The 72089-nt window shown below is 29.3% G+C and overlaps 3 protein-coding genes across 3 annotated transcripts; 2 read left to right on the top strand and 1 right to left on the bottom strand.

The window, feature by feature from the left end:
* Positions 1-12095: 12095 nt before the first annotated feature.
* Positions 12096-19852, bottom strand: LOC111279556 (UPF0481 protein At3g47200-like). Its single transcript, XM_089756393.1, has 5 exons — positions 19808-19852; positions 18026-18206; positions 17744-17832; positions 15047-15757; positions 12096-15007 (listed from the first exon to the last, which is right to left on the bottom strand). The coding sequence occupies exons 1-5, from the start codon at positions 19850-19852 to the stop codon at positions 14390-14392; spliced, it is 1644 nt and encodes a 547-aa protein (XP_089612519.1). The 3' UTR covers positions 12096-14389.
* Positions 19853-24076: 4224 nt separating this feature from the next.
* LOC149511079 (UPF0481 protein At3g47200-like) lies at positions 24077-25324 on the top strand. The gene is made up of 2 exons (XM_089756392.1): positions 24077-24385; positions 24689-25324. Exons 1-2 carry the CDS (start codon positions 24077-24079, stop codon positions 25322-25324), a joined length of 945 nt encoding a protein of 314 aa, XP_089612518.1.
* A 15747-nt stretch (positions 25325-41071) lies between these two features.
* Positions 41072-48971, top strand: LOC111279555 (UPF0481 protein At3g47200-like). Its single transcript, XM_089756391.1, has 3 exons — positions 41072-41172; positions 47860-48166; positions 48267-48971. Exons 1-3 carry the CDS (start codon positions 41072-41074, stop codon positions 48819-48821), a joined length of 963 nt encoding a protein of 320 aa, XP_089612517.1. The 3' UTR covers positions 48822-48971.
* Positions 48972-72089: the final 23118 nt, after the last annotated feature.

Raw genomic sequence — 72089 nt, 5'->3', positions numbered from 1 at the left:
ATGAAACATTTATTCTTAGAGGATATATATACCCAGGAGCTGAGGAGAACACCAGAGAAGAACCAAGTTAGGAAGAATCTTTTACTGAACTATCCGTGCAGATGGTAGGTGAGGATAGCAAAAAGGAAGAAATATTGGTTTACCCATGCCCACCAAACTTTGAATTGAAGAATTGGAATGTTATGCAGGTGCCAGCTATCTTTGATATTCTTTTAATGTAATTACAACTCCTGATTGCTTATATCTAAAAGCATTTAGATGATCTTTTATGTATGGGCCTTTTGTTATTGATTATTTCAATAAGAGATAAGAGCATGCATTTTATATATTTCTTCTATTCAATCCACATTCTTATCAAAGTATTTTGCTAAGATTTCTTATTTCATTCAATTTTAGGTTTCCAAATGAATATGAGGATAATCATGATAATGATCAGGTATTTAATTTTGAAAATTTAATTAATATTGATGAACTCAACATTGAAGAAGACTTTAAAGAATACACTTTGCCTCTAGATTTAATAAGACTAATTGAGCATGGGAATAAATCTATTGAGCCTTATTAAGAAGTTACTGAGATGATTAATTTAGGTGGTGTCGAGATCAGAAAAAAAGTCAAGGTCGGTACCTCACTCCCTGTGATTGATAAACAATGATTAGAGGATTTACTTTGAGAATTTGTAAATGTATTTGCTTGGTCTTACTAATATATGCCTAGGCTTAACACTAAGATAGTGAAACATAGGTTACCATTGAAACTAGAACGTAAGCCAGTTTAACAAAGTTAAGAAGAATAAAACTTGAAATGCTGCTGAAGATTAACAAAAGTAGTTTGATGTATGCTTTTTTCAAGTGGTAAAATATCCTGAATTGGTGACTAATATAGTATCTATCCCTAAGAAAGATAGAAAGGTATGGATGTGCATGGATTATCATGATTTGAATAAGGCTAGCTTGAAAGATAATTTTTTTTACCTCATATTATACATTAGTAGACAATACAGCCTAACACGCAGTGTTCTCTTTCATGGATGAATTCTCTGGCTATAATAAAATAAAGATGGCTTAAGATGACATGGAAAAGACCACCTTCATAACTATATGGGAAACCTTTTGTTGCAAAGTTATGCCTTTTGGATTGAAAAATACTAGGGCAACCTATCAAAGTACTATAATGACATTTTTTCATGATATGATGCATAAAGAGATTGAGATGTATGTGGATGATATGATCATAAAATCTATAAAGGGAAAGAAACATGTAGTTAACCTCAAAAACCTATTTGAGAGGTTAAAAAAATTTTAGCTCAAGTTGAATCTATCCAAATGTACGTTTGAAGCCAATGTAGGGAAACTATTGGGTTTTGTAGTCAATGAAAGGGGAATAGAAGTTGACCCAGATAAAATTTGGGCCATTCAAAATTTATCCCTGCCAAATACACCAAAGAAGGTCTGAGGTTTCTTAGGCAGATTAAACTACATCTATTGATTCATTTTTTAACTTACTTTCAAATGCGATCTCATCTTTAAACTCCTCTGAAAGAATAATCCTGATGAATGGAATGAGGAATGTCAAAAGGCTTTTGATAGGGTTAAGTAATCCTTGTCAAATCTTTTAATATTATCACCACTTATTTTAGGAAGACCATTGATTCTGTACATAATGGTGCATGAGAAGTTGATGGGATGTGTGCTAGAATAGTAAGATAAATCTAGCAAAAAAGAAATAGCTATTTACTGCTTGAGTAAGAAGTTTACAGAATATGAGTCCGATATTCATTATTAGAGAAGATGTTTTATGCCTTTGCTTAGACGGTTAAAAGATTCAAATAGTATATGCTTTATTATACAACTTGGCTTATAGCTAAATTGGACTTAATTAAGTATATCTTTGAAAAGCCATCATTATTAAAAGGAATTACAAGATGGCAAGTAATGCTTTCAGAGTATGATATAGTGTATATGAGCTAAAATATGATAAAAAAAAGTGTCATCATCAAATTTCTCATAGACTGGACCATTGAAGATTATGAATCCATGAAACTTGATTTTTTGAATGAAGATTTAATGGCCATCTTAGGACTAAAAGAAGAAAGTGATGATGAAAAGTAATGGAAAATGTATTTTGATGGAGTTATTAATGCCTAGGGTATGGGATTGGAGCAATTTTAATATCTCAAAAAAAAAAACTATTACCTTATTATAGCAAGATTGAACTTTAATTACACTAATAATGTGGCTAAATATGAGGCCTGTGTTATGAGATTGCAAGCTATTTTGGATAGAAAAATTGAAATATTAACGGTGTTCGACAATTCAACCTTGGTTATTTATCAATTAAAAGGAGAATAGGAAACAAGGGATTCAAAACTCATCCCGTACCATAAATACAACTTAGAGTTATGCAAGTAATTTGAGACAATCCAATTTGAACATTTACCTCATGAAAAAAATTATGTTGCTGATGGCTAGCCTATCAAGTTAGATGTTAAGGATATGTTAGTGCATTTGCTAGCTTGAAGGAAGAAGAAGATGAAAATCCCTGATATTATGATATTTTACGATATTTAAGGGATCAACAGTACTTAGATCAAGCAACAGAGAATGATAAGAGAGTCCTGAAGAGATTAATTATGGGATTTTTCTTAGATGATAAGGTTTTGTATAAAAAAAGCAAAGATCAAGTATTATTGCACTATGTAGGTGGCTCTGAAGCTAAAGAAATCATTAGAAAAGTCTATAATAACATATGTGGAGTGCATACAAATGGACATATGATGGTAAAAAAGATTATGAGAGTCGAATATTATTGGTTGACAATAGAGAAAGATTGCATTGATTATGCTCAAAAGTATCATAAATGCCAGATTTATACCAATAAGATTCATGCTCTGCCAATTATTTTGTTATAGCATCACTATAGCCATTTTCTATGTGAGGAATGAATGTCATTGGTCTTATCACTCCAAAGGCATCAAAATGGGGATAGATTCATTTTTATGATGATTGATTACTTCACCAAATAGGTTAAAACAGCTTCTTTTTACAAATGTAACTCGATCAGTAGTCTACAAGTTCATCAAGAGAGAAATAATCTGCAAATATAAACTCTTAAAAAGAATTATCTTAGATAATGTAAAGAACTTGAATAGGAAGATGATGCAAGAAATATATGCTCAGTTTAAGATTAAGCACCATAATTCAGCTTAATATCGTCCAAAGATGAATGTGGCGGTGGAGGCTACTAATAAGAATGTCAAAAAGATTTTAGAAAAGATAACTAAAACATATAAGGATTGGCACAAGAAATTGCCTTTTGTTTTGCATGCCTATCGAATGTCAATATGTATCTTCACTAAGGAAATTCCATTTTCTTTGATTTATAGGATGAAAGTTGTATTGCTAGTAGAAGTAGAAATCTCATCTCTAAGGGTCCTAGGGAAGTGGGGTTAGAAAAAGCTAAATGGATCCAAGAGCATTATGGGTAATTAAATTCATAAAAACAAAGAGATTAGTAGTACTCTGTCATGGCCAATTGTACCAAAAAAGAATGATGAGAGCTTATGATAAAAAAGGTCCAACCTCGTTAATTTTGAAAAGAAAAGTTGGTGTTGAAAAAAATTCTATCAAGTCAACATGATGATAGGAGGAAATGGACTCCAAATTAAGAAGGACTATTTTTTGTGAAAAGAGCTTTTTTAAGAGGAGCCCTAATTATGTCAAAGATGTATGGAAATGACCTTCTTAATCCCATAAATTCTGATGTTGTGAAGAAATACTTTACTTGAAGAAAAAGAGTTCAAGTTGAAAATTTGAAAAGGTGGCTTAAGCCCAAAAAAAAAAAAAGAGGAGAGTTCAAGTTGAAATCTCGAAAGGGTGACTTGAACTAAATGGAGGTTTATCTAAGTTGAAAACTTGTAAAAGTGACTTGAATAGAGAGAATATGGCAATCTTTGAGAGGCACACCAAAATCAGTGAATTTCAAAAAGCTTTAAAATGCTGAGGGCATTATATGATTGAGTTTTTAAAGAAATCCAAGATTTGTTGTCATGATTATCTGATTGTTTGTCTTGGGCCACTACTATCCCAAATACCCATCCCTATGCACTTTTATTTTGTTCCTTTGTCGTCATTTGTAATTTACTTCTTTTCTAAATAAATGATATTTATTTCATCATATTTATGTCTCGTTTTCAATATTTAACTTTCCTTTTTTTATGCTTTGCCATGAATAGAAGAAGTACATAATTCACATATCATATTGAGTAATGTCATAAGAGATTATGTATTACTTTGAGAAAATTGAAATGGACAAGGACCAAAGATGAAATCCTTAAAATGTGATAAAGTCATTAATTTTGAAAGCTTTCATTAGAATAAAGATAAATGCTTATCCTGAGTAACGAAGAATGGTTTGTAATCTCCTTGCAAGAAATATGCAGAAATGAGAATGCGAAAGAAAGCTATCGAAACTTTAGTACCATAATTGATGTTTCATTTGCATCCTAGATAAGGCATGCATTTGCACCATTGCATCATCACTTATTTTGATCTTGACTCGATCCAAGTCATCTGTTCGACTTGTGATTTGATCCCGGTCATTTACTTTCGATCTTAACTCTGTCCAAGTCATTAGTCTAACTTGCAGTTTGATCCCGATCACACATTTTGATTTTAGCTCTGGCCAAATCATCTTTTTTACCATGGCTCGACCATGGTCACCCATCTTCGACCTCGATTCGATCTAGGTTAGTTTTTCAGACTTGTGATTCAATCCCGATCGTTCGATCTTAACTCAGTCTAAATCATTTTTTTGACTTGTGATTCAATCCTAGTCATTCAATCTCAACTCAGTTTGGATCATTTTCTTAACTTAAGGTTTAATCCCATTCATTTTATCTTGGCTTGGTCCAGATCATTTTTTTGACTCATGATTTGATTCCAGTCACTTTTTTTCTATCTCGACTCAATCTAAATCACCTTTCTAACTCACGATTTAGTCTTGATCATTTTTTGCTTATTAATTTAACTCTTGTTTTTTGGGCTAGAATAATATGGATGTCTAGGTCTTTGCATTTTCTCTGTTTAATAGGAATGTGCAAAGAGAGACAGCTGTTGATACCTATCTGTGTCTAAGTCAAGTTATGGTTATAATAATAATAATAATAATAATAATAATAATAATAATAATCAAAGGGAATCAAAGTTGCATGCAATTAACCAAACTTGCCAGACTTAAGCCTAATTTACATTTGACAAAATCCAATTTGAGGATTCAAGCCTAGCTTAGTTCTGTTTGAACCTTAAAATTTCTACTAAAGTTGGCTATAAATTGAACATAGGACTAGAGGGAATGACATAAGTTGATTTTTGGAAGAAAGACTCTGAGTTTTAAATTCTAGGTAAAAAGTTTTTGGGTTATATGTTTTTAGGATTTTAGATTTGATTTTATGGGATTCTAGGTTTGGATTTTTGGGTTTAAGGATGCAAAGTTTGAATTTTTAGGTTTAGATTCAAAGTTCTAGGATTGAAGTTTGAATTTCTGAAAAAAAATTTGAAAAGTTCTAAAAATTTTTTGAAAAATTCTGAGTTTGGGTTGAATGTTTATATTTTTTGTTGAATTTTTCAAACAAATTCCAGCCAGTTTTCTAGAAACAAGTGATCAAACCCAGCTTCCAATGGTTGTTTTTGAGATTTTCTAAAGAGAAAACAGAAGAAATTTTTTTAAAGAGAGAGGGGATTGAAGGCTTTTGAAGAAAAGCTGAGGGACTTAGCTTTTATACCTGCACCAAATGATGCCGTTTCAGTAAGCCTAGATCCTCGCGTTGATTGGTTGACTTACGTACAACCCACATGTTTGACTTAACCCGATCGCAGGTTTTTCTTTTTTATTTTTCTTTTATTTTTTTTAGCTTTTTCTTATTTTATTTCATTCTTATTTTATTTTATTAATTTTAAATTAAATAAATTATTGCTTTTAAAATATTTTTGTAAAATTCCTTTTATTATTCTATTTTTGGAAAAAAAAGAAAATAATAATAAAAAAAATATTTTTTAAATAAATTTATGAATTCTACCAAACTATTGAAAGATTTTTATGAATTTAAATTTGGTGGATTCTACCAAACTATTGGAGAATTTTATAAATCAATTTTTGCAAAAAAAAAAAATTTGTTAATGAAGTATTTTGTATTTTATCCTACCAAACTATTGGAGGATTGCATCTTAAATTAAATCTTACTAAACTATTGAAAGGTTTAATGAATTTTCTCAATAAATAAAATTTTATAAATATTTTACAATGAAATCTCACCAAATTATTGATAGATCTGTAACAAAGTAAACCCTACTAAACTATTGGAGAACTTTACTAATTATTTTTTTGGGTAAAATACATTAATAAATTTGATAACAGAGCCTCTTCAGGGTATGATACTAGGCTCCATGAATACTCTTGAGGTGAGAGAATTATCTTAAATTGTTACCAAACCATTGGAATAATTTTAGGATTAATTTTCAATATTAAATATTTTGGCAAATTATAAACATATTTAAGGCTTGGATAATTTGAAATCAAACTAGCACCATTCTTTGGATAAGCGCTATAGTGGTGCTATAACCGTCATACATCTAATTGTACTTTCAAACCTAAAATCTGATTTCGTGGATCAAAATATACTATTTAAAAATACATATGTCAATCTTAAGACTCCTATTTAAATGAGATAGATTCAATCAAGTGGCCAATCACACCTAAACAAAAAATATTAGTGGCAACTTCCTTAAATCTATGTCTAGCAGTAAGTCTATGGATCTAGACGTTATAAAATTGACATAAAGCAAGCCATAAACCATTGTTGTAACAACCTACCACATCGTACAAATTTAATGGATACTTATTTAAACACTAGCGAATTATTTGGACAGTAAAGACACCATCAAGGAGCAATACTTTAAAGAAATCATATGAGTCAAGATCACTCATAGGTTTTGCATACTATTTTCGAGCTTTATCTTTTAATTCTCTCATTTTCATCATAGATACTGAAACATCATTCTCTCTGTTTCTTTAAGAAGCTTCTGAAAAAAGTGAATCTTTTGCTTTTCCATTACTTTTAAGTGATCTTTACCCCGATGATATGGATCGATTAAAATTACCAATGGTTTGTAGGCCTTTTCATTTACTTGATGAAGATAATTAGGTACTTTAGAAATACAAGGCTTAGATTTTTTTTTTTTATAAACTTTTAAGCATTTTACCCATGTCAATGGTAATAAGGTCTTCCAGTAATTTCTCCTGTAAATTAAGTAAAATTATGTTAGAAATAATTCATAATATACTTAAATTAAAATATTAGTTATTTGTCAGTACTTTTGTATTTTTTTAAACAAAATCTTATTCTTTTTCTCCTCTTTATTCTTATACAATAAATTACTGTTAACAATCAAAATTTACATTTAATAAGCATATTGTAAATTATGATAACTATGATTTAATTAAATAATATTAAAGAAATTCATTTCTTATTTTATTTATTAAAAAAATAAAAAATCTTTATTGAAAATTGTACTAAATTCTCCAGTTTATTAGTGACATTTTAGATAAATTTTTTCATCTAGAGATTTCTAAAGAATTATTACTTGAATTTGTTTAGGATTTCATCTTCAGAAATGTTATTTACTTTTATAATAATTATAAAAAAATAATAATGCACATGGATTAATTCATGATACTATTGCATAGAAGTAAATTTTTAAAAATGAAAAATAATTGAAAATTTTTTTTTGTATCGAGAGTCATTCTAAATATTTCAATTCTTTGGCAATATTTTTAAAAAAATTCTTTCACCTAGAGAATTATCAAAATTCACTACTCCGACTTCTTGAAGTCTTTTTATAAAAAATTCGCATTTAATTTATTTTATTAATAATTTTTTTAAAAAATATATAATAATATAATTATCTATAAATTTATTTCTTTAAAAAAATGCATATTCTTATAAACATAAATTATTTTTATTTGTTAAAAAAATCAAAATTAGGGAAAAATAAAAATCTTTGTATTGAAAAGTATTTTTAAATATTTCAATACTTTGGTAATTTTTAAAATTATTTTTTTATCTAAAAAATTTTCAAAAATCACTATTCAAACTTATGGAATCCTATCATCAGAAGATTCATAATAAATTTTTTTGTTACATTTACAACTATGATTTGGCAAGGTAACATTAAAATTATGATCTTAATCATTTAATATACAATAACAATAATATTTATTAATTTATTTTATTATCAAGAATTTAAAATAATTAAATGTTTATCTATATAAAAAATGTATGTAAAAAATAACTAATAAATAAATTGAATTTATCTAAATTAAACTTAAATTTAATATGATATGCAACAAAAGAGGAATTCAACTTAATGGATATTTGATTAGGCTTGGATTAAATCAGATGGGCTAAACTAAGTGAGCGGACTTGATCTAGAGTCTGGATTGGTTTGGATCACCAGTCGGCTCATGGGTTCGGGTCGATTTGAGTGGATCACGGCCAGCAGCAGCCTCTTTTTTTCCTTCAAACGGTGCGTTTAGCACTTATAAAAACCATTTTTTTTTCGTGGTTTTTTTTTTTTTTTTTTTTATATAGCTATAAAACTTTTTTTTTTTTTTCCAATTCATTTTTGACTTTCTTCTAAAAAAAACTGAAAAAATCTTTCAAGTAAAAATCGGCGACAGGATGCCGCCCCAACTGCCACTCACTACTCCTATTGCCGTTTGCCGCTTCGGTCACTGGAGTTCCTCGTACGCTGCTGCTGCTGCTTCCCTTTTTTTTTTTTTGTTTCTTCTTCTTCTTTCCTTTTTCCATTCCTCGCCACTACAGATTCTCTTTTTTTTTTTTTTTTGTTTTGACGAATCTGACTTCTTTTTTATTTTTTATAGGGTGGCTTTGGCGAAGGTTGGGGCTGGTGAAAATGGATGCTCTTGGGGCTTGTAGGCACGAGACTTGGGTCCAAGGTGGCTTTAAGGGGGCTGTTGGGTGAAGGTCGGGACTGAGAAGGGCTTTGTGGCTGCGGACGAAGGGGTCTGGCTGGGGATTTTGGAAGAGGCTTTGTGTCGCCAATGGGGTTGTTTGGTTGGCTGGAATTTGGGTGATGGAAAACAAGGGGCTTAATGGTGTTTGTGAGGGGTTCTAAGGGGCTCGTCGGGACTGGGAGATGTGGGTATAGAGGGACTTGGGTTTTTGTGGAAATGGGTGCTTGAAGGGTTAGCTTGTTGTGGAGTTGGGAGACTGAGGGGTGCAAGGAGGTGTTACTGGAACTGGTGGGTCTGGCGAAGGCTGGTACTTGTGCTGGGGGTTTGGGTATGGAGCTGGGTTTTGTGCTGGGAATGGGTGCTGGAAGGGCTGGCTTGTTGTGGAGTTGGGAAACTGTGAGGGGTGCAAGGGTGTTCGCGAGGGTGCTGGTACTAGGTAAGGGCTGGCTGGCAGGATCAGGTCACGGGACGGGTTCTGGTATGGGTTTTGGCTCCCAGGTTGTGGGGTTAAGGCTGGGGAGAGCTGAGGAAAAGGCTGAGGTCTTGAAAGGTTTGGGAAGGGCTTGGAAAGGGGCTGTGTTGGGTCTGATGGTGCCTCCCCTCCTCTTGTTCTTGTTATCTTTCGTTTTTTATCTGTGAAATTTTTTTGTTGTCTTGCAGGAAGAAATAGCTGGAGATCTGGCCGTTTGTGGCGTGGAGTGGGCAGGGACGTGCAAGGGCCAGTCCTGGCCTAGTGCGCAGGTAGCAGAGCTGGGACTAGGGATTTGGGCGACGTAAAGATGGGTTTGTCTTTTTGTCCATTTTTTGTTTTTTGTAATTTATTTTTAATTGATAATTAAATTTTGAAATTAATTAATTTTTATTTTATATTTTTTGATTAATTGTAGTAATAATAATTTGTTTAATTAATTATATTTTTTTATAATTTTTAATTAATTAAATTAATTATAAATGACTAACTCGAAAGAAGCTTGAACAAATACAATTTTATTTAATATTTAAATGACTCAAATAATAATATGCAAATTAAGTAAAAAGAAGGAACAAATCAAAATTAAATTAGACAAAATTGAATGTCTACACTTAGGATAATCTTCCGCTATTGTTTTCTATCAATCGAGTGTAATTGAACATTCTACCAATTGAAAAATAAAAATTTTATTATACATATATTTCTATTATATAAATATATTAAAATACATAGTTTTAAAAATCAAAATGAAATAAAATAAGTTTATAACCTTGTTACTTGTCATGTTTTGTCAAGAAAATTTTAATTCTCAAAATAATAAACTTGTTATGTAGTATTTATTCAATTTATAATAATTTTATTTTCAGCATTAACAATATAAATTTTCATAACTTAGCATAAATACATTCAAAAGATGGTTCTAATGAATTTTGTCACACTTTGAACAAATTCTTCAAAAACAATTAATTTTATTTTAGTTGATAATTCTCTACTTAGAATAATTTACGTTAGGTTGTTTAACGATATAGATGACAAAAAAAGTAAGCAATTTAATATAATTGAGATAGATTAAATAATCTTAAGATAGAAATGAATTGTATATATGCACATTAAGATAAAATTTGAAAAAAAATTAAATCAATTATTGTTTCAGTCAAAGTGAACAATTTTTATGGCAATTTGATGAGGTTCAATCTTGAGTTGTTGGTAGTTTCATCACCTCTTAAATTATTGAATTCTACAAGTAGAAAGTCCTATTAAATTGTTCAATAAATCACATAGTACTACTTGTTGGTTAGGGGTGAGCAATTGATTTTCATTTGATTTGATATTAGTTTTTGTTCATAGGAATAACAATTATAAAATTTTAAAAAAATATAAAAAAATTAATTATAAAGGTTAGACTAAACTATAAAAATGATATATATTAAAGAATAATTTAAGTAGACTTAAAGAATTTAATTATGTTATTAATGATCAAATGATCAATTCAGAAAACATACAAACAATAAAATCATTAACATTCGTATATAGCTAGCAAATCAATTAAAACAAAAAATAAATGAATGGTAGAATATAGAAAACAAATATGTTTCAATAATTTAATTATGATTATTTTTAATGAATTTATTTATTAACAGAAACTACATATGCAATTATTTTTACAACAACTAAAGAAACAAACTCCATAAGATTATCTTGTTCTTATATACATTAATAAGTTTTGATTGCATTCTATTTGTATTTTTATTTGATGTGAAAGGTAATATTTTGTGTTTTAATATGAGTTTAATTATAAAATTCGTTTAAAATTTAAAATTTATAAAAAATTACTAATGGGATTTTAATAAATCAATTTGAACATTTTTAGAATTAAAATTTTATTAAAAATATTTTACTTAATCACGATTAACACTTTTTTAGTCTAATTATAAAAAAGGAATCAAATAATAAAGAAGAAAATTCATTTAAATTAAATTTTGTTAAAAAAATTTACTAACAATATTTTAATCAATCACTTTTAATACTTTTAGAATTAAAATTTTAAAATTTTAATTTCACATGGACTCTGTATTTAAATTTAGTTTATCTAAATTAAACTTAAATAAATTCATAAAAGTTATATATTTAAGTATAAATTTGTTAATTTATAAAAATAGATAGAGGTATTTATATCCATCACTTTTAACATTTTTTGAGTTCACAAATTTATATATAAATAGATAGATGATAGATAGATTAGATTATTTAAATATTTTTATGAAAAATAAGAATTAATTGTGTAAGGCACAAACAAAAAAACCTATTTGATTTTAAAATGATAATATTATTAATTTATTAATCCAATGCCTTCATCAACAAAGCTTGTTCATTTAAAGGCCCTGTGTTAATTATTGATAACATAATTAAATTTAATGTATAATTAGTCAATCTTTTATCTTTTTTTTTTGCTTAGGATAATTATTCATTGGTGCTTCCATCAATAGAATGTAATTATAAGTTTTACCAATTGAAAGTAATTTTTTTTATTTGAAAATTTTTATTATAGATAATTTTTATATAAAAATATTAAAATCCATAATTTTAAAAATTAAAATAAAATAAATAAATTCCTAACCTTGGTACTTGTCATATTTTCTTAAGAAAATTTCAATCTTAGAATAACAAGCTTCTTATGTAACACCTATACAATTTATAATGATTTCATTTTCAATAACGACATAATTTTCATGAATGAATGTCACTTTAGTATAAAAGGTAGTTCTAATAAATTGTCACATCTTGAAAAATGAGCCAATTCTCTACTAAGAATAATTCATGTTAGGTCGCTCAAATCACCTAGATGACAAAAAATGAGTAACTTAATACAATTGAGAAAAATTAATAATCTTGAAATATAAATTAATCATATATACAAATTAAGATAAAAGTTGAGAGAAAATTAAAATCAAGGTGAACAATTCTTATGACAATTTGAATGGACCCAATCTTAAATTATTGGTAGCCCCAACACCTGAATTATCTAATTCTACAAGTGAAAAATCTAATTAAAGCATTCAATGAATTACATAGTGCTAATTATTGAGGAAAGTATGCAATTGATTGTTGAGATTATCCCACGTCAATTGTGGAAGGGGATTTGTTATTGCAGATTGTATTCATGAGATTAGAGGTATGCAAGGGAAGATACTGCAATAAAGCATTAGTTGTAGGTGGAGTCGACTAGGTGAAGTTGATTAGACTGCATATGAGTATTGATCACTTACATGAATCAGGTTGAGTCAACACTAATTTAATCATGTGTAGTCGAGATTTTTTTAACGTCAATGTTGGGGTAGAATTTGTGTTAAGATAGAGATTTGTTAGATATTGACTCAAATTCTACTTGGGGATTGGTTTGAATTTCAATAAAATTCTATTAGTTAAAGAATTACTTGATAATTATGTTTATTTAAGGCTAAATATTCCTAATGGGTAAGAGTTCTTAGTAAATAGGAATTCTTGGTGATCAAATACATATAAAATAAGTATTAACTTTTAAAATTATGAAAGAGAGTTATGAGATCTCTATATGGGAGATAGGTTTATAGGGATGGTAAAAAAAAGTTTGTTTCGAAAATATTAGTTGCATAGGATAAAGGATATTTTGTAAGTTATACACTAGAAAACGTGAAAACCAAGATTGTTTTAGGGGCTTAAGATTAGTTTTTGTTTATGGTGAAAACTAGGATTGTTTTAGAGGCTTAAGATTAGTGTTTGTTTATGGTGTTTTGTACTATTTGTAATCTCTATGTTTATAGTGAATTTTCTCTCTCATCTGTAAATATAAGCAGTTGAGTTGAACTACATTAATATTGTCTCTTGCGTGTGATTTATTTCGTGTTTTGTGGAATTTGTTTTTATTTACTTGTTGGGATTTTTTAAGGAGAAACAACTTCCACAATGAGATCAATACAAAATAAATCACACGCAAATGGTAATATTTAACGTGGTTTGGCTCAATTGCCTATATTTACAGATGAGAAAGAAAATCTACTATAAACGTCAAGATTACAAAAAGTACAAAACACCATAAACAAATACTAATCTTAAGCCCCTGAAACAATTCTAGTTTTCATGCTCTCTAGTGTATAACTTACGGAATATCCTCTATCCCATGCAAGCAGTGTTTTCCTAAACAAACTCTATCCCATGCAACCAGTGCTTTCCCAAATAAACTCTTTTTCACATCCCTACAAACCTATCTCCCATATAGAGATTTCATAATGTTCTCTCATAATTCTAAAAGTTAATAGTTATTTTATATTTATAAAACTCCATTACTTGATCACTAAGAATTTCTATTTACTAATAACTCTTACCCATTAAAAATATTTATCCTTAAATAAACTTAATTATCAAATAATTCTTTAACTAATAGAATTTAATTAGAATTCAAACTGATTCCCAATTAGAATTTAAGTCAATATCTAACATTGATTTACTTTGGATTTAATATTAGTTTTTGTTCATGTGAATAACAATTATAAAATTCTAGAGAAAAAATACAAAAGAGAAATTAATTATAGAGGTCAGACTAAATTGTAAAAATAATATATTATAAGGAATTATTTTAAGGAGCTAAAAAATTTAATTATTTTATCAATAATCAAACGATCAACTCATAAAACAGATAATAAAATCATTAACATATATAGTTAATAAATTTACTAAAACAAAAAATTGAAAGGCAAAAAATAGAAGAAAAAAACATAAATATACTTCAATAACTTAATTATGATTATCTTTAATGAATTTATTTATCAAAGTAAATTACATAAACTTGGAGTAGGAACTCCATTGTTGAGATATTAATAATAAGAGAACACATTAGAGTGTGGGAATTCATTTAACATAAGGGAGAACTGAAAATACAGTTTGCAGCAGTGTAAGTAGAAGGATCAGAGCAGCCGCCAGACAGGAAATGAGTGCCCATGGACTGTTAAAGTAGTTGTGGTTCAAGTTTGCCATCCAGCGGTACCAACGTCTACTGCGATGTTCGTTTATCTCGTAGAATACTTTAGTGTAGTAGAAGCTGCAAGGGGAGTAGATGACACCGACGACTAGACCATTAATCATGGTGGCAACTGCTTTGTCATTACCTAACATGTTCTTAATAATTCTATGTTGGCAAAGTATTTCCACATCTTTTGGAGTGTGAATAAGGTAGTCCATAACAATCATAAAATCGGAGACATGCTTGGGATTTCTGTCTGCTAGGAACAGCTGCTCATAGGCAATGAGACTTCGGAGGAAAGGTTCCGTATAGTCTCCTATTTTAATTTTAGGTATATGTAAAGTCCCATTTGCAAACTTTATATCAAAATTGGACATGGTATTTCCATCGACCAATTTGAATTTGATTCCAGCCTCTTTGAGCTCTGTGGCACAACGAATGAAATCATTCTTTTTTTGTGAAGTTGAAGGAGGGCAACAACAGTGATACCCTAAGTCGAGTAAATACTTGATACATGATCTAAAGCAATTCGGATCTCCATTAACCACTTCGGAAGTTGAAGGATGAAAGCAGTAGTGATACGTAAAGTCGAGTAAATGCTTGATATCTGATAATCTCAAGGACGTCAGATCTTCTCTCTGGCGCCGCCTTTTGCCTGGTACTATTTTGTCCAGCATCTTACAGATTGCTTTATTGAAGATCATATCTTTATCATCCCTATTCTTAATCATACAAAATAACTCCCAAAGGACAAAGAAGGGAAGTTGATTTTCGATTAATAACAAGTCATGAGATAAAGCAAGATAAAAACCATTGCTGTAACCTACCACATCCAGCAAATTTTCTTGAGACTCGTTTAAATGCAAGCGAATTATCTGGACAATAAAGACACCATCAAGTAGCAACACTTTAACGAAATCATCTGAGTCAAGATCACTCACCGGTTCTGCATAGCATTTGCGAGCTTTAACTTCTAATTCTCTCATTTTCATGACATATACTGAAACATCAATCTCTCCTCTTTCTTCAAGAAGCTTTTGAAGAAAGTGAATCTTTTGCTCTTTCATTGCTACTAAGTGATTCTTATGCCGTTGATATGGACCGATTGAAATTACCTGTGGTTCGTACGCCTTCTCGTTTGCCCGACGAAGATAATTAGGTACTAAGGAAATGCAAGGCTCGGGTGATTTTTCTGATAAATTACTCTCAAGCATTTTGCCTATGTCAATGGAAACACTGTCTTCCAGTAGTTTCGCCTGTAAATTGTATAAAACTATGTTAGAAATAAAATGCAAAGTATTCATAGCATACCTAAATTAAAACATTAGTTATTTGTCACTTTCGTTTTTTTTTTTTTAAATCTTGTTCGTTTTCTCCTCTCTATTTTCATAAATTAAAATACTGTTAACGAGTAGTCATACTTAAATTAAGAGTATTCATTCAATTGGTATGGTTAATTACGAATCAAATTAATCAAAATTGAATTAATTAAATTATTTTATTTTATTTTTATTAACCAAACTAATTTATTAATTTCAAAAGTTTAATTAATCAAATTTGATTTGGTTAATTTTTGAATAATAATAAAAAAATTTAAATTAAATTAAATTTTAAATTCTTAATTTTTCATATTTAAAACAAACTAATTAAATAGAATCATCAAATAAAATATTTAAAAAAAAATATTTTATTAAAAACCTCTAACAACTTATAAATGAAATGGTCCCTTTAGCAGTGGAAGAATAATTCAATACTTTTCTCGGCTTTTTGGCTAAAAGATGAAGTGAAGATCAATTCAACCCATTTAAGAATTTTAGCTTATTTACCATCTTTGATTTTCTGAATTTTAAATTACGGTTTAACAGAAAAAAAAAAAAAAAAAAACCTATATTAATGTGACAGGCATGATCAGCTTATACGAGATACTTACTTGCAGTGCCATGCCAGCAATTGTGTTTCACTTGGTTTCTATATAGGAAGTTGCAAAGAGCTACAAAAAATTTGTATAAGAAATGGGAATTATGGACTCTATATATAGGCATTCTTCTAGCTCAAATTTCCTGTATCAAAGCAATGAATTTTCAAATACGATTGGCTGCTACCGGATAGCTAGTGGTTGAATGATAATTACAAAAGCAGCAATGATGCAATTGACCTGGTCACCCTGGACACGACTTGATTTTTTTTGGGTACAAAATATTTTAGACCACACAACGAGAGGTAATTACCTTTCATCCCATAAATTCTATTCCTTGTTTCATGATTTGAACATGAAATCTCCATTTTGAGAACTATCAGTGAAGAGCAATTCAAAACTTTGTTTGATTTTGTGGTTAAGATGAAGTGAAGATCAGTTCAACCCATCTGAGAATTTCAGTTCATTTACACATCTTTGAATTTTTTGAATTTTAAATTACGGTTTAACGGAGAAACCTATGTTAATGAGACAAGCATGATCGATTGTAATTTTTAGATTTAAAGATACGTGATATTTGTTCAGAGTGCAGTGCCATGCCTACAAATGGGTTTCACTTGTTTTCTTTGTTGGACGTTGCAAATGTTAAAAAAATTTATAAGAGAATAGAAATAATAGGAATGAATTTGATTTTTAGATGTAAAAAATATATTTTTTAAAGCTAATTATATCTCTAGATATAATAAAGTTTTAAAACTCTTTAAGTAGAAGTAATGCAAATGTTTATACATAAATTCCTTTTATAGTTATTGAATAATCATAACTGATGAATGACCATGTTAGTTTGTTTAAATATAATATAAACGTTTATGTTTAAACATTTATTTATGATCAAACATTGGTTACTAGAAATTTGTTCAACTTCAATCGAATTTTACCGACAGAATTTTTTCATCGGTAATTACCAATGGATTACCGACGGAATATAATTATAATAGAACCACAGAAAAATCGATAGAATACTGACAAAATTTGCTTACTGAAAAAATTCTTATGGTATTCCATAGATAAATATTTGGTGGGAGGGGAAAAAATTGGCAAAGGAATTATAGAAGAATTAATTTGTTGGTAACATATATAACGATAGATTAATCCATCTGTAAAAAATATTAGTAAAAAAATAAAATAGGAATAACTAAAGGAATATAAAAATAAATTAATTAATAAAATTTGGTTATCTATGGAAATTTTGTCAGTAAATACTATAAAAACCAAATCCCTAAATCCCTTTATTATTTTCTCCCTCAAAATTCCTAAATCCCTAAACCTTTTTCTCCTTAGCCCATGTCGCACTCCCATCACTCCATCTATCATTAATCAATTGTGACTTGGTTAAGGTTTTAGAGAATAAGAAGACTAAGAAGATAACAAAAGAGAATTGAGAGAAGAAAGTATTTTTTTCATTCATGAAAGTTAATTATAGCCAATGAATTATTGAAATACAACTATCTTGGAACAGTCGTGCAAAAGTGCAAAAAATACAAAATTGTAAAGTATTCCTAGCCAATAGATTAATAATTGACATCACTATCTTCTTTTTTGTGTTTACTCATTCTGTTGTTAGCTTTAAGCTCATCTCTTAGTGATTTTTGCTCCTTCTTTGCCATAGTCTTGCTCATGCCGCTCTTACTCTTTTCCATCAAGCTTATCACAATAACTTCCCTTTCACCAAATCCTTGTCCCCAAGGATCAAAACTTGAAAACTGTGACTTCAATACTATATAGTCTTCCTAAGTTGCATTATCAGGTCTTAAATTAGACCATACCACCAAGAGTTGAGTGACAACCCTATTTTGCCTCTTAACCATTTGTTTATCAATCACAGCAACAAGAAATACAAATGGTTGCCCATCCTTGTTACTTTTCGATAGAGCTAGGTTGGGAACTATCTTGTTTTTTAACTTTTTTTTTTAACAAGCTAACATGAAATACTGGATGAATCTTAGAAGTAGGAGGTAACTGCAATTAATAAGCAACTAAACCAACCTTGGCTAATATAGGATATGGACCATAATATTTGGATGAAAGTTTTAAACTTTTTTGAAGGGCTAAAGAGGTTTGTTTATAAGATTGGAGTTTTAAATACCCTTCATCTCTCATTTAGAACTCTTTTCCACTTCTTTTCCTATCAGCATACAATTTAATCCTTTGTTGAGCTTTATTCAACTGTTCAACCATCAACCTACTGACTTGTTCTCTATCTTTCAGTAACTTTTCCACATTCGTCAGTCTTGCTAGACTACTTGCATCCTATGTTAAGGATGGTGGTTTATAAGCATACATAGCCTAAAATGGAGACATTCCCAGAGAATTGTGGTAGCTTGTATTATACCACCATTTGACTAATAGTAGCCATTGAACCTAACTCTTAGGCTTAAGAAAATACATACACATACACTGTGAATATTGCTCCAAACACCGATTAATCTTCTCAGTTTGCCCATAAAATTTTGGATGGTAAGTTGTAACTTTTTCGGTTTGCCCATTAGATTTTGGATGATAAACTGTACCTAGATGAACCATGATTCCCAATAATTTCATAAACTCCTACCAAAATAGACTGGTGAAGATTGGATTCCCGTTAGAAATAGAAATTCTTGGTGTCCTATGTAGTTTATGAACTTGGCTGAGATATATATGAACTTAGGTTAAGGATAGTCATTTTGTTGATAGAATGTTTGCTTGCCTTATAATTAATGATGTCCTCACTGGAATTTTTTTTGGAATGCTAGGATCCTATCGAGAATTTGTTGAATACCTTGCAACTAATTGAGGTTATAGATGGTTAGTGAAAGATTGGTATTTCTATCACATCACACTGACATGATTAAATTAGAAAATACACTGCTTATTAGTATAGTAATCCATTTCTTTTTTTTTTTTTTGTTTTTTCTAGCTATACAAAATGGAAAATTGCCTCCTTTACACTGCTATGAGGTAAATATTCTTAGACATAACCTTTAATACATGGTGATTATTAAACATATATTAAGTTTTGAGTATGAAGTTTCTTTATATGCCCTAATAAAGTTTTCTAAATTAGTGCTTTAATCATGGATTGCTTGAAACCGTGTCATTATCAACAAATATGCTTGATTGATCTAAATATGACTAATGTGAAATGCCTGTTACTGATTTAGGTATGGTCAAACGCTTTAGGAGCTGTCGGATTCTTAGGAGATAGTAGTCGAATGAATGTTGCCATAAAAAAGGCACGTAAACATGTGGTATCTCTGTGTGATAGCTCAATAGTTTGCCATAACAGTTTCCTGGCTAGGCTCTTGTGCCAGAGCTACTATTTTGGTAGGGTGAAGCATGCTAAACCTAGTACTTTCGGAGTATCTGGATTTGGCATAGATCCAATGCTACCATCCATTAGTTAATATGATGTGAATAGGTCAAGTACCAAGCTTTAAATTTCTTTTAGGTGATGATTATTTAGGAGTTCAATCTGTAGAATAGATACTTGGATTCATTTTTATCTTGGCATAAGTTTCTGCATTAATCTATGTACAAGTTATCATTTTTGCGAACAAAAAAACTGCAACCCTTGATGTCTCACTTCAATACTGTATTTTTAAAATCTATCATACATTGATTGTATTAAATAATTTTATAGGTAATAAATCACTCTTAGAAATGGAATCTTGCATCTAAAATTAAGGTACGTTGCTCTATAACTTAAATTGTTTGGTTAATGAATATTTATTGTATCATGTCTTTCATGAAAAAGTTTAATTTGTAAAGTTATCTAACATAAACTGATAAACTAGCAAAATCATTATATTTTCTTTAAAAAAATGTTTTTGTTGCTTTTTATTTTATTTTTGATTTGTACCATAATTTTAAATATAAAACCCATAAAACTTTGACTTTGTTGTACTTGTCAACACAAATTTTTTTCAATAGATTGTCAATATATTGTAATTCTTGAAATGAATTTTCCTAAGTATGAATTGTGTTTAGTGCATGAGATTGGTAGGTTATCTTTGGTAGTAGCATTCGTTGCTTAATCTACTGCAAATATTTTCTAAGAAAGGATGAAGGAGTTCACCTTGAAGGTATGTTGGAAATATACTTTAATTCTCAAAATTCAATTTTCAATGGTATAATGAATGTAGGGCATTTTTGAATCTAATGTTTTTGTTGGCTTTGTTGTATTTCTCCTTTCAGTGATGTCCATTACACAGTGAGAATTATTAATGAGACAATTATAATACATAAGAAGTACCAATGCCTAAGTAAGCTTTTTCTTTTCTCTTTTTTTTTTTTTTTCCTTTTCCCCATTTCTCATTGCTTTCATCTTTTAGATTTTTTGACTAATTTATGCTTAAAAATTGTATGCTTGAGTCACTTTTAACAAATTGTATGTTAACATTAAATCTATTCATCAAAATGAAAATTTTTTATCTAACATGTGATGTACAACATTTTAAACTACTAATAGCAAATAGCTAAAAAAATTGTATAAGAAATGAAAATTATGGACTCTATACAGGCGTTCTTCAAGCTCAAATGTCCTGTTTGAGGCATCACAGCAATGAATTTTCAACAAATACAGTTGGCTGCTTACGAGTTGAATAATAATTACAAAACAAGCAATAATGCAATTGACCTTGTCACTCAGTCCACAACTTGGTCTTTTTTGGGTACAAAAAAATTTCAGATCACACAACGAGCAAATAATTCCCTTTCATCCCATAAATTCTATTCATTTTCTGACGTAAATTTTAATTTTTTTATAAAAAAATTCGAACATAAAATAAAAAAGGAGTTGAAGACATAAAAATTTGAATTTGAATTTTATTAGAAGTTATCTCTTAAATGATGGCATGAACCTTGCAATCTTTTATTCCAGAATCTCAATCTCCAATCAAGTATGCATTACCTGTTATTCGATTTCCATATCTAGATCCCAAATTACAGCCCAATGTTAGAGTCTCTTTTTAATAACCATACATAATTTTTTCTGCAGGCTCTTCTGCTCAATAATGAAATAAGGGTAATAACAAGGGATAAGACAAAATAAAAAAGAATGAATTGAAGGAGTAATTCTTGTATTAGGTGCAGGTTATTACCATTTTGCCCTTTGGGAAAGAATAATACATTTCTTTTGCAAATAACTATTGTGGTTTGGTGTTGGGTTTAGGCCTTCGAGGATTAAGATTTGTTAAGTCTTTTTTAGAGTTTTGACTTTTTAATGTGGGTCCTATTTAATAAAACGTTTTTTTTTTAATTTTTTTAATCATAACTAAACAATTAGGTGTAAATATTTTTGAAAATTGGATTTAAAAATTTAAATTTTTATAATAAGAAAAAAATATTTTATTTTGAGAGGGGCCATTTGTATGTTTTAGAGGGATACTTACAGATTTACAACATATCTAAATAAAAGTTTCAGAAAATGTTGGGTGGGAATGGCCTCCCGGCATCAATGTGGTGTCGACTTCATTGTCTTTTCTAATTTAATTTAGGATGTAAATGGTAAGATTTATGAGATGAAAGAAGTGACCTTTTTTTTTTTTTTTGTTTAGTTTAAAACTCAATTGATCTCGATTTGTTTAAGAAAAAATTTAATAAAATAATCATAAGTGTAAACAATAAAAATTAAAATATATTACTTGAAAATAATTAATTTCAAAATAAAAAAAATTCATCAATACTATATGTGCAAAATTTTGGATGTGATTAGGCATCTGAAAATTAAGAATGAAGTCAAAAGCCAAAGCCAAAAGTAGCTTAAGTGTTTCTACTCTAAGTCTCTAACGCTCAAATCATTGAAAAGGATAAGGAGGAAAAAAGGAGTGCAATCGCAAAAGCTAAAAGAAAAATGAGAGAATAAAAGTCAGTTAGTTATAGTTGTGTCGAGGTGGCAAACCTCTCCTTAATGTGGATTATTCATATTAGCTATCAGATTCAAAAATTTTGGAGATGTTTTTCCCACAATGATCTACCACATTAGATAAGTCAAATGACCAAAATACCCTTTGATCAGAAGAACTAAAATACCCTAAAACCTTAAAAACAGGTTAATTCTATTTATATCCCACATTTTCCTCTTTACACCCCATTTCTCTCTATGCCCAACTTTAAAAACCTCCAAACTCAATTTGCTACTCAAAACACTCATATCACCTAATTACGAACTTCCCTAAATAGCCCTCACTTCTCACCCTTAACCTCTTACCATTTCACACCTATTTTCCTCTGTTACACTATTATCTCTAACTTTCAAATCCTAAAAATCAACCTTTAAATCACTAACTTTTGAAGGAAATCAAGTCAACAAACTTCAATTTAGAGTCAATATGTCTTTGATTTTGTTTAATCTTAGTTAAATTTTTAGATTTAGTTATGTTTTGTTAAATAATTATCATCAAATTGTTGATTCCATATTCACATTTTTGAAAACTTTAAAAAAATTTTAGAAATGTAAATCCGAAACCTTTTAAAAGTTTTCAGAAATGGTAACCGAAAACTTTATTTTGAAATGTGTAAATTTTAAGTTGAAATCAACGTTTAAATGACATATCTCATTGTTTGTTTGGCACTTTTCATATTCACTGAAATTTTTTCAAATTTGACTTTCTATTTTGACAATTTATAAGATAAGAAATGTAATTTTAAAGATTTAAGGTTTGTGATTGAAAAAGGCATGGAAGAAAAGAAGAAAAAGAGAAGAAGAGAAGAAGAGAAGAAGAGAAGGAGAAAATCATGTATAGAGGGCTGAAAAGTAATTTAATAGTGTATTTAATTAGTTTTATTTAAGGTCAATTTTGTAATTAAAAAATTTTTGGTGTGAAAAGAAATTATTAGGGTTTATCTAGAAGCACTCCTAAAAATATCTCCTTCTTATGGTAATATTATTTTGCCCTTATAATCTTAGATATTCACATCAAATACCAATAAAAGCTGATTTGCATTATGGGTCGACCTGGCAATAAAAAATACAATATGATGATATTATATATAAACGATACGAAAAAAATACAAAGGTAACACTATTTAAAATTTAGTAAAAATCATATATGAATTTAATAAAACAAAAAATATGTATTTTATATTTTATGTTGATACGAATTGTGACACGTATTTTTTATATAAAATATGATATGAATATACAAATTATTAATGTTTTACACAACATGAATATATGAATTATTAGATCTGATTAATTAAAGAGAAACAAAAATTGTATCAAGTCATTGCTCATGTTAATTATAAATTATTACCACCTTGACCCGCTAGTAGCAACTAACAAAAGAGAGAAACAAAAATTGTACCGAGTCGTCGCTCAAGTCTATTATTATTTTGACTGAAATTTTTTATCAATTTCAGAGAAACCAAGTAATTAAACCCCTTTTCAGATGAACAAGTCTCATGTCATGCACTTTTTGCAAATTAATTAAGAAAATGATAGCATGAAAATGTTATTTGCAAACATGGAATAGTGGAAATTCCGTAAAATCCTTCCTTTAGAGGTAGCTTTTCTCTGTTTGGGTCACATTAATTCATCTGTGGTAGGCTTACTTTTGAAAGTTTGGCATTTCTATTTGTAATAATAATTAACCAGGTTTGGTGCAATTCGCAGAAGAAAGTGATGGCGGACGACCTTGTTTCGATTAACATAACTGAAATGATTGCAAGATTATCCCCAATACAACCTGAATGTTGCATTTGGAAAGTGCCTAATTATCTTCACAAAGTAGATGGGAAGGCCTATGAACCGCAGCAACTTGCAATCAGTCCTTACCACCGCGGTAAGGTTCACTTAGAAGTAATGGAAGAGCATAAGTTTCGGTATCTTCAAAAGCTACTTGAAGAAAAAGAGGAGATCAATGATGTCTCAAACTATGTTAAGGCAATGAGAGAATTAGAGACAAGAGCTCGCAATTGCTATACGGACACTGTAAATCTTGAATAATATGATTCGTCAAAATGATGCTCCTCGATGGTTGCTTTATTGTTCAGCTAATTCGGATGCATTTTAACATTTCGTTGAGGGTGGACAATGACCCCATTTTTGAGGTGCCTGATTTGCGTTTTTCCTTAACGCCGTGATTTGTTATTACTTGAAAATCAAATTCCCTTCTTTGTTGTATTGGAGTTACTTGGGATGATTGGGATTTTCGATAAGGAAGATTTCACTAGAAAGATTTTGGAATTTGTACGCGTTACCAGATTTAAGTTTTTTTAAAAAGATGGTGCAAAGTCGATCGATGAAATCAGACATCTACTGGACTTGATACATGAAAACTGGAACCCTTCACCTACAGAAATTGCGGCCAATCGAAATACGAAAGAAACGAAAACCAGCCTCACACGTTGTGCCACGGAACTCAGAGAGGCTGGAATGAAGTTCAAAAAGGTGAAGGGACAGAGCTTGTTTGATATTAAGTATGAAAAAGGGACTCTGAAAATCCCAACCTTGGAAATCAATGATTGGACAAACTATTTGCTTCGAAATCTCATTACCTTGGAGCAGCATTCCCCGTGTGGATATATAAATCATATCACGGATTATACCTTATTCATTAACTGTCTTATTAACTCTGCAAAAGATGTGGAAATACTCACACACTGTGGAATTGTTCCCAACTGTTCAGGTGATCATGAAGCAGCTGCCACTATGCTTACGGACTCGGTAATTTACTCCTCCTCAACCTACTACTACCGTGAAGTATCTGACAAAGTGAACGCATATTGCAGACGAAGCCGGAACAAATGGCTTGCCAACTTGAATCACAACTATTTCAACAGTCCTTGGGCACTTATTTCCGTTCTTGCTGCTGCAGTCATCCTTTTACTTACCCTCACGCAAACCATATTTTCTGGAATTGCTCTTTAAAATACAATTATTTACCGTGAGTGATGTGAACTTATTATTACAACTTAGTACCACTTATCTTTTGTGTAATATTAGTTTAAGAGTGATTTGAAAGTAATTTATTATTGCTTGCTGCTTTTTCCTAAATTGAGGCAGATAATTAATCCAAATAGTTAAAGTATTATATTGAAAAAAAATGGTCAAAAAATTATTAAGACCACAATGATTTAACCAAAAAATATATGAACTTTAAAAGTTAAAATTTGAATTTTGAACTTAATATATTGACGGTGAAAGTGAGTTGAAAATTTTATTGTGTGATTTAAATTAGGATAAAGGTTATGTATAGATTGAAAGATTTGTATGAACTTAAATTTTAAAATTTTGAAGATTGAATAATTGATTTATTAAAATTCTTTGATAAATAATAAAAAGAATGCTTATTTGGCTGCATATTTAAAGCTATCCTATACATTATCAAAATAGTTTTTACACATAAAATTATTCATAAACAAAATTTTATCCAATAATCTTATATGTTGTAATATATATATATATATATATATATGATTTGCAAGTTCAATAAGCATTTATATATCAATCTGTACAATTGACTTGATAAAGGATCGTGAGAGGGTCAATGCAACGAACAAAGTTTTGGGCTATCGCTTCATTCAGTACACATTTATATATATATATGGCAGTCATTTTATCCATTAATGAATACTATTCTTAAATATCAAGACGACTAAGACTCCATTTAAGAGTCTGGTGGGAGCATTTTCATTGCACCGGTGTGTTTAATAACTTGACGCCATTTGGATATTATCCCATCTAAATATCTTTATATTTCAATATTAACAAATTATTATAATAATGCACCAAAATTAATTGAGTACAATTATTTCACTCTTTAGATTTTTTTTTTTCAGTTATAAACATATAAATAAACTTGATTAATTATTATATTGGGACAATGATTGTTTTTATTTGTTGGTAACTAAAATAATCTTTCATTAGTTATAATTAAGTGCAATTAATTTATAATTCTAAGTTAATTGAACTAAATTTTTTTTTTCTTATTTGCTACGTATTAGGATGTGTTTACAAATTTAATTTTATAAGCAATTATAAGCTAGAAAATAATTAGGACTAAAGATTTATATTTGTTCAATAATTAGTTGAGGGTGTATCTTAATGGATAATTAAATTTTGATCACTTATATTCTCTTATTTTTAACATTCAATCTATTTTTAAATATAAAAAATATCATATAATCTAATCAATGTCAATAATTAAATTTCCCACGGGTGGATGAATTGATGATGACATAAGCAAGAGCTTTGGTGCGACATCAATGTCAATAATTAAATTCCCTACAGTTAGATGGATTGATGATGCAATAAACAAGAACTTTGATTGTGACATTGGAATGACGTCAAGGGTGATGGATTTTCAAACTGCAGTGACAGATACCTTACAAGCTCTATTTATAAATTAAGTGCCCAAAATCATTTTGTTTTGTATAAGAGTGAGAAAAAAAATTGCATTTCGAGTTAAATCAGGTTTGTAAGTCTTTGGGTGAACAACCATGTCGAACGGTCTAGGTAAGAATGAGGTAATCGAAACGTAGCACAAGGGATTTATAATTTGCCCAATACTGTGGATTCAGTGGTCTCGACCGTTCCATTAGTTGGGATTGCTCAAGGGCTACATACTAGTTGTCTTTAGGGTTGGCATCGGGTCGGGTTCGGGGCGGGTTTTGCTCGCCCTGAACCCGACCCGATTTAATACTTTATAAACTCGAACCCGAGCCTACCCGAAAATTTTTTTGATTTTTCATACCCGAACCCGACCCGACCCCGATATCACGAAACCGTACCCGACCCGACCCGACCCGAAATTAATAAAATATTATTTTTTAAATATAAAATATTATTTTTTAAATATAAATATTTAAAAATATTATTATATAAATATATATAATAAAAAATTAAATAATTAAATTAAAAAATATATTTTTATATAATATCGGGTCGGGTCGGGTCGGGTTTTAGGCAAACCCGACCCCGACGGTTTTCCTTATTTACCCGACTCGACCCGACCCCGAAACCCGAATTTCAAAAAAAAAAAACCGACCCCGTGGGGTCGGGTCGGGCCGGAACCCGTCGGGGACGGGTTAGCTCGCCATCCCTAGTTGTCTTTCTATAGACAAATGTCGACCAGTCCTTCCAAATTGTGACAACAACAGCAACAACATTAGTATTGGTAATAGATGAGGTGATATTAATAACAACAATAATAACATGTTGGGATTCTTTTTTTACGCAGAAAAAAATTTTACAATGAGATCAATATAAAATAAATCATACACAAAAAGCAATATTTAATGTGATTTAGCCTAATTATCTACATTCACATATGAGAAAAAATTCACTACAAACATAGAAATTATAAAGAGTACAAAACATCATAAATAAACACTAATCTCGAGCCCCTAAAATAATCTTAGTTTTCATGCTCTCTAGTGTATATCCTATAGAATATCATTTATCCCATGCAATCGATGTTTTCTTGAACAAACTCTTTTTTACATCCCTACAAACCTATCTCCCATATAGAGATATCATAACTCTCTCTCATAATTCTAAAAGTTAATATTCACTCTATATTTATAAAGATCCATTACTTAATCACCAAGAATTCCTATTTATTAAGAACTTTTACCCATTAAGAATATTTATTCTTAATTACCAAGTAACTATTTATCTAATAGAATTTCATTGAAATTCAAACTGATTTTCCAATTAAAATTTGAGTCAATATCTAACAAATCTCTACCTTGACACAAATTCTACCACAACATTGACTTTCAAGAAATCACAACTATACATGGTTGAATCAGTGTTGACTCCATTTGATTTAAACAAGATTGTCAATACTCATGTACAACCAAATTAACTTCACCCAGTTGACTCCACCTGCAATTAATGCCTTGTTGCAGCATCTTCTCTTACATGTTTCTGATCTTAGGAACAGAATTTGTAGCAACAAATCCCCTTCGATAATTGATATGGGATAAACTCAACAATCTCCCCATTTCACACATCTGGCCACAGGGGAGAGCTTCTATACTCTACTCACAAGGAGATGTTGGCAACCTGGCTCTGATACCATTTGATAGGATTTTTTTAAGCAAAAATAAATTCCACAATGAGATCAATACAAAAAAACCATACGCAAGAGGCAATATTTAACATGGTTTAACCTAATTGCCTACATCCATGGCTGAGAGAGAAAATATGACACCCTAATCTCACATTGGGATATTATGTGAATATGCTATGGTATATAAGTTGAGACTTAAATCTAAAATCTGTGAGACACCTTTTGTGCAACAAAACCATGAGACCTTCGGGTTAAATGAACAATAACTCATAGGTTGGGTACGAATCTCCACAAATGGTATTAAAGTGGTCACCAATCGAACATGAGCTAAGTGCTACACTATAAGAGCCACCTCTAGAATCCTGCGAGAGTTAAGTGCTATATGGTGGGAGCCATATCTAGGATCTCAACGTTTGGTGTGATCTTGTGATCTGTGTGTACTTTGTGTTGGGCTTGACAGAGACATCAAGTTTTAACAAGAGGAGTTTGTGAAACCCCAATCTCACATTGAGATATTCTAATGACCTGCTATGATATATAAGTTGAAAGTTAAACCCAAAATATGTTAAGTGTCTTTTGTGAGACAAAACCGTATGATCTTTAGATCAAAGTAGACAATACCTTATAGGTTGGGTGCAGGTCTTTAAAGAAAATTCATTATAAACGTAGAGATTACAAATAGTACAAAATACTATAAACAAACACCAATCTCGAGCCCCTCAAACAATCTTAGTTTCTATACTTCTTAATGTATAATCTATGGAATATCCTTTATTCCACACAACTGGTGTTTTCCTTAACGAACTCTTTTTCACATCCTTGCAAACTTATCTCTCATATAAAGATCTCATAATTTTTTCTCATAATTCTAAAAGTTAATACTCACTCTATATTTATAAAGATTCATTACTTGATCATCAAGAATTCCTATTTACTAAAAACTCTTATCCATTAAAAATATTTATTTTTAATTATCAGGTAATTCTTTAATAAATAAAATTTTATTGAAATTCAAATCAATTCTCAATTAGAATTTGAATCAATATCCAACACAACATTGGCATTGGAAATAACAACTCTACTGACGGTAATAGTGGCAACACCATTTCTGGTTGTAACAAATTCAATATTGACAACTGGAAGAAAGTTTGGCACGCTTCCATTAGCAAATAAAGAAGGTCGACCGATGATTTTTGTTTTAAACTTTTAATAATTAAATAATTGCTAGCTTATTATACAGTTAGTTAGGGTGTTGCAATGTTGTTTGAGTAATGTCTCTACTTTACTTGAAGTCAATGCAGTTCAGTGTGTTGTGTTTTGTATTTTAAGTTTGAGTTTGAGTCTGAGTTTGGGTTTGTCCAAAAGGTTCACCCATGATGGATTTCAAGCAGGTCTTGGTCTAGGTTTCTAGTTTCAACTCCTGCAATTCCTCACTAGTCCTGTTACTAAAATTGTATGTAATAAAAAAAAAACTTTGTTAGTAAATGGTGCACTGCTAAACTTATTTCATGTGACTTGTTTTATAATTGTTAGGCCCAAAAGGCTTAATCCAATTGAACATTCACGTTAATGAAGTGACACCAAACAATCAATCAATCACATAAAAAATAATAATTTAACGTGATTCATTTTAAAAGACTTCTTTCTATGAATAAGAAAAAAAATTAACTCATTATAAAAAATTACAAACACATCAACAAATCAAACACTTATAACCAATACCATATACTCTCACATTGTAGATACTTAATTTTATCTGAATTGATTGAAATGAATCTTGAATTGCTTTCTCGATTTTGATGTATCTAATTTAGTTTTGGACATTTTGATCATGTTTATTGTATTTTGAGTTTAATTATTATAATATATATTTTATTAATTAATTAAAAATAAAAAATGGTAAGTCAAAAATAATTATACATTCTTGCAAATTCTATTAGGTGTTATGTATCTTTAAATCCCACAAACAATGCCATATCAAAAATTATTAGGCTGTATTTTTATTTTTCTCAAGTTAAAGTAACCTGTTAGTTTCAATGTCTTGCATACTAACAACATTCAAATATATAAGCTTCTTGAAAAATTAACAATGTCATAATTGATTTCTGTGTTGTACACTTTGCCATTCCAAGGACATTAAACTCCGACCTTAACCTTCAACTTCACCTTAATTTTCCATAAGATTTCTCTCTGCATCTCTCCTTAACAAATACAAAAAACAAAAAACAAAAATTGGTATCAATCGTCACCTTCAACATGTGTCCCAATAGAGCCACTAGAATGGTCATAGTTAGCAATGCTAACCTCATTCTACAAGAATTGAGAGGGAAAATCAGTGATTTCTTTAATATTATAGCTTCTAATAAATAGCTTAGCCGACTGTAACTTGCTTGCCATAGATGACCTATCCGTGAATTAAATGAAGCAAGAACCCCAAACTTGGTAAAAAAAAAACAAAACAAAACAAAACTACCATTATTACTTATCAAACTTGTAGACAGATGACCAATGAAACAGAGAAACATATTTGTTAGACATTTGGTAGAAGTTTTTAACTTAAAAAGAATGCACGTGGTTGTAATATATGCATGTTTGTTTAGATCCATGGAAACCCAGCCCAAACAAGTCCTCGGAACCCGTTGTTTATATAACTAAAGTTTCCGATGAGTGGTTCCAAATACTAGGCTGCTGATCTCCTTGATGTTTTTATAAAAATATTCCAATATAAAATAAGAAAAAAGAGTTGAAGATGTTAGAATTCAAATCTTAATTTTATTAGATACTATCTTTTAAATGATTACATGAACCTTGCAATCTTCTATTCTAAATCTCAATCTCCAATCAAGTATGCATTACTTGCTATCTGATATCCATCTTTAGATCCCAAATTACTGCCCAAAGTCAAAGTCTCTTTTTGACAACCCTGCACAATTTTTTCTATAGGCTGGTCTTCTCAATAATGAAATAAGGAGTGATATAAAGGGGAAACACAAAATAAAAAAGAACGAGTTGAAGGAGTAATCCTTCTATTAGGTGCAAGGTATTACCATTTTGCAAGCTGGCAGAATGAGCTATAATCTTTATAAAAGAAAAAAACTGTGAAGATATGTATATACCATTTCGAAAACAATTGCCTTGCTTGCTCTGTCATCTCTCCTTTGGCAATCGCAATGGTACAATCAAAGTAGTTCAGACTAGTTTAGTACTATTGTTATGGTTTGGAAAAGCTTGATTTGAAAAGTATGTTTAAAAGTGTGGTTAAAAATATAATTTAAAATTTTAAGTATTTAAAATTACTGTGAAAAAGTACTATTTGTGTATTAAAATATCCAAAAAATATGTATAAAAGAATAAAATTTTAAAATTACAGGAATAAAAAATAATTTTACCTTTCAAAGTGCTTTTTAACAGCATCACACCTCCAATAGCTTTTGCGTTAGGTTTGTAAAACCAAGCTTTTTGACCGCAAAGCTTAAAATTTTCATCCAGTTTAATATTGAGGTTACGGTGGAAAGACAAAAACACTTTTAGACGGAGGCTAAATGTTACTAAATAAGTGAACTGCACTTTAGAGTTTCATGCACTTTCAAGAATTAAAAGGCATAATGACTATATTTAGTTTATAGTGCTTAATTCTTACACTAAAAACTGGATAGAAGTTAAGATCTTATAGTAGTAAATTTTTGGCAATCTCATAATTCTTTTCTAGGTTATAGGTAATTTAACTTGATTCTTTGTAGACTTCCAACAGTGAAGCCAGGATTTTAAATTAAAGAGAAGCAAACTAAAATCAAATCCATAACTTAAAAATTTTTATTTAGCATAGAATAAATTATTATTTTATCAAAAGTTATAAAAATATATCTAAAATATAATATTTCATACATGTAATTATAAACAACATACATAAAAAAATCAAGTTAAGATAAACAAAACTTCAACTATATTAATTAATTATTTTAAATTTAAGTAACATTTTGTATACTAGTATTTATTACAAAACAAAAAATATGTATTTTATATTTTTATATTGATAAGAATTGTAATACGTAATTTTTATATAAAATACGATATGAATATATAAATTTTTTAATATTTTATATAATACAAATACATAAATTGTTAAATCTAATTTAATAAAGAGAGAAATATTAACTCACATTTCTATCTACCCAACCTCACATATTTTTCTTCTACTTACTACCCAATAAAAATATAAACCCAACTACTTCAATTTTTTTTTTCTTTCGAGTTATTCTGTCTCTATGACTTTTTATAGGGGATAATCTTGCAATCATTTCAGTTAGGTTAATCGAAACAAGTCGTCCGCCATCACTTTCTTCTACGAATTGCACCAAACCAGGTTAATTATTATTACAAATAGAAATGCCAAAATTTCAAAAGTAAGCCTACTACAGATGAATTAATGTGACCCAAACAGAGAAAAGCTACTACTAAAGGAAGGTTTTTACCGAATTTCCATTATTCCATTATTCCAAATACCATTTTCATACTATCATTTTCTTAATTTATTTGTGAAAAATGCAATACATGAGACTTATCATTTTCTTAATTCATTTGCGAAAAATGCATGACATGAGACTTATCATTTTCTTATTAATTTGCAAAAAATGCCTGACATGAGACTATTTCATGTGAAAAGGGGTTGAATTACTTGGTTTCTCTGAAACTGATAAAAAATTTCGGTGGCAATAATAATTGACTTGAGTGACGACTTGGTACAATTTTTGTTTCTCTCTTTATTTAGTTGCTATTAGCGAGCCAAGGTAGCAATAATTTATTATTGACATAAGCAATGACTTTATACATTTTTAGTTTCCCTCTTTAATTAATTAGATCTAATAAATTATATATTCATCTTGTGTAAAATATTAATAATCTATATATTCATATCATATTTTATATGAAAATTACGTGTCACAATACGAAAATATAAAATACTTGTTTTTTGTTTTGTTAAACTCATATATAGTTTTTACTAAATCTTAAACAATGTCATTTTTATATTTTTTTCGTATCATTTTTATGCCATGTTATTATATTATATTTTTTATTACCAGGTCAACCCATAATGTAAGTTAGATTGTAAGGGCAAAACAATATTTCCATTAGAAGGAGATATTTTTAGGAGTGCTTCTAGATAAACCCCAATAAATTTTTTTTTGCACCCAAAATTTTTTTATTACAAAATTGACCTTAAATAAAAATATTTAAATATACTATTAAATTACTTTTTAGCTCTCTATACATCATTTTCTCCTTTTCTTCTTTTCCTCTCTTTTTCTTCTTCTTTTTCATCCTTTCTTCCATGCCTTTTTCAATCACAAACCCTAAATCTTTAAAATTACATTTCTTAGCTTGTAAATTCTCAAAATAGAAAATCAAATTTGGAAAGATTCCGGTGAACATGAAGAGTGCCAAACAAGCGATGAGGTAAGTCATTTAAACATTAATTTCAATTAAAAATTTGCACATTTCAAAAATAAAGCTTTTGGTTATGCATTTTTGAAAGCTTTTAAAAGTTTTCAGATTTACATTTTTAGAAACTTTTTAAAGGTTTTGGATTTGCATTTCTGAAAGTTTTAAAAAGTTTTAAAAAATACGAATATGGAATCAATAATTTGACGAAAGTATTTTAACAAAAACATACTAAATCTAAAAATTTAACTAAGATCAAACAAAATCAAAGACATATTGACTCTAAATTGAAGTTTGGTGACTTAATTTTCTCCAAAAGTTAGTGATTTAAAGGTTAATTTTTAGGATTTGAAAGTTAGAGATAATAGTGTAAGAGAGGAAAATGGGTGCGAAATGGTATGAGGTTGGGGGATGAGAGGTAAGGGCTATTTCAGGAAGTTTGTAATTAGGTGATATGGGTGTATTGAGTAAAAATTGGGTTTGGATTTTTTAATGATGGGTGTAGAGAGAAATGGGGTAGAAAGAGGAAAAATGGGATGTAAATATGATTACCCTATTTTTAAGGTCTTAGGATATTTTAGTTGTTTTGGTTAAATGGTATTTTGATCATTTGATCTGTTTAATGTGGTAGATTATTATAGGAAAAACTTCCCCGAAATTTTGGGGTCTGATTGCTGACATGGATAATCCATTCATCCTATGCTCACCTTAATTGAATCGAATGACATGCTACTCTGTGAGTACTAAATAATATTAGGCCACTTCAACCATGACCTGTGCCACATTAGGGAGAGGTTTGCCACCTCAACACAACTATAATTATCCGACTTTTATTCTTTCATTTTTTTAAAAAACTTTTGCGATTGCATTCCTTTCTTCCTTCTTATCCTTTTTAATGATTTGAGCGTTAAAGACTTAAAGCAAAAACACTTAAGCTACTTTTGGCCTTGGCTTTTGATTTCTTTCTTAATTTTCAGATGCCTAATCTTATCCAGAAATTTGCATAAATTGTATTGATGTATTTTTTTTATTTTGAAATTGATTATTTTCAAGAAATATATTTTATTTTTTATTGTTTATTTTATTTTCAATTAATATATTCTATTTGCATAAATTGAGATCAATTGAGTTTTAAACTAAATAAAAAAAAAAGTTCACTTATTCCATCTCGTAAATCTTACCATTTACATCCTAAATTATATTAGAAAAGACAACAAAGTCGACACCACATTGATGTAGAAGGCCATGCCCCACCCCCCCAACATTTTCTAAAACTTTTATTTAGATATGTTGTAAATCTATAAGTATCCCTCTAAAACATACAAATGGCCTTTCTTAAAATAAAATATGCTTTTGTTATTATAAAAAATTCAATTTTTAAATAAAAAATTCAATTTTTATATAAAAAATTCAATTTTTAAATCTAATCAATTTGCAATAATATTAAACATCTAATACCTTAGTTATCATTAAAAAAATTTAAAATGATTTTATTAAATATGACCCACATTAAAAAGTCAAAACTCTAAAAAAACTTAGCAAAATATTAAAAATATGTAAGATTGATAGAACAAAAAGACAACAAATCTTAATCCTCAAAGGCCTAAACCCAACACTATTGCAAAAAAAATGTATTATTGTTTCCCAAGAGCATATTATTGTAGACACCGATTTTGTCCGGGTCTACTGTCTTTATTTTCAGTTTAATATTAATAATAATTTTAATAATAATAATAATAATAATAATAATAATTAAAAAAAAGAAGAAGAAGAGAAAGAAAAAAAAAACAGAGGGCTAGAAAATGGTGGTGTCGCCTGCCCCAGTAACCCTATTTAGCCACCAGACTAGTCCCATCAGACCAGCCATGCTTATGACCTTCGCCACCCCTACAACCACGCGTTACAGACACCTACAGCCACATTTACAGACTTTTAGACCACCTTTCTAAACATATGTCCGGTTCTATAAAGACCCTAGCTTCCTCCATTTCCAGAGAAGGATCCATACACAAAAACCCCAGCTCATTTCGTTCAAAAAAAAAAACCTTTTTGACATAGGAGCTAAAAACGCAAACAACCCCCCAACACCAAAACAAAAAAACTAAACCAAAAAAAAAAAAACAACACAGTCCTCCCCGTAGAGAGGAACCTAGCGCCAAAGAAGGTACCTACAACAAGAAAAAATAACATTAGTTTTGGTTTTACAAAAAAAAAAAAAGACCGAAAGCTTTAAGCCCCGATCTACGTCGATCAAGGCAGTTTCTGGCAAAACGGGCACCAGATCTAAAAGATCACGAGGAGGTGAATGTTTGGGAAAGTTTTATGTTTTTCAACCATCGACGACGGCCCACCAGCGACGATAGGGGCGACGGTTGGCACGACGGCACAGACGCCAGAGGTCGAACGTCAACCGAGCCTCAGAGCTTCCCTCTGCAATTTTTTGTGGTAAAAAAAAGGCAGAATGAATTGAAAAAAAAAATTCGATCTTATATAGAGGGCTGAGACTTAAAACGATATCGTTTAAGGAAAGACCCAAAATGACGTCGTTTTAGCCAAGAAGGATCCGCGCGTAGACCCGGATCTGACCTGAGATTCGTGCAAATCGACCCGCCAACCCGTTTTAGCCAGCCTTGAACCAGTCTAGATGAACCGCTAGTGAATCGTTCTGAATCGCTGGACTACCCAAACTGCTGATTGAACCATCGAACTGGTCCAGACCAGTGTTGATCAAATTGTTGACCGATCCGGTTCAGGTAAAAAAAAAATTTTTTAATTTTTTTTATATATTATTTTTATAATATTTATGCATACTAAAATATTTAAATTTGTTAGAATAATTTTTTATGTAGTTAAAATTTCTATAATTTTGTTAATTTTAAATTTAAAATATAATAAAATAAAAAATAATGAAACTTTATAATAATAATATTGATAAAAAAATAAGAAAAGAAAATTTTATCCAATGATGAGATTTAAAAGTATTTCGAGTAATGATGCCTATGAAATCTCTAGGTGGGAAGATTTTTTTAAATACTACCAGTTTATTAGAGTATTTATAAAAATTTTCTTTTTGTTAACAATAAATAAAAATTAATTAATATATTAAAAAAATAATAATATAAATAAGGAAAAAGGAAATTTCATCCAATGATGAGATTCTAAAAGTATTCCGAGTAGAGATGCTTTAAGAAATCCCTATGTGAGAATATTTTTTTTAATATTACCAGCGTATTGGAATATTTATAGAAAATCTTCAATACAATAAAAATTCTTTTTTTTTCTTCAAAATTAAAAATAAAAAAATTTAATAAAACAATTAATAAAATTTTTGAAAAAGAGAATAAAATGTGTGTATCAACATGTTATTATTTGCATTGCATAATGACATAATTTTTTACGAAAAGTAAATTCGGACCTCCAAAGATAAGATTCTAAGGTATTCTGAGAAGTGATGCCTAAGAAATCTCTAGGTGAGAAAGAGTTCTTCTAATGTTACCAATATACTGAAACATTTTAAGAATTATTTCAATAAAAAGGTTCTAATTTATTTTTCTCAAATAATATTTGAATATAAAAACAATAAATAAAAAATAAAAAATCAAGAAAATTAATTTTCAAATACCAAAAATAAGTCTGTTTTTATCAAAATCAAAGGATAACATGTAGTTAATTGGTACTGTCCTAGACAGGCGTTGTGCGGGTACTAATCTTTTCCCACGCGTAACCGACTCCTGAACCCAAACTGTTTCACAGACCATAAAATTATATTTTTAATAAATTTTAATTAATTTTAAGATATCATTAAAAGGGTATATTTTAATAGGTGGCCAATTGCACCTAGCCAAAAAAGATTGGTGGTAACTCTTTTTTATTTCTCATTTTCAAATTCGTCGGGCGGACACAAAACCGTTACGACAGCTTGGTGACTCCACTAAGGATACATTTGTTTTTAAGAGTCAGGCTAAAATTAACTACACGTTATCTTAAAATTTTGATTTAAACAGTCCTAATTGATTTCTTAAATTTTAATTTTTCATTTTCAACCAAAAAAAAGTCAAAAATAAATCAAAAATAAAAAAAGTTCACACACATTTCTTTTACTATGCCTTTTTTATACTTTATTTTTTTGTATCTATTACTCTCAATAAATTGGGATACATTTACACACACAATGACATACTGCATCTCATGCATGAGCTCTATACCCGAGCTCTGTCCCTTATAAGAGAAAGTAAAATACCTATGCTCTCGGGAGGTGATAACCTCCTTAATGGTAAGCGAAATACTTTCACTCAAATTGAACCATTTTCGTTCATAGCCTATAATAGGTGAGGATCGAGTCCCTTACTAGTCCAGCGTGGATGACAGTGAGGAATAATTTGGAAACCTTTAGACACGTGTCAATCCAAATCCAACATGTAATAAGCCTAGGAAACCAACCTTAGGTACAGCCTTGTCTACCTTGTTGTAGAAAATACCTAAGAATAAAAGTTGTGTAATACAAAACAAAACAAAAAAATCTCAAAAAAATTTGTTGTCAAACCCAATCCTTACACTAACTCAATTTTTTTTTTGTTTTTACATAAATCATATCATACAGTTTTGTATCGAGATATTTGCTCTAGGACATATTTCTCCCTAAGAAGTTTTCATGGATCCCATAGAACTTCAGATTGCTCATCCTTAGTCAATGTCCCATGTGAGCCGTATAATGAAGTATATGTTTAGTCAAAAGAAGCCTAACAAAATAATGAAGATTGCTTGCCTATCGACTATGTCAAAGTTACCTGAGAAGGTGCATTTGGATCTCACACAAAATGATTTAGAAGATTTAGCTGTTATCTGGGGACAATTAAATGAAAAAAGAAAAGAAAATTTTTGTAAGAAGTATAGGCAGATTGCATCTCTTATTTCAGTAGTGATCGATGAGCAATTGATAAGGGCAGCTATATAATTTTGAGATCTATCCTATAGATGCTTCACTTTTAATCGAAAAGATTTGATGCCAACTATTGAAGAGTATTCGATTTTGTTCGGGATAAAACTACAGTGTCCAGTTAAAGTATTCACCTAAAAGCCAAAATCAGGTTATCGTAAAAAGTTAGCCAAGCTTATGAGGGTTAAAGTGGAAACCATTGATTCATTTACGAAGCCTAAAAGTGAACATCTTGGCATTCATTAGGACTTTCTCCAAAACTTCATTTAGGAGCATTTAAATGATGACAAAGGCGTGACTGTGTTTGCTTTATCATTGTATGGCATGGTAATCTTTCCAAAGACTTTGGATTACATTGAGATAATTGTGGTGAATTTTTTCGAGAAATTGAAATCCAAGCAATTAATCCTGCACCAGCAGTCTTACCAGAAACCATTCAATCATTGAATTTTTATAGACGAAATGGAAAGGGACGGTTCATATGATGTGCACCGCTATTATATGTGTGGGTTAGATGTCATTTTAAATGTGGGAAAAGTGTATTTTCAAAGCTGTATCTATGAAACAAAGCACCAATTGAAGAGTTCTGCAAGAGTCAATGGCCAACATTGAATATTAAAAAAGAGTGGGTCCTTTTCTTACGAAAGATTACCGATGATGAAATTGAATAGATGGCACCTTGGATGCCTCGAGTGCCTTTGTTGTATCGTGGAGGAAATGAGCCATGGATACCGTTGTTAGGATTATGGGGTATTGTAAGTTACGCTCCGTTGATGGTGCTTAGGCAATTTGGTGCAAAACAATTTGTTCCTACCACTCATGGCTTGGTTCAAGTAGAATTCATTTATGGAAAACTAAATTCACCAAAAACCTCGAAACAGTTAATAAAAGCATGAAAGAAAACATGAAAAATGAGATTAGGGCCTTTCATCGACAAAGTCACCTCTGATTACCGGATTTGGAAAGTAAGGTGACCTAAAGACATAGTACTCTCTCCTGATGATAGCTCACACCAATAAGCTAATCTTTCAATAGAAATACAATTATCAAAAGTTGAGTTTCTGAAGAAAAAATTAGAAGCCAAAAAAGAAAAAATAAAAAGAGAAAATTTGAGACTTCATGAGAAGGTGGGACAACTAAAGTATAAAGCAGAGATACAAGAGAGCAGATTAGAAAAAATCATAAAAAAATGAGATGTGGCTAACAGTGATTTGAAATATCTACACCAGAAAAATAAAAGGTTACGAATTTAATTCAAAATTAAAAAGTCACTAAGTCTTACCTTAGTCGGCAACACGAAGTGGATGAGCTCCAAGAAGAAATAAACCAATGGAAAGGCAAAGCTCAAGAAAAGTAAGAGGAGATGATTAGAATTTTTCAAGAATGCCAGAATTGAAAGGGGTTATACTCTATAACCTTAGCAAGATTGGTGGAATGCCAAAAAGAAAAAGAAAGGTTGAAAGCCATGCTTGCAAAATAAAGAAGAAAGCACTTTGAAGTACTAAATGCGAAAGAATCACTTCACCGGATAATTGAAGGGTTGGAGCTACAACTACAAGATCACAAGAACTATATTTCAGTAATGATAGATGAGTGGCATAAAAGGGAAAAAGATTAGATCTTCACATGTGATTCAGAAAGAGATGCTTGTATGATGTGAAAAGCAAAAAGTTTAGAGAGGTAACAGTACATAAAGCACATAACCAGTCAAGTTTGTAAGATAGTAAAAAAGGCATGAGAAATGGTTAAAAAGGTAGAAGCATTAAGACAAGAAGTCAATCCTGTAAGAAAATATGAACAACGCCTAGTAAACTTTCTAGATGAGGCAAAAGACCATTATGAGCAAGTCAAACGCTTCTATGGATATAATTATAGGATGATAAATCCCATGTAATCAAAGTTGTATGGAATCAATGAAAATTTTTAGTATTAAAATTTATCTAGGAGCAAATATTTTTTACTTGCATTCATGCATCATTTGCATTATTTTTTTTTTAAATTTCAAAAAAAAATAAAATTTTCAACACATGGCATTCTGATTTTTCTAAAAATTTTGTGGTAATAAAGGTAAAAAATAGCTCGTCCTTCAAAAATTTTGACTCAACCTACTCGCCATTCATACAACACCAGGACTCAAACAAAAATTATGAAACAAGAATAGACCAGTCGATTTGAAAGAATCGAGAAAGCTTAAAAAGAACTAAAAGAGGATCTCAGTACAATAATGGATATACTCAGAAAACTTGATAAAGGAAAGCGATGGAAGAAAAATCTCAGCTTTCAAGAGCAATTGCAAGACATGGTGGATCCTGTTTACCCTCCAGGGTTTGAGCCACAATAGATTCAACCTTTTTAAGGAACTAGAGTAAAAATTCTTATTCTTAGTGGATATCCTAATCCTTATCCAAGAATGACATCTACACTTGTTATGGGATAATTTCAAAATTTTGTTAATCCTGTTATGATGAAAAAATCACTCGTGCCAATCCTAGTTCCTGATTTGGATGATCCCAAAGAAAGAGAAAAGCTAGGGATAAAGATATCTGAGAAAGTGAAAGATAATGTGCCCAGAAAAAGATGAAGTTATTAGAAGAAAGGCTTAGAGCAGTGAAAGTAATAAATTTTTATGATTCCACAGATGCAACCGAGCTTTGTTTAGTCCTTGATGTGATCATTTCCCCTAAATTCAAGGTCCTTAAATTTGAAAAATATGATAGCACAAAATGTCCAATAACCTATATGACCATGTATTGTCGAAAGATGGTAACACATGCTCGCTATAAGAAGTTGTTAATGCACATATTTTAAGATAATCTTACAGGTTCTACAGCTAGATGGTATATTTAATTAGATAAGACTCGTATTCATTCTTAGCAAGAGCTTACAAAGGTAGTCTTTACACAATATCGACATGTCACAGATCTGGTTTCAGATCGTCTATCTCTACAAAGTATAAAAAAAAAAGTAACTAAAAACTTCAAGGAGTATGCATAAAAATGGAGAGACGTGGTTGCACAAGTCCAACCTCCTCTCATCGAGAAAGAGACAACTATTTTATTTGTGAATACTCTGAAAGCACCATACTATGAGAGGTTGATAGGTAATGCAATAAAAAACTTTACAGATATGATGATATCGGGTGAGATTATCGAAAGTACCATAAAGAATGGCAAGCTTGATATAAGAGAGATAAGTGGAGTAAAGAAAAGTGGAGCTCTCAAAAAGAAAGAGAATGAAGCCCAAGCAGTAAACTATGTAGGGCAACAGTTCAGAGGTTTCACGCCCTACTCTGTACCAATCTACCAAACCCATTACCCTTCTATAAATAATGTTACATCCATCTCTCATCCATATCAATCATACCAACTACTACAATCACTAGCTTATCCATCTTATTTTTAACCATCTTTTCAGACACCCACCTATTCTTATAACCATTTTACTGTACCTATAAGACCATAATGGAAACCTAATAATGGTCCAAAAGCCCCAAAAAATACCTAAGAAAAACTCACTTTCGATCTCATTCCCATGACATACACAGATTTGTATCCTCAACTTATTAAGAAACATTTATTTGCTCCTGTTATTGTTGAACCTTGAAACCTCCATTTCCCAAATGGTATGACCCCAATTTGCATTGTGATTATCACTATGAGAATCCATGTCATTCCACTGAGAAATATACTACTTTAAAGCATAAAATGCAAGGGTTAATCAATGAAAGGGTGTTAAACTTTGATACCAATCAACAAGGGACTCCAAATGTTAATAGAAACCCTCTACCGAATCATACTAGGCCATCAAAAAATGTTTTGGTTAATGGGCAAACAAGCTATGTGAAAAGAAGAATAGAAGAGGTCAAAACTCATATGGCTAAAGTGTTTGAAACTTTAGTCAAAGCTGACATATTGAAGCTAATAGAATCTCAAAATTACTCTAAAGCAATTAACTCAACTAAAAGCTGTAATTATCACAAAGATGCTTTGGGATATTCTATTAAGAGTTGTCATCAATTTCATCAAGAGGTGTAGAAGTTGATGGATATGGACCAGATAGAGTTTTACGAAAAAAAAAGAGTTGGCAAAAACTGAAGTGTCTACTATTGACAAGCTTTTCAATGAATATGGGGTTAGTGTAGCTCTGAACGTTTCCTTGATTGTGTGCATAGAGTATTCCTAGGTAGCTGTAACTTGGAAATGTAGTTTGTTGTGGTTGAAAGCTTGAAGTGGCTTAGGTCTAATATGGACCGAAACCTATAGGATATAATGACTTATGACTTCATGTGAAATATCTTCCTCCACCACTTTTTCTTTGTTTATCTTATCCAAAGCTTCGAGGATCTTGCTTAGTTTCTCCTCAATTACCTCCTAAACCTTTTTTAACTTTTCAAAATGGTTTGCATTATCTTGTTCCATCCTCCTAGCTTAAGCTCAGGTATTATACAGATGTTAAGCTATTCTCACACCTTAATACCATAATCTAAAGTTAGTGATCATGATATGATTTAACATGAATGAATGTAAAGCAATACATTGAAAAGAAAAAAAAATTGCCCTTTTTAAGATTTTAACAAAAGTGAACTTTCATTTATTCCACAGAAGTCTATTTTACATTAAGTCTAATATTTTTCCTTTGTAAAAGCACCTAATTTTCTTATACTAATCGTTAACTTCCTTAATAAAGTTTAGTAGTTGTTGTTTATACTTTCCTACTAGCATGACCAAAACTCTCAATGTCTTAGCCTCCTCCGTTATTTCTTCCACCTTAATCATTACCTTGCCTATTTGGGTTCTAAAATGCTCTATGTATCTTTGTCTTCCCAACCCTTCTTTTTTGTCAAACCATACCTGATAAGATAATTCCTATGCTTTTCTGTAAGTGTCACAATATGATTTCTCTGCTCATTCAACTTTTGCTTCAACACATGGATGTACTCTTAGAGCATTTCATTTTCATGCTGAGCTTTGACATAATCATCCTTTATTTAGAAACATTCTCTTTCTAGCTTTTTATTCTCACAAGTCAAATCTGTATTATTTATTTCTTTGGCTTGTACCTATATGTGAATATTTTATGTTCCTGTCATAGCTCCATCAGCTCTTTAAGGGCATTATCTGGTTCTCTAATAACCTCTTGAGTATTGCTCATGTTACACTCCTTAGAAATATTATGGACTTGAATTTCTAACTTTTTTACTTCGTCTTTCCATTTTTTTTTCTTTCTGAAGCCTTATAATATCTTGTTTTAGTTTCTCTTTCCTAACTCATGTTCTTTCATTGTAAGTTCTGACTGTGAGGGCACATTATCCAACTCTTGATTCATTGACTGACAATGGTCTTTGGATATAGGTGCAACCTCTTTGCTTCTTTTGGCTCTCTAAATCAAATATCCTTAAATGACTTTATCAATAAATGGTCTAGGGTTTACCCTCATGGGCTTCTTCTAAACTTTAATCATGCCATTAATTTTTTGAAAAGTTTAAGTTCTCTATATAAGCAATCAAATTGGTTAAGCCTGTGTGTCATGAGAACAAACTGTTTAGCTTCATATTGTCTTCTTACCATCAACGGTGCATAATTTGTTGACCCCTATAAGCCTAAAAGTGAAACCCTTATCTCATTTCTATATTGAAATAGCATAAGTTCTCAATTTATCCATGAAGCTAATCATTTCACTTGATAAACAGTGAGCTTCTACAGTAGACATTCTTATTTTTTCCAAGTTTTTGCTTTTGGCCATTCACTCTCATAGAATTTTTTAATTGGATTTCAACTACAAAAATAGAGTTTGAAAAAAGCATTATTCTTGCATTCAAATGACTCTTCATCCATAGATACAATAGTGGTATGCAACCTAGAAAATGAGCCATATCATTATGTCTACAAAAATTTAAAGATCTAATGGCTTATGCCAATATTATCGATAAAGGATTGCATCACCTTTCAATTTATTCAAGTAAATCCATCACCTCTATCTCAATGTGGCCTAAGACCTCTGGGAAGATTACTATCCCATATATTTCTAAAGCAAACACATTCATTTCTTGGTCATCATCAGGGTGTTTGACAATGAAATCTTAGAGAAACTCCCATGAAATACCCTTATGCTCTTTTTTTTCTTGGATATGTGAATCTATGAACTTATTTTCTATCCCTAAGATGTGAGCCAGTTTTTTATGATACCTTAATTTTTGTTTCTTCATGTATACTCTATTTGGATACTAAAAATGCATACCCACCAAAGTCAAATACTCATTTATTGTTGGTACCAAATTGACTTCATTAAAGATGAAGCAACCATAGGAATGATCCCAAAATTGTACCATAAATTTAATGAGTGAATTTTCAACCCTTATGAACAAGAGATGTGCAACATGCCTAAACTTCTGACAAAAAGTCTGCTACCTTAAAGGAACTATGCTATTCCATATATCTAATAAGCCTTTCAAATCATTTTGTTTGAGGAGCAATGAACTTTTTTTGGTAAAGTAGAGACACAACCAGATGGTAAACAATCTCCTTCTTTTTGCTACCTCTTTTCTGACTCTATTTTCACATTTATAAGTAAATCACATTTGAATAACACAGACAAAGAGAAAATTTGATGTTCTGTGGGTTCCATAAAAATTTTTGTTGAAAATACCTCCAGGGTAGGAATAATATGCACTATGCATGTATGTTTATGAATATGCACAAAAAAAATAATAAAGATAAAAAAATCGATTAGTTACCTCAATATAAAATAAAGAACAAACATTATAGAATAAGTAAAATAATGACATGACTCTAAATTTTGGATTAAATACAAAAAGTAGAGGGACATAACTCTACCTATAGGTTAAGCTCTTAAAGTTAACTATATGTAGTTTGGGATTATTTCTAAAAGGCTTCTAAATTGTTCCTTACATCATTGTCTATCACAGACTCAAAAGGCACGCAAATCTTTGCCCATTATAGGTTATAAGCAGAAAAAGTTTAATCTGAGTAAGAGTGTTTCGCTAGCCCATACAGAGATATGAAATCTCACGAAGGCATAGGTACTTTACTTCTTCTTAAAGGATAGAACTCGAGTGTAGAGTTAATGTTATGCACATACAAATGAATGATAGATATATGAAAATGAATAAATAAATAACTAAACAAAATATAAGCGAGGAACAAAAAAGAAAAAAAAATCTCAAATTTATTAGGTTAGGCTTAAATAATAAGAAATCATCTACTGGCCTGACTTTCAGGATCCTTAATGAAGTCGCCAAACTATCATAATATATAAATTTGTGGACTTATCACTAGACAGAGATTTAAGAAAGTCATCACTAATATTTTTTGTTTAGGTGTGATTGACCACCTTATTGAATCTATACCATTTAAAGAGAAGTCTCAAGATTGACTTAGGTATCTTTAAATAATAGATTTTGATCTACAAAACCAGATTTTAGGTTTAAGAGTATAGTTATATGTGAGGAAGGTTATAATACTCCCCATAGCCAGTTTAATTTTAAATTATCTAAGTCTTAAATATGTTTATAATGTACCAAAAATATAATATTGAAAATTAATCCTAAAATTATTCCAATAGTTTGGTAGCAATTTAAGTTAATTCTCTTACCTCAAAAGTATTCATGGAGACTAATGTCTTACCTTAAAGAGGCTTCATCGTCGGATTTATTAATGTATTTTATCAAATAAAATAATTAGTAAAGTCCTCCAATAGTTTGGTAAGGTTTATTTTGATGCAGATCTCCCAATAGTTTGGTGAGATTTAATTATAAAATATTTATAAATTTTTATTTTTTGAGAAAATTCATTAAACATTTCAATAATTTAGTAAGATTTAACTTAAAATGCAATCCTCCAATAAAGGATAAAATACAAAATACTTCATTAACAATTTTCTTTTTTTGTGAAAATTGATTTATGAAATTCTCCAATAATTTGGTAGAATTCATAAAATTTAAATTCATGAAAAATCCTCCAATAGTTTGGTAGGATTCATGAATTTATTTAACAATAGCTTTTTTATTGTTTTTTTGTTTTCCACAAATAAAATAATAAAAGGAATTTTACAAAAAAATATTTTAAAAGCAATAAATTACTTAATTTAAAATTAATAAAATAAAATAAGAAAAAGCTAAAAAAATAAAATCAAAATAAAAAAGAAAAAAAAACTTGCAATCGGGTCGAGTCAAACACACGGGTCAGGCACAAGTCAACAGGTTGACGTGCAGATCCTGGGCTTACTGAAACAACGTCATTTGGTGCCAGTATAAAAGTCACATCCCTCAGCTTTTTTTCAAAAACCTTCGGTCTCCTCTCTTTTTAGAAAAATTTTCTCTACCTTCCTCTAGAAAATCCCAAAATTAACCACCAAAAACTAGGTTTGATCACTGATTTCTAAAAAACTGGCTAGAATCTAGCCAAAAAATTTTAACTCCATTGAAAAATTCAATGAAAAATTCAAACATTCAATCCAAACCTAGAATTTTTCAAAAATTTCCCAAAAATTTTTAGATTTTTTTGGAAATTCAAACTTCAATCCCAGAACTTCAAATCCAAACCCAAAAATTCAAACTCTGAATTCTTAAACCTAAAAATCCAAACCTAGAATCACAGAAATTCAAACCTAAAATCTAAAAAACGTACAACTCAGAAACTTTTTACCCAGAATTTAAAACTTAGTGTCTTTCATCTAGATATCAACTCGTGTCTTTCCCTCTGGTCCTGTGTTCGATTTATCGCCAGCCTTAGTAGAAATTTTAAGATTCAAACAGAATCAATCCAGGCTTGGATCTTAAGATTGGATTATGTCAAATGTAAATTAGTCTTAAGTCTGGCAAGTTTGATTGATTGCATGCAAATTTGATTCCCTTTGATAATGTCGATTGACTACTTGATTCAATGTAGATTAAGAAAAGGAAAGAAAAAGAAGAAGAAGAAGAAACAGAATAAAAGGAAAAAGAATAATATTAATAGGAATAAAAACAATAACTGTAACTTGACTCGGAGACAGATGGGGTGTCTACAGTCAGGATATGTTATTAGTCGAAAATCAACTTCCCTTCTTTGTCCTTAGGGAGTTATTTTGTACGATTGAGAGGAGTAGGGCTGGTCAAGATATGATCTTCATGGAAGCAATCTTTACGATGTTGGGCGATAGAGTACCAGGCAAAAGGCGCCCGAGAGACGATCTGAAGTCCCCGAATCTATCATATATCAAGCATATACTCGACTTCATGTATCACTGTTGCTTTCATTCTTCAACTTCCGAAGTGAAGGCCCGTAAAAAGAAACTCAGAGACGATAATTCAACTTCAGAAGTGAAGAACCGTAAAGAGAACCCTAGATATCGGAATTGCTTTGAATCATATAACAAGCATTTACTCGACTTAAGGTATCCTTCAACTTCACAACAAAAAGAATGAATTGAATTTCATACGTTGTGCCACAGAGCTCAAAGAGGCTGGAATCAAATTCAAATTGGTTGATGGAAATACCATGTTCGAGATATGGTTTGAAAATGGGACTCTACATATCCCCGAAATTAAAATAGGAGACGATACGGAACCTTTCCTCCGAAATCTCATTACCTATGAGCAGTTGTTAGCAGACAGAGATCTCAAGCATGCCACTGATTATATGTTATTTATGGACTACCTTATTGACACTCCAAAAGATATGGAAACACTTTGCCAACATGGAATTATTAAGAACACGTTAGGTGATGATAAACCAGTTGCCACCACGATTAATTGTCTAGGCTTCGGTGTCATCTTTTCCCCCAATTTCTATTACACTGAAGTATTCAACAAGATAAACGAGCACCGCAGTAGACCTTGGAACAGCTGGATGGCGAACTTGAACCACAACTATTTTAACAGTCCATGGGAACTCATTTCCTTTCTGGCGGGTGCTCTGATCCTTCTACTTACACTGCTGCTAACTGTATTTTCAGTTCTCTCTTATGCTCAATGAATTCCCACTCTTTAATGTGTTCTCTTATTATTAATATCTCAACAATGGAGTTCTCACTCCAAGTTTATGTTGATAAATAAATTTATTTAAGATAATTATAATTAGGTCATTGAAGTATATTTGTTTTTTTTTTTTTTTTTTTTGCTTTTCAATTTTTTGTTTTAATAGATTTGTTAACTATATATATATATATATATATATATATATATGTTAATGATTTTATTATTTATATATTTTATGAGTTGATCATTTATTATTGATAACATAATTAAATCTTTTTAGTCTCATAAAATAATTTTTTAATATATCATTTTTACAATTTAGTCTTACTTTTATTATTTAATTTTTCTTTTGTATCTTTTCTCTAGAATTTTATAATTATTATTTACATTAACAAAAACCAATATCAAATCAATTGCAAATCAATTACACACTCTCTATTAACAATTAACACTATGTAATTCATTGAACTCTTTAATTAGACTTTTCACTTGTAAAATTAGATGATTCAGGTGTTGGAGCTGCTAGTAACTTAAGATTGAGTCCTGTCAAATTGTCATACGAATTGTTCACCATAATTGAAATAATAATTAGTTTAATTTTCTCTCAACTTTTATCTCAATGTGTATATATATGATTTATTTATATTTCAAGATTATTTAATTTTTTCAATTGTATTAAATTGCTCTTTTTATTTTTTGTCATCCAGATGATAGAATGACTTAACATAAATTATTTTAAGTAGAGAATTATCAAGTAAAATTCATTGTTTTTTAGTGAATTTTTTCAAAATGTGACAAAATTCATTAGAACTATCTTTTATACCAAAGTTAAATTCATTCATGAAAATCTATGTTGTTAATATTGAGAATGAAATCATTATAAATTGTCTAGGTATTACATAAGAAGCTTGTTATTATGAGATTGAAATTTTCTTAAGAAAATAGGACAAGTACCAAGGTTATGAATTTATGTATTTTATTTTAATTTTTAAAATTATATATTTTAATATTTTTATATAATAAAATTTTATGTATAATAAAAATTTTTAAATAAAAGAAATTTTAAGTTTTCAATTGATAGAACGTATAATTACATTTGGTTGATGGAAGTACCAATGGATAATTATCCTAAGCAAACAAATGAGATAAAAGATTAATTGGTTATACATTAGATTTAATTATGTTATCAATAATCAATGATCAACTTGAAGCTTTTAAATGAACAAGCTTTGTTGATGAAGACATTGGATTAATAAATTAATAATGTTATCATTTTTAAATCAAATAGGTTTTCTGTTTATGCTTTACACAATTAATTCTTATTTTTCATAAAAATATTCAAATAACAAAATCTATCTATCATCTATCTATTTATATATAAATTTGTAAAGTCAAAAAATGTTAAAAATGATTAACACAAATACCTCTATCAATTTTTATAAATTAACAAATTTATCCTTAATATATAACTTTTATGAATTAATTTATTTAAGTTTAATTTAGATCAACTTAAATTCAAGTCCATGTGAAATTAAAATTTTAAAATTTTAATTCCAAAAGTATTAAAAGTGATTAATTAAAATATTTTTAGTAATTTTTTTTATACATTTTAATTTAAATGAATTTTCTTGTTTATTATTAGATTCCTTTTTTATAATTAGACTCAAAAAGTGCTAATAGTGATTAAGTAAAATATTTTTAATAAAATTTTAATTCTAAAAATGTTAAAAGTGATTTATTAAAATCCCATTAGTAACTTTTTATAAATTTTAAATTTTAAATGAATTTTATAATTAAACTTGTATGAAGATACAAAATATTATTTTTCACATTAAAAAAATACTAATAGAACGTAGTCAAAGCTTATTAATGTATATAAGACTAAGACAACTATATGGAGTTTGATTCTTTAGTTGTTGTAAAATGCATGTAATTTCTATTGATAAATAAATTCATTAAAGATAATCATAATTAAATCATTGAAACATGTTTTTTTTCTATATTCTGCTATTCAATTTTTTTTTGTTTTAATTAATTTGCTAACTATATATGCAAGTTAATTATTTTATTGTTTGTATGTTTTGTTAGTTGATCATTTGATCATTGATAACATAATTAAATTCTTTAAGTCTATCGAAACTATTCTTTAATATATATATCAATCTTACTGTTTAGTCTAACATCTATAATTAATTTTTTATATTTTTTATAATTTTATAATTGTTATTCCTATAAACAAAAACTAATATCAAATCAAACGAAAATCAATTACTCACCCCTAACCAACAGTTAGCACTATGTGATTCATTAAACAACTTAATTAGATTTTCTACCTATAGAATTAGATAATTTAAAAGGTAGTGAAACTATCAGTAACTCAAGATTGGATCTCGTCAAATTGTCATAAAAATTGTTCACTTTGACTGAAACAATAATTGATTTAATTTTCTCTCAACTTTTATCTTAATGTACATATATTTGATTTCCATTTTAAGATTATTTAATCTATCTAAATTACATTAAATTGCTCACTTTTTTTTTGTCATCTATGTAGTTGAATGACTTAACGTGAATTATTCTAAATAGAGAATTATTAAGTGAATTAAATTAATTGTTTTTGATAAATTTGTTCAAGGTGTGACAAAATTCATTGGAACCATCTTTTGACTATGTTTATACGAAAATTACATTCATTCATGAAAATTTATATTGTTAATGCTAAAAATGAAATTATTGTAAATTTATAGGTGCTACATAACAAGTTTGTTATTTTGAGAATTAGAATTTTCTTGAGAAAACATGACAAGCACTAAGGTTAAATTTTATTTTATTTCATTTTGATTTTTAAAACTATTTATTTTAATATTTTTATATAATAAAAATGTATGTACAATAAAAATTTTCAAATAAAAGAAAAGTTTTCAATTGGTAGAATGTTCAATTACATTCAATCAATAGAAACAGCAATGGAAGATTACCCAAGAATTAGACGAAAGGTTGATCATTGGTTACTCATATAATTCTATCTTCTTCATATGACTCTTACAAATTGTGCATGTGTCCTTATAACGATGGAAGTTTTCATGAAAATTTGTCATGATTTTTTGTAATAAAATACGAGGAAAAATCATGAATCTATAAGTCAACACAAGTAAAAAAATGATTAAGACTCATCATAATCATTTTTGTGTGATCTAACATCCCAAAGTCAACCAAGAACAAATCAATTCTTTTAAAAAAAAATTCTTAAAAAATTTTTTAAGAATATTTAAAAAAAAAAAACAAAAGAGAATTTGAATGCTCTAGAGAGAGCATTTGAATGCTTTCCTTTTATTTAAAAAAATTATTTTTTAAAATTTTGCCTCTAGCATTCGGATGCTCTATCTAGAAACCAAAAAACTGATCCAAAAAAACAAAACATCAATGGCATTTTATTTTTTTATTCCAAAAATTATCACAACAACGTTAATTATATCAAGAACATAAAAATTATGTCAACTCCTATAAATATTCACAAGCATAAAAGAACATATCATCCTTTTAGTTATAAAAAAACATACAAAATGAACTAGAACATAACCCAACCTTATTTTGATACCAATGAAAAATAAACTCATGCAAGACATATACAAATATAATTATATATACTTACTTGTTTAGCAGAAGAAGCATAACTTAAATTATTAATTGTTGTATGAGATCATAATATAAAAATTATTCGTTTCCATATCATAAATCCTTCATATCAAACGCAATAATTTCTTCATTGAGAGTTGTTACACTACATGACGATTGCTCTCCTTTCTTTTCTTTCTATTTTTTATTGTGAGAAACTTTTCTCTCTTGGTTTATTCTTTTAATAGTCGAATGCTATAATATTGTTATATAGAGATGGGCAGCATTTTCATGTATTTTGTAAACAGCGCTCCCAAGGTAGTTTTCATACCTTCAAATAAGTAAACTGCCTAATGGTAGTTGCTCCATGCATAAGGATCGGGCCACCCATTATGGGCAGACCCCCATCTCCTATTTCTTTCAAATCACATAAGGAGTAGGGTAAATGAGGCCAACATCAATACACAAAATCAAATTTTCTTTGTTAATTTGTCACCAACATCTCTAGCATTCTAATTATAATTGTAGAAAACATGTTATAAAATTTAAAAACAATTTTTATTTATATCATTAAAACATTTAGTGATATGTTTCTAATACTGACACAGCATGTTATGCCACTAGAAAACTTAATATTCTTCCTTTAAATATAAATTTGAATGTTTCCTACTTTTATTTACATTTTTTTTAATTTTTGCACTTCCTTTTATTTACTATTCTTTGAATCTCCCAAATCAGTGGTAAATCAGTTGAAATTATTGGATTACGCTATATTAGATCAACAACAAGAAAATGAGACAAAGCTTCTAACTTTCTTATTAGCTATCACAACAAATTATAATTGTTGACTTTTTATTATTGGTGAATTTATTTTTTTACAACCTATAAGTACATGGGTTTTGTTACAAACTAATCTTAATTCAAAGTGAGTCAATCATTTTGAATAATCTTAATTAAACTCTTTATGCCTAAGTGTTAATCTCTGTATATTTTTGTATACTGGTTTTAATCATTTAACCTTTTTCTTATAGTATTCATTTATATTTTGTTTGTAGTACAGTATTTAGCATTTAACTACTAGGCGTCAGAGGCAGTCAGCTACTCGCCTTCAAGGAGATAGCAGGCTAGCATTTGGATCCATTCATCGGAAACTTTAGTTATACAAACAACGAATTCCATGGACTTGTTTGGGCTAGGTTTGGGTTTTGCTTGAGGTCCAACACAAGCCGACTCATGTCAAAATAATTGATTTTAATATTTTTATTTACAGACAAAAATATAGTTTGAAAAAAAAAAAATTCCATTGATTCATCCAACTGGGAAACTGAAATTCCAACATTAGATTTGATCCTCTTAGAGAGGCAACAATCATTTAATAAAAGTCTGAGTTTTTTACTCAAAAATCCCATTTTGTGGGAATAATAATAACAACAGAAAACTCCTACTCCATAGGTTACCGCCCTTCAACATCTATCTATCCACCTGTTCAACACTGTGCAGCCTCGTTTTTGTCCCTTTCTCGTTTGAACACGAGACAAAAAGGGTAAAGTGGAATATGCTTTGCCTAATCTTATCCATAAACATTAATTATTAATTAAATGTTTCACTACATATAAATTACCTAGGATTCGAAACTTTTATATAAACTGTAGAGTCAATTGCACACCAATTTTCTAATTTTCCATCAACATCCCTAAGTGGCGATATCTGATTGGGTGAAAAGAAACCTAAAAACTCCTTGTCATTTTCAAAGGCCGTAAAAAGCAAAGATTAAATAAAGGAAGAAAGAAAGGAAAAAAAAAATGTCACCATCTGCTCTCTTTCTCTCTTTGTTTGGTGTTTGATGCATTCCTTAGGAGCAATGAAAACAGCTCAATACATTATTTTTACCCATATTTGAGCCAGACTCCAAAGCTACTGTTACAAAAGTTGAAAGAAATACTATTAAACCTAATATTTCATGGTAAAGTCATTCTTCATTAAGCACAAAGCTGATCAGGCTGCTAATTGGCTTGTTGGATGTGCCCATATGGTTGGGGAATACTATTTGTACACATTCCAAATAAAGTTGGTCTTCTTACAATACCTTATTGATTTGCTTCTGCTCGATTGTCACGAGTTGGAAAAACACTTATTATAATTAACCTACTATAACTTATAATAATTGCGTAAAATCTATTAAAATTTCTAATAAAACTCGAACATCTATGAAATTTTTTTATTACGATTAAACAATTGTAGATTGTAGTAAAAAAATGTAGATGAAATTATACCTTAGCAATGATGTCGTTCTTCACTAGTGGGAAAGAATAAAATATACGTAGTTATATAAAGCAAGACATTACCAAAATAAGAAGAGAATGAGCAAAAAAAAGACAACCAAACTAGAGAATTGTTGATGCTATTGATGAATGACGACAATGATCAACTAGTTTTAGTCCTTGCCCTTATCATATTTCGAAATGCTACATCCACTGCGGCATCAAAGCACCAAGGAGTGCCTCCCACCTCATCTAGATGATCATCAACTGGTTACTTTGTTTAATTAAGCTAATTGACCATACAAGTTAGAATGGGGAATGCCTTTAAAACTTGAAAGGAAAAAAATTTTGGATTTTTTTTTTTTATAAAAGAGAATACTACAATTGCAAACTTCAATTTTTATTGTTTACTCTTAGGTAAGAATGTGAATGAAAAAATGAATGCTTTTAATTAAATGTTTAATAAACTGAAAATTTGTAGTGCTATTTGATAAATTGAAAAAAAAAATTCAACACTGAAAAAGTAAGTATTAAATTTTTATTTATGAAAATTTTAATTGTGGATTTTTTATACAAAAATTGTTTGGTATGCTCCTGAAAATTAAATGTTTAGTTTTTTTTATTATTTTTATAAAATACAGATGTGATATTATAAGTATTATAAGTATTATTTTTATAAAACTTTTTTTGTAATTTATGTAGTTGAATGACTTAACGTGAATTATTTTAAGTAGAAAATTATAAAGTAAAGTAAAATTAATTGTTTTTGATAAATTTGTTCAAGGTGTGACAAAATTCATTGGAACCATCTTTTGAATGTATTTATACCAAAATTACATTCATTCATGAAATTTTATATTGTTGATGTTGAAAATGAAATTATTATAATAAATTTATAGATGCTACATAACAAGTTTGTTATTTTGAGAATTGGAATTTTTTTAAGAAAACATGAAAAGTACTAAGATTAAAATTTTATTTTATTTTATTTCATTTTGATTTTTAAATCTACGTATTTTAATATTTTTATATAATAAAAATGTATGTATAATAAAAATTTTCAAATAAAAGAAAAGTTTTCAATTGGTATGTTCAATTACATTCAATAGATAAAAACAGTAATGGAAGATTATCCAAGAATTAGACGAAAGATTGATCACTGGTTACCCATATATAATTCTATCTTCTTCATATGATTCTTAGAAATTGTGCATGTGTCCTTATAATGATGGAAGTTTTCACAAAAATTATCATTATTTTTTGTAATAAAATATAAGAAAAAATCATGAATCTATGAGTCAACACAAGTAAAAAAAATGATTAAGACTCATTGTAATCATTCTTGTTTGATCTAGCTTCTCAAAATCAATCAAGGACAAATCAATTGTTTTTTTTTTAATTCTTTAAAAAAATTTTAAGAATAATTTTAGAAAAAAAATAAAAGAGAATTTGAATGCTATGGAGAGAGCATTCGAATGCTTGCTTTTTATTTTTTAAAAATAATATTTTTTAAAATTTTGTTTTGGGCATTCAAATGCCTTATCTAGAAACCAAAAAAAAACTAATTCCAAAAAACAAAACATCAATGGCATTTTATTTTTTTATTCCAAAAATTATCACAACAACATTAATTATATCAATAATTATATCAAGAACACAAAAATTATGTCAACTCCTATGAATATTCATAAGTATGCAAGGACACATCATCTTTTTAGTTATGAAAAACATACAAAATGAACTAAAACATAAGCCAACCTGACTCCGATACCAATAAAAAATAAACTCATGCAAGACATATACAAACATAATTATATATATTTACTTGTTTAACAGAAGCGAAAGCTTGACTTAGATTATTAATTGTTGTATAAGATCATAATAAAAAAATTATTCTTTTTCATAGCATAAATTCTTCATATCAAACGCAAGAATTTCTTCATTGAGAGTTGTTACATTATCCGCCAATTGCTCTCCTTTCTTTTCTTTCTATTGTTTATTGTGAGAAACTTTTCTCCCTTGGTTTATTTTTTTAATAGTCGAATCCTATAATATTGTTATATAGAGATGGGCAGCATTTTCATGTATTTTGTAAACTGCCCAAGGTAGTTTTCATACTTTCAAATAAGCACACTGCCTAATGGTAGTTGCTTAAGGATCGGGCCACCCATTATGGGCAGACCCGCATCTCCTATTTTCTTCAAATCACATAAGGAGTAGGAGGCCAACATCAATACACAAAATCAAATTTTCTTTGTTTGTCACCAACATCTCTAGCATTCTAATTGTAATTGTAGAGAACATGTTATAAAATTTAAATACAAAATTTTTATGTATATCATTAAAACGCTTAGTGATATGTATCTAATACTGACATAGCATGTTATGCCACTAGAAAACTTAATAATCTTCCTTTAAATATAAATTTGAATGTTTCCTACTTTTATTTACATTTTTTTTAATTTTGCACTTCCTTTTATTTACTATTCTTTGAATCTCCCAAATCAGTGGTAAATCAGTTGAAATTATTGGATTACGCTATATTAGATCAACAACAAGAAAATGAGACAAAGCTTCTAACTTTCTTATTAGCTATCACAACAAATTATAATTGTTGACTTTTTATTATTGGTGATTTTTTTTTTTTACAACCTATAAGTACATGGGTTTTGTTACAAAATAATCTTAATTCAAAGTGAGTCAATCATTTTGAATAATCTTAATTAAACTCTTTATGCTTAAGTGTTAATCTCTGTATATTTTTGTATACTGGTTTTAATCATTTAACCTTTTTCTTATAGTATTTATTTATATTTTGTTTGTAGTACAGTATCTAGCATTTTACTACTAGGCGTCAGAGGCAGTCAGCTACTCGCCTTCGAGGAGATAGCAGGCTACATTTGGATCCATTCATCGGAAACTTTAGTTATACAAACAACGAATTCCATGGACTTGTTTGGGCTAGGTTTGGGTTTTGCTTGAGGTCCAACACAAGCCGACTCATGTCAAAATAATTGATTTTAATATTTTTATTTACAGACAAAAATATAGTTTGAAAAAAAAAAAAATTCCATTGATTCATCCAACTGGGAAACTGAAATTCCAACATTAGATTTGATCCTCTTAGAGAGGCAACAATCATTTAATAAAAGTCTGAGTTTTTTACTCAAAAATCCCATTTTATGGGAATAATAATAACAACAGAAAACTCCTACTTCATAGGTTACCGCCCTTCAACATCTATCTATCCACGTGTTCAACACTGTGCAGCCTCGTTTTTGTCCCTTTCTCGTTTGAACACGAGACAAAAAGGGTAAAGTGGAATATGCTTTGCCTAATCTTATCCATAAACATTAATTATTAATTAAATGTTTCACTACATATAAATTACCTAGGATTCGAAACTTTTATATAAACTGTAGAGTCAATTGCACACCAATTTTCTAATTTTCCATCAACATCCCTACGTGACGATATCTGATTGGGTGAAAAGAAACCTAAAAACTCCTTGTCATTTTCAAAGGCCGTAAAAAGCAAAGATTAAATAAAGGAAGAAAGAAAGGAAAAATATAAATGTCACCATCTGCTCCCTGTCTCTCTTTGTTTGGTATTTGATGCATTCCTTAGGAGCAATGAAAACAGTTCAATACATTATTTTTACCCATATTTGAGTCAGACTCCAAAGCTATTGTTACAAAAGCTGAAAGGAATACTACTAAACCTATTATTTCATGGTAAAGTCATTCTTCATTAAGCATAAAGCTGATCAGGCTGCTAATTGGCTTGTTGGATGTGCCCATACGGTTGGGGAATACTATTTGTACACATTCCAAATAAAGATGGTCTTCTTACAATACCTTATTGATTTGCTTATGCTCGATTGTCACGAGTTGGAAAAACACTTATTATAATTAACCTACTATAACTATAATAATTGCGTAAAATCTATTAAAATTTCGAATAAAACTCGAACATCTATGAAATTTTTTTATTACGATTAAACAATTGTAGATTGTAGTAAAAAAATGTAGATGAAACTATACCTTAGCAATGATGTCGTTCTTCACTAGTGGGAAAGAATAAAATATACGTAGTTATATAAAACAAGACATTACCAAAATAAGAAGAGAATGAGCAAAAAAAAGACAACCAAACTAGAGAATTGTTGATGCTATTGATGAATGACGACAATGATCAACTAGTTTTAGTCCTTGCCCTTATCATATTTCGAAATGCTACATCCACTGCGGCATCAAAGCACCAAGGAGTGCCTCCCACCTCATCTAGATGATCATCAACTGGTTACTTTGTTTAATTAAGCTAATTGACCATACAAGTTAGAATGGGAAATGCCTTTAAAACTTTAAAGAAAAAAATTTGGATTTTTTTTTTTTTTACAAAAGAGAATACTACAATTCTAAACTTCAATTTTTATTGTTTACCCTTAGGTAAGAATGTGAATGAAAAAATGAATGGTTTTAATTAAATGTTTAATAAACTGAAAATTTGTAGTGCTATTTGATAAAGTGAAAAAAAAAATTCAACACAGAAAAATTAAGTATTAAATTTTTATTTATGAAAATTTTAATTGTGGATTTTTTATACAAAAATTGTTTGGTATGCTCCTGAAAATTAAATGTTTAGTTTTTTTTATTATTTTTATAAAATACAGATGTGACATTGTAAGTATTTTTCAATTGGTAATAGTTAAAAAAAAAAAAAAGAATAAATAGTTAGAAGGAAAGATTATAAGATAATTGTAATTAAATAGTATTTTTTTTCTCAACAATAAATTGGGAAGAAATATAGTGCCCCTATGAAGGATGAGTTTGATTTGTTGAAAATTTTCACTTCAATGATTTGAAATTGAAATTTTTAAATGGTTGATAAAAAATCCAAAAATCTAAACCCAAAAAATGATTGTAATTTTTAGATTCTTTTCTTTTCTTTTGTCAAAGTTGGCAATAAATTTGGAAGAAATATAGTGGTCCTTGCTAGGAAGGATAAGTTTGATTTGTAAGAAACATCCAAAGAAACAAATGGTTATGACTAATCAAATTCATCATATATGTAGAAACTATAGAGGATAAAAATATATATTGTATCCATTTCAAAACACATCAAAACTTTTCCAGGTGGAATCATGAGAGGAAATTGGGATTTGTAGACCCATTTGCTAGGAATTAGTGGAAATTAGTTGACTTTGAAAAAATAATAAAAAAAACATGTGCTCTTATTAAACTTAATTTCCGTCACAAATTCCGCCGCCAATACCCAAACCTCATCGTTGATCCACCCACTTGTTGGTTCTTTTGAAATCATCTACAATTCTAGTTGCACTCTCTAGCAAATGAAAAACCAAATGCTTGCAATATCGTCGGTGTCCAACTATATTGTGTCTGCCCATTACAATAACAAAGGCTACATAAAAGCTTAAGTTGTAATGTATTTGTGGTAATCATGATTGCTTCTATCCCACCTTTTCTCCCAAAATTCAGTGATTATTCTTACACATTTGAGTGTATTTGAATAAGGATGTCAACCTTACGCAAGGAAATTCAATATTTATTCAAATGGAGATAGAGATGGATATTACATTATAAGTATAGAAATGAGTATGATTTTATATTTTTATTAAATACAAAAATGAGAACAAATAATATAACATATATCTCGTACTCATATCTTATATATAAATATACTTATATCCTACATATTTATACAGTCAGCAAACATATTTGAATATATTTATTAATGATATTAGCCCTGCCGCCACATAAATATAGGTGGACCTCTTTTTATAAAATTCAAAAGAATTGTTGGATATATCTTAAAAATTGTTTCGCTTAAAATTATTCTAAACATATATGAAAGATCGTGCATTTAAAATCGTTCTAAAAAGAGATATTCAGACAAAATATGAAAATACATTTAAGTTATATTTGATGTAAAAGATGATAGATAGAATAAAATGATAATCATTTTATATTATATTTGTTTTGTATCAAAAAAAAGATATAGAATTACAAAGAGGATTAATATCCTCGTGGTATAGGATGATTCAATTCTCTCAAAGTGAAGAGAATTATTTTTAATCCATAAGATTAAATTTTCATGTCTTATAATACCCTTAAAAGTTACATTAATAATTTAAATTGTATAAATTTTAAAAAATTATAATATTAACTAATAAATAAATTATTTTATTATAATCTTTGCACACATCAAACACAAAATAAAATGAATTATTTAATCTAATCTTATTCATACTATCATCTTATCATAGTCTATCATAATCTTGAGTATCAAACGTATCTTTATAATATTACCTAAAAAGTAATAATGATAATAAATTAGGCTAAGATATTCTTGTGTGCACCTTTGCGTTGAGAAAGAATTCCTATCCTATTACCGTCATTGGTTGTTGCTTACAGGTGCAATTGCAAAGCAAAATAAAAACAAGAATGCATAAATTGATTTGCGATAACTCAAATCTAAAGTTTTCCTTTCTATTTGCCAACCAATTCTAAAATTGGTGACAGGAGTGACACCACCATTCTCATTGTCCCCGACTACACCCTTTTTTTTGTTTTATTATATGATTTTTTTTTTATTAAAGGATTGAAAATACCTTTTGAATTATAATTTAATAATTATTTAAGTATTTAACATTTTATTATTATCAGTCAAACTCTTAATCTTTTATTTGACTTAATTGAAGTTTTAAATGGACGAGATCTAGTCATATAATAAAATTTAATCAATTAATCTTGAATTATAATCAATTAAACCTTTAGAGGTATCTTAGAGAGAGGAAAAGAAAAATTAGAGAAGAAAAAAAGAAAAAAGAAAAAAAATTTATTTTATTTTATTTTCATATATATTGATTATGTTACGTGAAAAACTTTAATTTATTTGATTGATATCATATGAAATTTTATTTTAATTTACAAAAAAAATTAACAATGTTAACTTTTTTTTCAAATAAGATTTTAATTAGATGCAAATAAATATTGAAGAAATTAATTTATTATAATAAAAAAATAAAAGTTTGGATAATTTTTTTAATTATAATTAGAGGCTTTTATAACCCTTGAACCAACTTTTTTCATTGTACTAATTAATTAAAATTAGTATTAAACATAACTTTTTTGAAGAAGTACTTGATTGTGAGCTTTTTGTTACAAAAAGAAACTTTGAAAATTATGATAGCATTTTAATTAATGGTTAGATACCAAAGATTTAGTGGTAGGAAACTATCTTTCCAATATGGAAACCCCTCATTAAAACATAAAAGATAGATGCAACATGATAATTTGTATATCTATATTTATTTATTTCATGTCAAGTACGTATCAAATACAAAAATTATATTATCACAATTTGCATTGATACGTCAAATACAAATATAATTTATTGGTTTTTAACTCTATAAAATTTTCGCTAAAATTTTACACTAAATCACTTTAAAATTTTTTTGTATCATACCATTTTCTAGGTGTAGATAGATGAAATAATTTACAAATTCAAAAGTATTTTGATGTTGAAAGGAATTTATGTAGTCAAGTTGGGACAAGATATGATTCGTATAATGCAAATATGTTATCAATGGGAAACGATTCGTCCCTTCCCATTGCACCACTTTGACAGGTTGAGGTTTGCTGTGACGTAGTATTTGTGTTGGGCATATATATCCTAAGCAATACAAAATCAGCTAACTCGAGCCTGCATTAACCAATGGGATCGATCACCTTTCATCCCAGTGGGAGACCCAATCGAACATATTGTCGTGTATCAGCTCATTTTGGTAAATCGCCAAGGAAGCAAATGTTGAAGGATTAAAGAAGATTTCGCAGGCACATGTTACCGCAAATGGAATGGAACTATAGCATGACGCCAGTAAAGTTTACCAAGGCTGAAGGGATGCGAGCTATAGGCTGGGATCCATAGGATTTAGCTTTCGGCTTGACCATTGCTCGTTATTTTATTATTTCAACTCAATCTTTTATTAGAATTTTTATGGTAAATCCAAAAATGTGGTCCAAAGGTTCGAACTTGAATCCGTCTTCATTTGAATAATATAAAAGTCAAACATTCGAACCTAAAATTCGTATCCAATATATCCCAATTATGAAATAACTTAAATTCAAAATCGATTCGCTGCAAACATATAATCACTTTAACTTAGTATTAAAATTTTAAAATAGTTAATTTTTAATTAAAAAATGTAATTATTAATTTTATTTCAATCTGAACTCAAAAAAATTAATCCAAATTCAAGCTTGAAACAACTAAAATATAAAAAAGCTTAAATTCGAAATGATTTGAACTTTGATACCTCCTCTAAAATATTCTCAATACACTTTTATAGAAGATGATAATTAATATTGTACTATATTTCATGTTCATCTTGAAGCTCTAAATTAAATATATTAAACTAAATCCAATTTATAGAAGTAAATATTAATCAATTTTAAGATATATGTACAATATTTAAAAAGTTTATATTTGATACATTATTAATGTATAAATCCTATATATTGTTAATGAATTAAATAATATTATCTTATTAATAAATAAATATCAACCCTTAAAATAAATATACAAAAATTAATATTTTTTAAAAAATTTACTCATTAATGAGATGTTATAATCTAATTCACCTTATTAATAAGATAATATCATTTGATTTACTGATGTAGACACTAAATTTTATCCAGGTTCTCCAGACTAAGCCTCGATTTTTAATTTTGCTTAATTTTATTAATAATTAATTATTAAGTAATAATAACAAAAAAAAGAAAAAAAAAAAAAAGAGAAAAGACAAGGTGCCATACGGTGCCATGCATGGCACCAACCTGTGCACCTGCCTACCCTAAACTGTCCCTTAGTAATCAACTACCCACTTCCTTGCAATCCCTGGCTATATCTTAAACCACCTCTTGGCGACTCCTTTTATTTTTCTTGATCTTAAAATTTCTTTACGTTTAGCGATTTCAAAATTGTTATAACAACTTGGCGACTCCATTGGGGATCTCTTTGAGAGTCATGCCATCATTTTTTTAATTATATGCTATTGACAATGGTTGGATTTAATTGGTTTTATTTTATATTTAATTTAATTTCCTTTATTTTAATTTTTCAAAAAAAAATATACAAGTTAATAAATAAAATAAATTGTATATTAGTTATTATTTTGTTTTGATTTTGTGCTTATGATTTATTTATGATATTTTGATTAATATGTCATTTTGCATACTTTGCACTTACATGCATGAGCTCTAGACCCAGGCTTTGTCCTTTTTAGGAGGAAGTGAAGTAGTTATACTTTTGTGAAATGATATTCTTCGCATTTGCTAGCAAAATACTTCCACTTAGATCAAATCATTTTCATTAGTAGCCTGTAATAGGAGAGAATCGGGAAGTCTTACTAGTTATAATAGATGATGATGTGAGAAATAGTCTGGTAACCTTAAATAAATAAATCTTAACCTGGCATGTTGAGTGCCATAAGAAGCCTAGCTAAGGTAGAGCCATGCCATCATTTTAGAAAATTACCAAAAGTTAGGATACTATACACATTCTATTATTTTGTTGTATGGTTGTTATATTATTTCTATTACTTGTTTGTTTTGAATTATTGAGTCATTTTATTTTTTATATATTCTTTGATTTTGTTGCTTACATTAAATAAGCATTATATTTTAAAAGGGAGTATTTGTTTTAGGTCAGTCATCGACAAAACAAAAAAAAAAAGAAAAAGAAAAGGAAAAGAAAAAGGTAAAAAAAAAAGTTCTCATGGAGCCATTAGTGGTGTCGACCTTCTGTAAAAATTATTTAGAAGTCCAAAGTCATGCCATTTTTTTCTTTCATAAAAATTACCCAAATTAGGATATGTGAGGCACTTTGATACAGTTTGTGTTTAAGGGTAATAATAGTGCAAATAAAGTTAGGATTAAAAAAAAAGATTTAGGATAGGTAACAAGTTTGTTTTCATCATTAAGGTGATTTATCCTAAGGTGATTTCATTAAGGTGATTTCATCATTAAGGTGATTTCATCATTAAAAAAAGATTTTACATTCATCATTAAGGTGATTTATATATTTTGTTTGTTACATTTTTTTAAATATATTTGAACCATTATCATATTCAAGCATTCATATACATATTCTATGTAGCATGCAAATTAGAAATTATGTCATTCATTCACCAAAAATAATAGCATAAACATTTTGGTTTAAACCCTTAAAATAAAGCATTTGTTTTAGTAGGTATAAGAAGCTGAAAATATGAAGGATTAATTGAGGCTCGGATTAGTGCGTTAGAATGCAATAAAAAAGAGTTTGGTCATGACATTTGGATGATGACAAAATAGCTCACTGAGTTAACAAAAATAGTTGAAGAGTTCAAAAACTTTGCTTTGGTATCTTTTTAAGAGTCCTTACTAGTTTCAGCTCAAGTAAATCTTATGAACTCAAGAAGTCACGGTCAATTGATTCCTGCTGGGCCTAGTACACTTCCTTAGCATGCTAAAGCATTTAATGGTTTGGCAATAATAAAGGTCTAGATAATATCATGAAAGGGATGAGTGATCTGACTATTCAAGTGTTTGAGCTCTAGAATTTGCTTTTCAAGATGGGGTTACCAAGTTTCGTATAGCTTTCATTAATCATTTTGAATTTGAACTTGCATTCAAATCTTTCTCATATTTGTTTTTAGCCTCATTCTCAAGCATCTAAGATTAGGCCCTAAAATTTTATGTAATCTTCCAGAAGTTCACGTCTGAACCAAAATCTTCAACCTTTCATTGCCCAACCTATTTAGGTAATTGGATCAAGTCCTAACCTTTGCACCACCGCCAAATCTTAAAACTCCTAGACAACTTGTTACCTGAAAATTACCTACGAAAAAGAAATAGTTAGATTCTTTTCTTATTTCATATGAAAAACTATTTCTTTATTTGTTTGAGAGACATCTTATTATCTCTGTGCCTTTTGTGCCTTTAAAGCCATTAAAGCCTTTGTACACAAAATATTTTTGACCCAAATGCAAGATACAAATATTATGGTGGCAATACGAGGTATTCCGTTGAGAATTATAAAGATTTCAAGTATAAGGTAAAGTCACTCATAAATGCAAAATGGTTAAATCTAACTATAATGGGGGATTAAAAGATCTAGGAATAATGAGAAAAAGCTAGCAAGATGATGAATATTGTTGGGACTTTTGTTAAAGAGGGTTTTCAAGTGATAAGTTGTTTGGAAAATAAAATGCTTTATGAATTTCTTCAATTTGAAAACTATTTTTATGTTGATATGATGTTGTCTCTTGAATTTTTGTTGAACTTAGATGTGAATTATGGTTTCATTTTCGCTCTTTCGCCAATTTTCATACTTTTCACTGAAGAGCTTTGTCATTTGTGCGTTCATTCCTTCATCCATTCATCTATTTATGTATCTATTCAATATAATGCAATTCATGTGTGCTCTAAAAGAGAGAATTTCTTCAAAAATAATCCTTTCTATTTCTTTTAAAGATCAAGAGAATATTGATGTGATCAAAGAAATAGAGAAAATTATCGATAGACTTTATGCTCAAGGAAAAAATCAATCTGAATGACCTAGCTTAGGACCCATAAAAGAGGAGTTGGGAATCAAAACGAACAAAGAAGGTATAATCTCTTGAAAAAAAAAGTTTGAGCTATTAAAAGTAAAGATGAATCTTGTTATGTAAAGGAATCCTAGCCAGTTTCAAATATGGTTATTTAGCTCAAGTTCAAAGTTCTAACATTTGAAAAATATAATGGAACTAGATATCCTAAGATAAATTTGGCTCAATACTATCACAAAATATTTTTCAAGAAAGTTTGACTGGAGTAGCAGCCAATTGGTATTATAGTTTGGAGAGTAGTTAAATTCGTACTTAGAGAAATTTATTACAGGCATTCTTAAAGCAATACTAGCATACGTCAAAATTGGCTTCAGACTGATTAACTTTTCAAAATATGAGAAAAATTCCTAATGAGAGCTACAAAAAATATGTTGTTAGATGGAATGAAATGGCACACAAGTATGACCACATTTTACCAAAAATAATTCCCTATTTATAGATACCCTTTCTCCTCTCTATTATGATAAGTTGATCAATAATACTTCATCAGAGTTTACAGATTTATTATTTACTGTGGGCAAAATCGAGGATAGGATAAAGAGACGAAGAATTATCGATGCTAGCGATGAAAAGATGAAAGATATTTTTGTTGAACAAGTCCAAAAAAAAATTGTTGAAAGGCAAATCAAAGGAAGCCTTCACGAGATACAAGAAGACCCTATAAATGCTCATTTTCAATGGTCACCGTATTGTTTCCAAGCACCATTTTAGGCCAATGATTTTTCTCAACCACTTCATCTATGTGCTTCAATTCCTTCACCATAAACATTCACAGAATAAAAGATCAATCCAAACCATTCACAAAGTCGTTAAAGAAAACAAATCCAAATGTATTATTCACTCCCAAATACTTACATTGAGCTTTTTACCTTACTTGTCAAAAATCATATGATCTCTATTATTTCTGCAAGACCCAAAAAACCTCTCTACCTAAAATAGTATGATCCTAATATTAAATGTGAATTCTATGATAGGATTGAAGGGCATTCAATAAAAGACTGTACTACTTTCAAAGATATAGTTCAAGCTATGATTAGTGTAAATCCATTAAAATTTAAAGAATTGATTAGTGATTTTGATGATTGATGATGAGAAATTTTTAGGTCAATGATGCTAAAATTGAATTGCTAAGTGATGAACCATTGTTTGTAAGTTTGAGTGTCATCCCATGAGTACTATTACGAATGTAAATTTTTAGGTCAGGTTTGAATGTTTGCATTATATGAATAGGTCTTGTACACCATGAGGGTTTCATGGATTTATATTGTCATTTAATGTTTATAATTTTTTTTAAATTTTAGACTTATAGGTTTTCTTTGAAAGAAAATTAGAAAAAAGAAAAAAAGTTAGATTTAAATTAAAGCCCGAAATAGTTAAGTACCAAGGTTATAAAATGGAAAATACCTTTAAAAAAAAAAAAGAAAAGGAAAAAATGTAAAAGTGTAAAAAGGAAAAAACAAAAAAAAAAATTTTAAGTCTAGAATAAATTAGTGATCACTATTAGGAATTTCTCTAATGCCTAAACACCAACTTTCTTAAATCATCCAATTGACTTCGTTTCATTAGTTATGACTCCTCAACAACTTTGAATGTCAATTTCAATTTGTGAACCTTGTTTTCACTTGATAATGTTATGATATCAAACTGTGATATTATTTTTCAAGGCAATGAATGATGAAATAGCCAACGAAAAAAAAATGGTTCTTAGAAAATAAAGTATATAAGACATTTTTAAGAATTCAAATAAAATAATTTTATATGACAATGTTATGCTAAAGTTTTAAAAAATTTTCAAAGTCAAAGTCATCCCAAGTCTTGTAAAATGACCATAGAGTTACCAATCTTTCAATCCTTTACCCAAAAATTGGCCTAGCTCATGTGTCTCAAGGGCATGTTGCTTATATTTACCAATTTTTCAACCCTTTTACCCTAAAATTGGCCTGACCTATGGGTCTCAAGTACACTTTGATAAAAAAAAAAAAAGATCTCATTACCCTTAATATAATTTGAGCTATGATCAATCCATTCATTCATTTTTTAATAAAGTGACATGGATCATTTGGTACCTCAAACAGTTTATTCCATATGAATCGTTCATTCTATATAACCCTTCCTTATAATAACTTTCATTAAGGATAGTTTGCTAAAATTGGGCATCTTTCATGAAACATATTATTGAAAAAATGAATTTAGGTTTAAGTCATGAGGGCATGTAAAAAACAAACAAAAGAAAAAAAATGGTTATGATATCATGCACTTAGGAAATTTGAATAAATCTAAATAGTCTTGACAAATTCAAAGTTTTGAAAAGGGGATAAAGAAAAAGCCTAAAATAAAAAAGGCAAAAAAACAAAAACTTTTGAAATGAAAACCTTTCTTTAAATTTATTTTCCTAAAATGAATTGCTCTTAAATTTAAGTATCTATACTTGAAATGACAAATAACTGTTTTTCATTATCCCTTCACAAAAGTAAAAATTTATTCTTTACTACTCTTTTGTGCCTGATTAAATTCTTTCAAAATAAACCATAACTAAGAATCACCCTCCACATTTAGAGGTTAAAAATAAGGATGTCCAAATGGAATCCACTGTGATGAGGCAAAAGCCCAATATAAAAGTTAACAAAAGTTTTGAATCCACTCAGTGAAAAAAAAAAAGAAAAAATAAAAAGAAAGGAAAAAAATAAAAGAAGGAAAAAAAAGAGAAATGAATGGTGGAAAGCAAAAAAGAATATACCTTACAGTGTATCCTTCAAATGAAAAAATGATCATTAGTTTTAAATACCCTTAAATATTTGTTTTGAGCATTTTTATCCTTTTTTTTTACAACCTTGAACCTTAACTCATGTTATATCCTGTGAAAAGCCTATATTGGATCAATCATAAAAGCTTAAAATTGAAGAATTTCTCTTGAAAAAATTACCATTAATCTTTTGGGTCCCCTTTTTATTACTTAATTTCCTGTTTGGATCGTTAACCCCTTTTGAAAAAAAAATTTTTCTCTTTTGGATAAAGTTAAATTCTCAGAGGCATGGTGTAATAATAAAAAAAGACAAAACGAGAGTAAAAAAAAAAGAAAAATAAATAAATATGGTTCTAAGGCTAAAAAAAATAGTTTAGAGCAAATCTGAAAGGCCACTCCTAATGCTAAATGTGGTGGATGTTGAATAAAAGTAAGTCAAACCTTTTTTAAAGATCCGAAATACCAAAGTCCCAGAAGTTTGAAAGGGGTTGATTTCAAATATCTCAATTTTTGTCCATTCCCGAATAATCTTTTAAAATCTCGAGCCCTTACAGCTAATATTGATATATATCAAAAGGTCGCATTTAAAGGCTAAAGAAAATGTTGAATATGTTTAGTTTTCATGGAATTCATGTTTTTAGAAAAACTTATGTTTCATCTATAAGCTTGCATAAAAAATTATATGTCCCTTTTATTTCCTTTAAGTATTGAAACCTTTTTGAATAAACAAAAATCTCCATATACAAAACCATTCAACCTTTGGAAAGAAAATTTTCACCACTTTCATTTTTGATAGAGATTGTCAATTCTTTAGAATTTAAGCCCAATTTAGCTGGCACCTAAGTTTTAAACCTAGTTTAGTTGGCACCAATGAGATTTTAAGCCCAATATAGCTGATACCCAGGTTTTAAGCCTAGTTTATCTAGTCTTCAATGAAATTTTAAGCCCAGTTTAGCTCGCATCTCGAGAGTTAAGCCTGGTGTAGCTGACACGTAAGCCCAAATTATCTGACACCAATAAAGTCTTAAGCCTAATTTAGCTGGCATCAATGAGATTTAAGCTCAGTGTAACTAGCACACAAGCTCAAATTATCTAGCACTAATGAAGTCTTAAGCCCAATTTAGCTAGCATCAATGAAGTCTTAAGCCTAATTTAATTGGCTTTAATGAGATTTAAACCCAATGTAGCTAGCATGCAAGCTCAAATTCTCTGGCACCCATGAAGTTTTAAACCTAGTTTAGATAGCATCAATGAAGTTTTAAGCCTAATGTAGTTGGCACACAAGCCTAAATTATCTTATATCAATGAAGCCTTAAGCCCAATTTAGTTAGTATCAATAAGATTTAAACCTAGATTAGCTGACATGTAAAGCCCAATATTAACTGGCATCATGAAGCCATAAACTCAATTTAACTGGCACATAAGCCCAGTTTAGCTGGCATAATAAACCCAGATTAGCTGACACATAAGCCCGAATTAGTTAAAAAAGTATACACCCATATTATCTATTTTAAGTGGTGAAGTCTTTTTAAATCAACAAGAATCTATTGGTGCAAAATCATCAAATCCATTGAAAGAGATTTTTCACTCTTTTCATTTCTAATAGGAATTATTAGTTCCTTAGAAAACTTTAAGTCTACATAAAAATTTAAGCTTAGTTTACCTGGCACCCAATGAATTTTAAGCCCAGTTTAATTGGCACAAAAAAATATTTTAAACTCAGTTTAATTGGCACCCAAGGAATTTCTACGCCCAGTTTAGCTGGAGCCAAAAAATTTAAGCCCAGTTTATCTAGCATCCAGTGCAAATTTAAGCCTAATTTAGCTGACTTCTAATAAAATTTTTAAGTCTAGCTCAACTGGAACCTAATTTTAGGCTCAGTTTATCTAACCCTCAATAAAATTTTAGGCCAGTTTAGCTGGCCCTAATGAAATTTTAAACACAGTTTATTTGGCACTAAAGAAAGTTTTATACCCAGTTTAGCTAGCATGTAAACCCAGATTAACAATCACTTTATTTGACTTACAATGTTGTCTCGATCGATTCTTATTTTTTGACTTACAACTCAGTCCCAATTGTATTTGTTCTTCTACTTGCGATTCAATCCCGATCACATTTATTGTTTGACTTGCGGTTTAATCCCAATCATCTTTATCTTTCAACTTACAGTTCAATCCTAATCATCTTTATTCTTTGACTTGTAGTTCAATCTTGGTCATTTTTATTTTTTAACTTGTGACTTAGTCTCAGTCATCTTTATTCCTCTACGTGCGGCTCAGTCTTGATCATCTTTATTATTCAACTAGCAGTTTAATTCTGGTCATTTTCATTTCACAACTTGCAGCTCAGTCTCGATCATATTTATTCTTTGACTTGCAGCTCAGTCTCGATTATATTTATCTTTCGACTCACAATTTAATCTTAGACATTTTTATTACTCAACTTGCAATTTAGTCCCGATCATATTTGTTCCTGACTCATGGTTCAATCGTGGTCATCTTTATTTTCAAACTCATGATTCAATTTCGCTCATTATATTTTTCAACCCACGTCAATTCAAATCATTAAAGTCAAAAAAAAAAAATTTGACTTCGAACAAAATTACTGCCTTTGTCTTTGCCTTATTCCTGATTCTCAAAAACACGTAAAGAGGGGTAGCTATAGATATTGAATTTTGTTCGAGTGTTTTAGATTAAGCCCTAATTTTTAATTTTGTTTAATTTTATTAATAATTAAATATTAAGTAATAAAAGCAAAAAAAAAATAAGGTTAGTCACGGTGTAATGCATGACACCAGCCTGTGCACCTACCTACCCTAGACCATCCCATAGCAATCAACTATCCACTCCCCTGCAGTCTTTGACCATACCCTAAACCACCCCTTGGCGACTCTCTCTATATTCCTCCATTTTTAAAATTTTTTTATGTTTAACAGTCTTAAAACTGTTTTGATGACTAATAACACATAAATTCTAT

The sequence above is a fragment of the Durio zibethinus genome, chromosome 27 (assembly GCF_047325235.1).
Source record: "Durio zibethinus cultivar Kanyao isolate XHJ-2024 chromosome 27, ASM4732523v1, whole genome shotgun sequence".
NCBI classification, from domain to species: Eukaryota; Viridiplantae; Streptophyta; class Magnoliopsida; order Malvales; family Malvaceae; genus Durio; species Durio zibethinus.
Note: the sequence above shows the minus strand (reverse complement) of the source record. Positions and strands in the feature narration are given on the sequence as shown.

Coding starts and splice junctions, on each gene's coding strand:
- LOC111279556 (XM_089756393.1), bottom strand. CDS start 19,852: ATGGATGGTAGCATTGGATCTATGCCAAATCCAGATACTCCGAAA. Junction 18,207..19,807: donor CAAATCCAGATACTCCGAAA/GTACTAGGTTTA, acceptor AATGCAACTTAG/GAAGACTATATAGTATTGAA. Junction 17,833..18,025: donor TAAAGCTAACAACAGAATGA/GTAAACACAAAA, acceptor TTATCTTCTTAG/TCTTCTTATTCTCTAAAACC.
- LOC111279555 (XM_089756391.1), top strand. CDS start 41,072: ATGGATATACTCAGAAAACTTGATAAAGGAAAGCGATGGAAGAAAAAT. Junction 41,173..47,859: donor GATCCTGTTTACCCTCCAGG/GTTTGAGCCACA, acceptor ACTCGGAGACAG/ATGGGGTGTCTACAGTCAGG. Junction 48,167..48,266: donor ACGATAATTCAACTTCAGAA/GTGAAGAACCGT, acceptor CACAACAAAAAG/AATGAATTGAATTTCATACG.
- LOC149511079 (XM_089756392.1), top strand. CDS start 24,077: ATGGCGGACGACCTTGTTTCGATTAACATAACTGAAATGATTGCAAGA. Junction 24,386..24,688: donor GCAATTGCTATACGGACACT/GTAAATCTTGAA, acceptor GATGGTGCAAAG/TCGATCGATGAAATCAGACA.